Here is a 54676-nt window from a genome sequence, read left to right on the forward strand (position 1 = left end):
TAGTAACTTTTACCTACAAAATTTTATTCGAAACGCTAAAAGTACTTGAAAGAAAATTATAATAAATCGAATAAATTATATAATTAAGAATTTAATATAATTAAGAATTTAACACTCTGTAACTACGAAATAAAGTATAATCGGATCTATGTTGATATGAAAAATATCAACTTATTTTTACGTGAGAGTCCCCACGAGAGATGGCACCTGTTTTTTGGAAAATCCTGTATATTTTCAGGGGCGACTGATATTTTATTATCAAAATATAATATTTATTTCGGAGAAAACGTAAAACGAGTAGAGCATTTACAAAAGCCGTGAAAAAAATGCCCTCTTCGGCATACTCCCCTTATGACACGGTAAAAGGAACGGATATATCTTGTTTCAAAGTTGGGAAATATAATTGCCAAGATTTTTCTCTTTTAGATATCCCCTTTTATCCTTTCGCAGTTACTCTTTGATGTAGTTCGGGAGTGCTTGTAATGAAATTGGGGAAATAAAGTCATCAATTTGGCAAACGCCCTCGGTAGGCACTTCATTTTTGACAGTCGAGTCACTTCGTTTAGGCCGAGGTTTATCCGTTTAATTTCTATTCGGGGGATCAGATACTATTAAAAGAAATATTCTAAAATGTGGATGGGTCTTTTGCTACTAAAACAAAAATCGAAAGTTGTTTTTTTTGGAAAATGTTTTTTACTGCCCTACAATCCAAATCTAAATCAGCTTGTCAATGGCATTTTCTCGAAGAAGAGAAATTATCTAAGCAACAAAAAACAATGTTTATAGTTCATATCAAATAAACTTTTAGTCAATAGTCACGTGATTAAGCTTGACCGGCACAGCGTTGCCCGCTTTTACATTACATTTTCTTTTAATCAAAATATTTTAGAAAACAAAAATAAATTAATTATAAATATATAAACAGTTATTATTTATGCTTGCTTCATCCACGTTACCGTAGATGGAGCTAAGAAGGCTTAGGTAGGGTATATATAAATAAACAAAATACGAGTAGCGGAAAAAGGGTCCAAAAAACCCTACATATATGCTTCTTCTCTGCATTAAGTTCATCAGACGGAAGGGAACAGCCATTCGACGACCGGTTTCGGAGATTTTTCTCCATCGTCAGGCGAACCCTTGATCTGGCCAACGAAAAGCAGAGAATAGCATTTGAGTACAAAACGTGCTACTATGGCGAGAGTGCTAGACGCTCTACGCCAATTTTGTGACAATCACAGCGGCCAAATTAGCCACCAGCGGCCTACTGGACAGATAAAGAAGCCATCTGACGTTACCGTAGATATTAGAAGGCTTAGGTAGGGTATATAAATAAACAAAGTACGAGTAAAGGGAAAAAGATGGAGAAAAAAATCTCCAAAACCGGTCGTCGAATAGCTGTTCCCTTCGGTCTGAAGAACTTAATGGCAGAGAATAAGCATATATGTAGGCTTTTGGCCCCTTTTTCTGCTACTCGTATTTTGTTTATTTATATAAGGCCTCTACCTAAGTTTCTTAGCTCCATCTACGGTAACGTGGATGAAGCAAGCATATTTGTCCAGTAGGCCGCTGGTTTTAATTTTTGGCGGTAATGATCTTGTGATTGTCACAGCAAGCGCTAGATGGCGTAGAGCGTCTAGCACTCTCGCCATTGTAGTACGATTTGTACTAAAAGCACTTATGGGGCATAAAGCCATTACTACCGCTCAAAATATTCGAATAAAGTTGCGATTAGTTTTTCACGGTTATTAAGCTCATTATCTTGTACCAATACGCACTAAAAGAGGTTCTAAACAGAACAATGGTCGACTGCGCGGTCTATTAGTAAACATTTTTAAGCTGAGAGTTTCACAACAATATTTATTTAAACCAAAAATTCGTAATACAAAACTAAAGAGACGACAATGTCAAGAAATAAATAAATAAATGTGGCAACTTGATAATTTTTACAGCAGAGCTACCACCTGACTCCCTAGAGGGAAATTTAAATTCCAGTTAGTCAGCACGGCGCCGAATATGTCAATGGTTGGCAACAATGAATTTAAAAATCGCGCTCTCCATTACATAACTAAAATTTTAATTGATATATAAATATATGTACTGTTTACAGTGATGCCAATTCTCAGAAGCTGGGAGGCTGTAAAGAAATGTCGATTAAAAAAATATATAAAAGTGGGCAACGCTGTGCCGGTCAAGCTTAATCACGTGACTAAAAGTTTATAGGAAAAAGCGGCGGTTTTCATTTATAACGCCAAGAGCGGCCGCTTACTTTTATACCCTTATCAGGGCGGTTTGTTTATTTAGTAGGGTCTGAAGGTGCGCGGTTTTGGATTGCGGCGCGAAGATTGCGTCAATTATTGGTTTTGAATAATCGAGTGAAAGGGCACGGAGAGTGGTTTATTGATAAGCAAGAAAGTATCTGTCTAAATGTAAGAATCTAGAGAAATTTATTATGAATTTGAATTTGTTCTAAAGGTTGATCAATTATAAATTAGCTTGGATTTGTAATGTACACTGTGCTGTATTAATGGAATAAAACGAAAACATACAATATCAACTAGTGATGGGGTTATTCGAAAAAAAAACAAGCGTAACTCGGATTTCATTTGAACACTAGCTGGCCTAACTTCGTAACTGACTGAGGTGAAGTGAATGTAGAATGTACAATGTTTAGGAGGGGAGTTAATCACCACGACGTTACAGTCTATTGTGTTCCCCTTTCTTGAGTTGTAACAAGTTATAACTCATCATACAGTCTCAGGGCTTTAACAAAAGCCAAGGCGGCTTCATAGAGGCTTAGTATGAACTGTAATTTGATTGACTTTCACAAAATTTGTACAAATAACAATATTTTTGATAAACACGTGTACTGCTCATAAACACACGTCGCGTCATTACGTATTTCTAAGCCGTAGGCTGTCCTTACTACTTTTTGTCCCGCGCTTGTGTGTCACGGCCGTCTCGCTAGCTTTGAATACTTTGAACTTTTACTCCCAGTGTGCGTAAAGAAGTTTTACTTCAAAAAACTGTTACTTTGTTTCACCTCATCTCTCAACTCAGTAACCATCAATTCGAAGTCGGTCAAGAGTAGTAGAGAAGCTGAACAAATTAGGCAAAGAAAATAAAGTCCTCCTACTCTGGGTGCCCGCTCACCAAGGGATAGAAGGCAACGAAAAAGCAAATAATTTAGCTAGAAAAGGAGCGAATACTCTACTAACTGACCGGAACCGTTCTTCTTCCAAGCGGAAAAACAACTAAAGGCGGAACTGAGGAACCTACAAGACCATGTTGGAATAGGAGTGCTCCAACAATCTAACGAAAAAGCAAATAATTTAGCTAGAAAAGAAGCGAACACTCTACTAACTGGACCGGAACCTTCTTTTTCCAAGCGGAAACCAATTAAAGGCGGAACTGAGGAACCTGGAAGACCATGTTGGAATGGGGAGTGCTCCAACAATTTAAGAGACTCGAAAAAATTTCCTTAGAATTAACGACCGAGATTTTCTTCAAAGATTTTCTTTGACTTAAGTGAAAACAATCTTCGAATTGTCACGGGGTTTCTAACAGGACACTGTCTCCTCAACGAACACCTCAGTAGGCTGAAGCTGAGGAACAACGGCGAATACAGATTTTGTGGGGATTCTGGTAGGAATAGGATAAGGTATATTCTGGTAGGAAACACCAGAATACCTTATTAGTGAGTGCGCCAAAACGACGACCGTTCGTGCCAAGAACTTTGGTACGGCTGATGTCGAGGATGAAGGGCTGGCCTCTATGAAGCCGCCTTGGCTTTTGTTAAAGCCCTGAGACTGTATGATGAGTTATAACTTGTTACAACTCAAGAAAGGGGAACACAATAGACTGTAACGTCGTGGTGATTAACTCCCCTCCTAAACATTGTACATTCTACATTCACTTCACCTCAGTCAGTTACGAAGTTAGGCCAGCTAGTGTTCAAATGAAATCCGAGTTACGCTTGTTATTTTTTTTTCGAATAACCCCATCACTAGTTGATATTGTATGTTTTTCGTTTTATTCCATTAATACAGCACAGTGTACAGGGACATCATTTTAAGTGTCTCACTCGATTTATAATTTTCCTGTTTGGTATTTAAAGATAATAGAAAGATTTCCTAATGTAATTTTTCGCGAGGATACCGATTGTCTACACCAAATTTTTTTAAAACGTCAATTTTGACAGATACGACGCCATCTTGATTTTTTTAAATGAAAACCCCTACATATTTTAGCATGGTCCGGTAGACATATTTTAGCTAATTTCAAAAATATATATAGTTTAGTATACTTTGCAGTTTCGGTTTTCGATATACAGTGGATTTAAATATGAATTGTTCCACAATCATTTTAAGTGTCTCACCCAATTTAAAATTTTCCTCTTCTCTATTTTAAGATAGTAAAAGATATTTCAATGTTATTTTTCGCGAGGATGCCGATTTTCTACATAAAATTTTTTACAACGTCAATTTTGACAGATACGACGCCATTTGATTTTTTTTAAATGGAAACCCCATCATATTTTAGCATGGTCCGGTAGACATATTTTAGCTAATTTCAAAAATATATAGTTTAGTATACTTTGCACTTACCGTTTTCGATATACAGTGGATTTAAAAATGAATTGTTCCAGAAACATTTTAAGTGTCTCACCCAATTTAAAATTTTCCTTTTTTCTATTTTAAGATAGTAAAAAGATATTTCAATGTATTTTTTCGCGAGGATGCCGATTTTCTACATTAAAATTTTTTAAAACGTCAATTTTGACAGATACGACGCCATCTTGATTTTTTTTAAATGGAAACCCCATCAAATTTTAACTTGGTCCGGTAGACATATTTTAGCTAATTTCAAAATTTTAAATTGGGTGAGACACTTAAAATGATTCTGGAACAATTCATTTTTAAATCCACTGTATATCGAAAACGGTAAGTGCAAAGTATACTAAACTATATATTTTTGAAATTAGCTAAAATATGTCTACTGACCATGCTAAAATATGTGGGGGTTTCCATTTTAAAAAATCAAGATGGCGTCGTATCTGTCAAAATTGACGTTTAAAAAAATTTTGGTGTAGAGAATCGGCATCCTCGCGAAAAATTACTTTAGAAAATCTTTCTACTATCTTTAAATACCGAACAGGAAAATTATAAATCGAGTGAGACACTTAAAATGATGTCCCTGTACATTACAAATCCAAGCTAATTTATAATTGATCAACCTTTAGAACAAATTCAAATTCATAATAAATTTCTCTAGATTCTTACATTTAGACAGATACTTTCTTGCTTATCAATAAACCACTCACCGTGCCTTTTCACTCGATTATTCAAAACCAATAATTGACGCAATCTTCGCGCCGCAATCCAAAACCGCGCACCTTCAGACCCTACTAAATAAACAAACCGCCCTGATAAGGGTATAAAAGTAAGCGGCCGCTCTTGCCGTTATAAATGAAAACCGCCGCTTTTTCCTCTAGGAAACAATTTTTCACCTGGCCGGGAAAAATAATGGTCTACCTGCCGACCGGGATCAATCATTTTCGTTTGGCGAGTTTGCGAATGATATATTAATAGGGCGCGAGTTCGATTTGGGAGCGGTTTATTAATAGATGGCGGGGAAAGGTAGATATAGACATAAAAAAAGTTATTTAATAAAAATGAAGTATGTACGAAAAATTATGCCAGTTTCAAAAATATAATGTTTTATATTTAATCTTAAGAAAAAATCAAAATTGTAAAGAAGGGTATCAATTTTAAATTTAACTCCATTTACAATTATTACATTGTATTTTTTTATGTTCTAGTCAGTTCTCGGTCAGTAAAGACTTTAATCATCTGCCAAGAACCAAGTGTTCGATTGTTTCCAAAAAGGAAAATACAGCAGCATATGTAGCAGCAGTAAATGTAGCAAAACAGAATAGTTTTTTAAAATCTGTTTGATAATACAACTGGAGGTCAATTCTAGACTAGTGTGGGATTGTGTATGTACTCTAAATGCATTGGGTCACCATAGCAATGTTACGTTAGCATTGATATCAGGACACACGATGATGACAAAAGTAAAGAAAAAGCAAATAAGATGGCCAAAGAAAGCTCATCAATATCATTTATAGGCCCAGAACCCTTAGGCGGTATTACACAATCACTCACGAGAATGGCAACAAAACGGTGGGTGGCTAACAAATCTCTAGAATGGCGGAGAAATTCACCAGGACAGAGACAGGCGAAAAAGTTCATAGTAGAACGTTTGCCAAAATTCACGGCAGACCTGATAAGCAAAGACAGAAACAGGATCAAAGCTGTAGTCAAAGCTGTGTAGACTTTTTGAAAAGTATAGAAATGGTGAATGTAACCTAAGGATGATCAGAATAACACTAGATATGAAAAGGTCGCAGTGGATCAGATCGATAGCCACCTCGATAAATCTAATTTAATCTATAGTGTATTGATTTAAGTTATGTGCTACTTTGGTTTTTCCTTTTATAAATTACGAAATAATCTAAAAAAATCAGGCCAGAACTGTCTTGGAAATTAAGATTTTTATCCTTTAATACGTAAAATTATATGGTGAAATTATGTGCTGTCGATCGTAATTTTCTAATCGTTTTCCAAATCCAATCGTCTCCATTTTTTTAATCATACGTGATATATTCTTAATAATTCAATTTTAATATTAAAGAATATTCAAGCAGTTAAAAACAAGCGCATGATCAGCTGTCATTCATGAGAATTTTAGTAAAGCAGAAATTCAATTAACATTGTTGTGACATATTGTAATGTAATTTTCATTCGTTCATATAATATTATGATATTTTGGTAAATACTATTATTATCGCACAACGCTCAATGGAATGAAATATGCTGGGAATAACCAAAAAAAGACCGTAAAAGAATAGAGATTTAGATGCATATGGATATGACAAAAGACCCAGGAGACCCAATAGATGACATCCACAAAATCAAATTCCTCAAGTGGCAATGGGCACGATACCTGGCAAGAAGGACGGACAACAGATGGACCACAATATATATACCGGGTGCGTCTAAAAAATGGCTCACTCTTATAACTTTTATATTTTTTCAGATAAAAAATCGAGATTTTTGGTACATTAGTTGTCATAAACCAGGGATGGACGTATTCAATTGTTTTCGGTCATTTCCTGTTTTACCGGAAATGACTACAACTTTTGGTTTCTAAATGGCACCCTCGGTATTTTTTTACTTTATTCGATAAAAAAGGACACCCTAAATAGAATGACATATCATATGTCAACTTTTGACATTTTCGAATTTGGTTTATTTGAAATTGCAACATGCGATTCATAACGACAATTTGACTCGAAATACCAAGTGTGTATAATTGGTAATAATACCAAATTATTCGTAAAAAATGCTTTTTCCAAATATGCTAATGGGCCATCCTTATTTCATTTGAAAAAAATTGAGATATGATTAAAAATAAGATTTGGGCATCTTTTAACCGGCCCGGACAAGACACGAAAAACATTAGACTATCTATGTTCTAATCTATTTTTCCAAGGTTCCTTGATTAAAAATTAGTATTTTTAACACAGCTATGCCACTCTAGATTGAAATTTAAAATTCAATTTTGTTTTAAGTAAAAATGTCAAAAGTTGATATATTATATGTCATTTTATTCAGAGTGTCATTTTCTATCGAATAATGTAAAAAATACCGATAGTGCCGTTTAAAAAATCAAAAGTTGTAGTCTGGTTTCGGCCATTTCCAGTGGAACAGGAAGTGGTCGAAAAGAATTGAATATGTCAATCAATCCTAATTTATGTCATATACTAACATACCAAACCTCGTTTTTTTATCTGAAAAAATAAAGAAGTTATAGGGGGTGATGCTTTTGAGACGCATCCGGTATATAATAGCATGGTACTCACTAGGTCCCTCACAGGGACCTAGTGTGTCTAAATATGTAAATGAGGCTACACCATAATTGAAAATGGTTGAATAAGATGAGAATGCTGATGACGACTATTTTGATAAAATTAAAAAAAAATAATCACAACTGTAAAAATAACCTATTATAATTTTGATATACTCTCTGCTGAAAGATTAAATCTTTTTTCAATCATGCATAATTTGCACTTATATGATTGTAAGCTCTTTTGATATCTGTAATATATTAAAAGAAATGTACATTTTATAGGTAAATTGGGGGGGATCTAAGCTTAGCTTTGTAGATATATTTTTCGGTGAAATAAGATTTATTTTTTAATATCATATTTTGTGATAATATAGTGACAATAGGAAAATATTGTTAGGTTGCTGCAAAAGCTCAATAAACCATTATAAATACTTTTTAGTGCAATATTATTTTCTAAAATTTTCTAAAATTTATTAAAATATAGTAAAGAAAATACAGAAATTTTAATTACTAGGTACACTTTTAATATTCCTTTACGACTTATAACGAGTAAAAACATCAGTACTTGTGTGCCATAATAGAAAAAGATATAACCAATAAAACTCCCGGATTTATTTCACAGCACACACGAGACCAGATAAGTATCTTCTAAGGTAGCGGGCGACACACGATTTTTTACTGGATTCTCGGGATAATCCGCAACTGATTCGGTCACAAATCATACGGTAACGCCTCATATCGGCCTTCTGCTGGCGATACATTTGCATTTAAATTGCGCCTTTATGCGAGATTTATTACATAATTAAATAATTTATACGATCTGGGGCCGGGATCGCTTCCACGTTTTATGTTCTTGCCTGGCGGTGTAAATTTTTATCTGCCATCGTAAAAGGCAGCTAGCTCACTGCGCCGATTTTTGTTCGCAGCGCGGCAGCTAGGTTTTATTTTAACTGGCTCCTAATAATAGTTTTTATCGCTCTATTTTATTCATGCGGATCCGTTACTCGGCGCACGTTTACGGCAATGTAAATTTTTCGTTATGGCTCTTTCATTTTCAATTATTTTTTGTACGAGAAATATAATACGTCGTTTTTATTATGCAAACAACGTTTTTCGTTATAAAGCAAGCATCTTGATATTATGGAATTAATTAAGATTCTATTATTAATAACAATTTTATATCTATAAATTTGCTGGATGTATACCATGATAGTTAGACCCATGATTACTTAAGGAGCAGTTGCTTGGTACACAAAACTAGAACAACAGACGGCAAGGCTAAACCTGTGCAAAGTCCAGAGACTGGCATGCGTTTGCATCACAGGAGCCACGAGAACCTGTCCAACAGCAGCAATGGGGAAGTCATTCTAGATCTAACACCACTGTACATTGACATCGGTAGATATGCCAATTATTATGACTAGAATGATTAGACTAACGACAATGATTAGAATGGCCACTAACAGAATCAGTACTGGGAGAATTGTCAGATCAGGGACTTGAAACACCCCCTCAAAAAGTAAATGCCACTCCTGCAACTCCCAGTGGATGACATGCCAAGAATGTACAACTTTGAGAAACACCTCAATGTAGTATTGAGCAATAAAAATGATTGGAGGAGAGAAACGTTTGCTCAGCAGTTAATAGACCATACCACAACTGGTATAATGATGCTTCCAAAACCAATGTGGGAACAAGGATCGGAGTATTTGTGTAGAGAACTAGATACTCCGAACCAATGGGCACCTACTCTAGCATACTACAGGTAGAAATCTACGCTATCGAAAGATGCGTACAACTTATCTTAGACAGGAACTATCGGAAACAAGAAAGAGCCATCTTATCTGATAGTCAAGCAGCGCTAAAAGCGGGCAACTCAGTATCAATCAATTCAAACTTGGTCAAAGAATGCATAGAGAAGCTGAATAAATTAGTCAAAGAAAACAAAGTCCTTCTACAGTGGGTGCCTGCTCACCAAGAGATAGAAGGCAATGAAAAAGCAAATGATCTAGCTAGAAAAGGAGCGAACACTCCACTAACTGGACCAGAACCGTTCTGCTTCCCAAGTGGTAACCAACTAAAGCGGAACTCAAGAATTTGGAAGACTCCATCCGCAACCTGGAAAGGGAATCTTGCAGCGGTATAAGATACCCGATGAAGTTTCTGAGGGTTTACGACCAAGAAAAATCAAAGATATGGATTTAAGTAAGAACAATCTTCGGATTGTCACGCTAACAGGACACTGTCTCCTCAATCAACACCTCAGTAGATTGAAACTAAGAAGAACGGCGAATGCAGATTCTGCGGGGAAAATGGGGAAACATCTGAACACCTCATCACCGAATGCGTCGAGACGACAACCATTCGGGCCATGAACTTTGGTACGACTGATACTGGAGATGGAGAACTACCCTCTGTAAAACCGTCCCAGATACTGGGTTTTGTCAAAGTCCTGGGACTGTATGATGAGTTATAACTGAAGAAAGAGGGGGACACAATAGAATCTGTAAGTTTGCAATGATTAACCCCCTTCCAACTCATTCTAATTCTAAAATCTATAAATTTATGATCTAGCAAATTTTAATTGCAATTTTTGACATATAATTCTTCTTACATGATTACCTGATCAGAACGTTGGAACTCTCGCATGTGTCAATAGTACCTTTACAAATACACAGGTTCTACAGTTTATTCAAACATAACTCAGTATCATCTAAGAGGCTGTACTAGAACAGTACAGGCGGTTCAATTCCGTGTGTTTTATGGCGTTTCTTGTTTATGAGTAGAAATAGAAAAAGGCAGTTTTCACGTCACGATGCTACTTTTTTATGAAACCCATGGACAAATCTTTGTGTAGCATCTTAGTTTCAAAAAAAAGTAGTGCATAGAATGAGGCACCCTGTACACTTAAGGTCGTTTTAGTTAGCTAGGAGAGTATGCTAGTGTGATAGAGGATGGTCGTTTTATTTAGATAAAAATATACTTAAATAAATAATGCGACCATAATTGCTAAGATGCTTTCGGGTAAAACATACCGCTGACCTACGGCTACTAGAATTTTTAAGTTAAAGTTTAAAAATAAAAGTAACCAAGATTACTTCATTTTGAAATTCACCTATCTTATATTTTTTGAAACTAATCATAATATTTTTCCGAGATTCAAGTACATCATTCAAGTACAATATTTTAAACGGCGTTGGGAACATAGGAAATCCCATGTAAATTTTGAACTGTCCAAATATTAGCTCCCCTATTAATTTCACAGCAAAGTTGCAAATAGGTTTTTTAAAGATCTGCGTATGATGAATACACGTGTCAAATTTAAACAATTTTGGATAAGACGTTTTTAAGTAATTTTGGAAAAACTGCATCTATTTTTAAATTAAAACTGAACAGGTAACAATGCAAAATCAGGCAAATGTCAACCTACCTTCAGTCCTTAACCTATGATTTTGTCAATTCGCTGTGCCGTTTTACAATACTGATTACTGATTACAAGCAAACCACACCCCCTGCACACCGCCTGGGCCAAGATGCTATAAAAGGCGCGCAACCCCTCCCCTCCGTATCAGTCGTCGAGTCGTTCACTTCGCCCTCGACCTCTACGCCACTGATGAAGACTTACTTACTACTTACTGTCGAAAGCTATGGAGCCAACCACGGCCTAAAAGCCCGCAAATTTGATTACATACATAAACAAAGAAAATCACTTTTATTGAGAAAAGAGCTAAACCATAAAGAATGATCGAGATAAACATCTACAGTCTAATTAGAATTCTAACATATTTTTATATAATTTATTCAATTATTGTTACTGAAATATTATCAATCTAATTTTGAAGATTCATTTTGAGGTTTCGTTTTACTATTTTTTTAATAGTTTGAGAGAAATGACTACACCCATAGAATTAATAGAAAACATCAAACAACAAATTTTTAAATAAAAAAAACATCTTTAAATTTTATTCTCTATAAATAAAATCGTATTTTCAATCTGCGTAATCTGTATTTTTATGATTCCTATTTCTTATATTTTGGCAGTGTACGGCAAGGAAAGTACTTCAGAACTGCCAGTGGTTATAAGATAGTCCCAACAAATTTTTGTACGATTGTTATGATTTAGCCCACTTTTTGAGGTAACTTTTTAAAGATATTGTTTCCTATAAAAATTCACTAAATCATTTTTTTTTCATTTGACTGATTTATTAAAATATCTACAAAAATCACCATGAAAACACATTTATATTTAGAAATAGAAAAAATTAAGAAAGTTTTTTGCAAACGAAGCCAGAGTTGGGCCAAATTTGACACTTTAGCAAATATCTATCCACTGTAAAAATATGTGTATTTTTTCAACTTAATGACTTTTCCTTTAAGGAAAACAGACTGTTGCTATCTCGAAGCATCAGAATGGAACGGTTATCTGGATTTAATTACAAGATAGGTAATGGAAACTTTCAGTCCATAAGAGAGGAATTCTTGTTGTAAGGTTCATCCTACTGCCCCTAAGCATTCCATTTTTCTCCCTTTTCAAAGAAAAAGCTTTATTTTTTTAAGTGGCGGTATAAAACGGTCTCTTTTGAAAACTGTTTATTTTTTGTTAACAAACGGAAATATCTTTAGCAAATGTTTTTCCCGTTCTTTTGGTTTTCATTTTTCTTTTATAAATATTTTAATAATTGAGCGGGCATACATTTTCTGTTCGCAAATAAGATTCAGTTATAGGGTAATACTTATTTTCTTTGTCTTGAAATATAACTATCACTTTGAAAATAGATTTAAAAATAGTGCTAGAAAACCATTGCCCAATTTGCTACTTTTCAAATCTGAAATGTCAATATTCCATGGGTATAGTGATAAATGAGGTCTAAATTATAAGAAAATGTATTTTCTACGAAAACTTGAAGAGATAGGTAAAAATGGTATAATAGAATTTGATAGACAATTAAATTGTGCATATGACTCACGCAAAATATACAGGGTATTCCATTTAAATTAAACAAGTTATTGCCGTTTAAAACTAGTAATTATTTAATATAAATTTTTGGACACTCTGTATAAGGTAGTAAAATTTTTATTATTGCAACACAATATCTGATCAATAAATAATCTTCAGTAAGTATTTAGTATTATAAACTTTTATACCCTTGGAGAAATGAAGCTTTGCCCCCTAGCGTCCACATTCAAAAGCTTATTATTATTGTTTATACGGTATAATACAGACTAAAAAACGCTCTTTTAAACGAGTCCCCGTTTGTTGGATTCCGTTGACCCAATCCGGTGTTATTATTATTTAAACAAAAATAGATCTAACTTTCCCCCACCACTTTATTTTAGCAGATAGGCGGAAAATGGTTCTAACAAAAAAGATCCAACATTTACTGAAGATTGTGAAGCTATTATTTAGAGTACACCTTATTTAGACAAAACTTCGAAATAAATCCATGTTCTTATTTTCCATAGCAGTTGTGCCCTCTAGCGGCCGTTCTACAAACTTAAAAATAATTTCCATCAATTTGTCATGGTCTCTTTAGTTAAAAATATATTTTTTTTCGCAAGTCCTACGACTAATACAGCCCAGAGCTATTCTTAGTGGAACACCCTGTACTAGTAAATACTGTACTCGTAAGTAATATTTGTACTCGTATACTAAAAGTTAATTTACCTTCGTAAATTTAAACAGTTTTGTTCTGAACATTCACTGATATTGTAGTTCCTCAAGCTTTGGTATATCCTATAAACTAAAGCTAAATTTAAATATTTTACTGAAATGTGGGATACCTACGAAACCGTTTATAAATCCCATTGGACCAAATTGCGTTTTAATCTCCTTTGCGGATATAATAAACTTTATACTGCGGATTAAAATCTGCAATTTAACCCCTTGTTGTATGAGCTCGGTTAGTTTCATCTAAGCGAGTGACCAAATTACATACTAGGATAAAGAGAAGTGGAACAAAACAGAACCATAGTATGTACTGGTATATGATGGTCATACGAATATTTAATAATACGTCCTAATAATAATACATAAGTACAAGGTGAGTCAAATTAGACGCTTTTAAAGGGAAACACCCTTTTCTATAGGAGATACACGAAAACTAATATAGGTGTCAGGAGCTCAATTTTTATCAAAAACGTGATTGTAAAAACCGCACATCGATATCTCTTACCGTTTCGGAGTTACGGGATGTTTTTCCAAAATGTGCATTTTTAACAAATCGCTGTAACTTTTTGCTATGGGAAAATTTGTATTTTTGCGAAACCCTTTTAAGTAGAATTTAATGGTTTACATAATTTTTTAAATTAATAATTTAAGAGTTATCAACAGAAAAATTGATTTTTTATTAGGGACACCCTGTATATTTTTATTTAACTGAATGGAACTTAAAATAACATTTCCAAAAATATAGCACACTTATTATTTTGTTATAGCCCCCTTCGAAATGCAGAATTTTTAAAAATTAGCCACTTTTAACTAGTAGGCTTTGGACCCCCTAATGATGGTCTGTCCCTAATGGAACTCGAAAACATATTTTTCCAGCAAGACGGAGCACCGCTTCAGAACGCTGAAGTTATCAGCAAAATTTTTCAGCCAATTTGGAAAATAATTGAATAGCTAACCAAGATCCCAGCCGTTGCAAGGGTTGCAACGCGTTGGCCGTCGAGTCCGCCGGACTTAGCGCCGATGGGCTTACTCTCAAAATGTTCTCTGAACTTCCGGAATGCACATTAATCTATTTTACTACTTTAATTAATGAATCATTCCAAAAAGGAGTTTTTCCAAACTGCCTTAAGACAGCAATAATTATTCCTCTGCATAAAGGAGGAGATAAAGATCAAGCTTCGAACTATCGCCCAATTGCTCTCCTGCCCACATTATCTAAGATCATTGAAAGATTGGTTAAAAAAAACTTCTATCTTTTCTCTTTAAATATAAAGTACTTTCTACCCATCAATTTGAATTTCTAAGTAACAGTTGCACAAATGATGCTATGTTCGACCTTTTTAATAATGTATATTCTAGCCTGAATAACCATCACTCTACAGCTACAATTTTCTGTGATTTCTCTAAGGCTTTCGACTGTGTAAATCATAATATTTTAATTAACAAATTGCAATACTATGGATTCAGGGAGTGCCGCTCGAATGGCTTAAGTCGTATCTTGGCAACAGAAGGCAGCTTGTGAGGATTGATAGGTCTATGCCTTCTTGTAAGCCTATAGAATGTGGTGTGCCTCAGGGTTCAGTACTTGGCCCTTGGCTTCGGCGCTTCTGTGATTCCTGGGGTCATGCCATCAGTTGGCCGCAGGGATCACAGGAGATGCTAGACTAAGAGAGATACCAAGAAAAGTTGAGATGGAAGAACAAAACAAAAGGATCATTCCCCAGGTGGGTACCGACATGCTCGGAGAATCCCAACGCCCTGCGCGGAGGGCTGTCCCTCGGATTCTGGGGGGACACTCCATCCATTTATCATGAGAACCCTTAAAAGGAGAGACTCACTTTTAAGATCGCCACCAACATCTAGAGTAAGGACATGAAAAAGTAAGTCGAAGGTGGAAATAGAAGAAAGCCAGTTAAAGCATCTGGAAGAACTAGAAAGGTCAGAGGAGATTTTCCTGGCTAAAATTGGAGAAACATAATGTCTATGATTACCATAGTCAGTGTGCACGGAACATTCACAAAACCTTTAAGAGATTCTTTGAGACTGACGGTCTTCTACTATAAAAGAATGAAAACAACAGAGAGGAAATAAAAAGCTTAAAGGAGCTGAGAAAGACAAAAAAGAAAGGGAAGAGAATGAAGAATGAACACCAAACACAACCGGAATCGAAAAACGGGTTAAAATTGTGAACCACCGGAAGACATAAGAAAAAGTGCAAATAAAAGGCCCGGAGACTAAAATTAGTATAGATGGGTTAACACCACACAAGCAACGGGGACAGCAATCTCCATTCTCATTTCCGGGGACAATTCCAGGAGACTGAATGGAGAGTAGTAGGACAAGGGAAGAAACCAGAAAAAATCGGAAATTCAGGGTGGAAAAGCAGTGAGAAAAAAATATCTACCTGGAGGCCATAACAATTAAACAAACGAGGGAATAACGGCGCGCAGATACTTGCGTAAGTTGAAAGCAGACGTAGATCCAAAAAGTGCAGAAGCGGAAATTTCTGTTGTGCGGCGCACTAGGTCAGGCGATATAATATTAGTTGAATTCAAAAAGGGACTGACACTGAAAATTTTAAAAAAGCAGTGGAGACAGCAATGGAAGGCAAAGGATCAGTGAAATCTCTTCAGAAACTATATCCTCTTGAAATAAGAGACTTTAGATTTGTTCCATTACTAAGGATGATCTTATCGAGGCGGTGAAAAACACTACGGGTGATAGCTCTCTGAATGTTAGAATTTACAGTCTTAGAGAGGGAATAAGAGGGATGCAAATTGCTGTAATAGGTGTTCCAGCAAATGCTACGGATCAACTTTTGAAAAAGGGAAAAATAGAAGTAGGATGGGTTAAATGCCGTATTAGAGAGAAAACAATAGTACAACAATGCTATAAATGCCTCGGCTATGGTCATAAAGCCGTAAACTGTAAAGGTATCAGTAGAGAAGGACTATGCTGGAATTGTAGTAAAACGGGACACAAGAGCAGAAACTGTCAAAATGAATCTTTTTGCATAATCTGTCATGAAGCTAAGGAGAAGGACACCGGACATAAATTAGGAAGCTTAAAATGCCCTGCTTATATAGAGGAGCTGAAAAAAAGAAAGGAAGATGATAAAATTTTTGCAAATTAACTTGGGAAGGGGTAGAGAGGCGCAAGATCTTCTAATGCAAACTGCAGCAGAAAAAAGTGTAGATATTATTCTAATAAGCGAACCATACCGCAAACCTGAAACAGGAATGTGGTATCAAGACAGATCAAGTAAAGCTGCAATACTGGTCAGAAACAGAAATATCATCGTTAAAAAAGTATGCGAGAAAGAAAACGGATTTGTATGGCTTGAACTAGACAAAATGAAGGTGTATAGTTGCTATTTTTCTCCAAACGAGTCACTGGAGGAATTCGAAGAAAAAATGGAGAAACTTGAAGATAGTCTACGGCGCTCCAATAGGGTACTTATAACGGGAGATCTAAATTGTAAGTCTCCAGAATGGGGTTCAAACAAAATGGATTCTAGAGGAGAGATATTATCAGATATGATTGCTAGAAATAACCTGCTGATTTTTAATGAAGGAAATAAATATACCTTTCAAAATGGAAACGGGGTTCGGGTGATAGACGTAACTTAGGATCGGAAAAGCATCGCAACCGACAAATAGATTGAGAGCTGGATGAGGTTACCCTTAGCGACCATCGATATATCGAATTTCAGGTCAACGCTACGAATAATATCCAGAAGACAAAAGCACCGGGAAAAAGGCTGGGTTGTTAAAAAGTTGGACCAAGAGAAACTACGGTCCTATCTGGAAGAAGAACGGAATAAAGCAAGGTGCGGGTATCAATTTAGATTATACAGTGGTGTTGACAAAAGCATGCGACCACTCTATGCCTAGGGAGAAAGTCTTGGAAAAGGCAGTAAACCTCAGTATATTGGTGGACATCAAACATCGATAATTTACGAAAAGATTGTTTACGATCTAGAAGGAATTGGACAAGAAGCCAGGGAAACACCACATCAGCAGAGGAATACAAAAGTCGGAGAGCTTTTAAGAACAGCTATAAGATCGGAGTAAAAGCAGTTGGGAGAGATTTACAAGAGATTGAAAATGACCGTGGGGACTCCCTTACAAAATAGTGTTTGAAGATAGGACAGGTCACTCAGGACTGTTGACCCAGATTGTCAAATAGTAGAGACACCTTCCCAAAGTTGAGCAGCATAAAAACATAACGGAGGAAAGAAAAAGTGTGTGCAGGAACAACACAATGGAACTAAAATATTTTTAGTGTAGTCGAACTAGAACAAGCAAGTACAAAACTTTCGGCAAATAAATCACCGGGTCCTGACGGGCATACCAAACGAAGTTCTTAAAATAGCCATTGATGTATGGCCGGAGTTACTACCACACACAGTAAATGAATGTCTTCTTTCTGATGTTTCCCAAACAAATGGAAGCAGCAAAATTTGGTCCTTCTACACAAGCCCAACAAGCCAATAGAGAATACGTCATCTTATAGACCAATCTGCCTAATAGACACCAGTACAAACTCCTGGAAATTAATACTACAAAGAATGGAGGTCCATGTAGACAGCATATGACTATCACATCGGCAGTATGGATATCGTAAAGGCATATCGACCATCGACGCAAATCAATCGAGTAGTCACCATTGCAAGGAGTGTAAAGGAAGGGAATTGGAAAAATAAAGGATATTGTGCATTAGTAACTTTAGATGTCAAAAATGCTTTCAATACTGCAAGATGGGGAGAAATTATACAAGCCTTGAATAGAAAAGATTTCCCAGAATATTTGAAAAATATGGTGAATAGCTATCTTACAGAGAGAAAAATATTCTATCTAACGTCTGAAGGAACAAAAACGTATGACATGACAATGGGAGTTCCCCAAGGACATAAATTAGGAAGCTTAAAATGCCCTGCTTATATAGAGGAGCTGAAAAAGAAAGGAGATAAACAGTGGTAAATTAATCAGAAGGGGTAGAGGCAAGATCTTCTAATGCAAACTGCAGCAGAAAGTGTAGATATTATTCTAATAAGCGAACCATACCGCAAACCTGAAACAGAATGTGGTATCAAGACAGATCAAGTAAAGCTGCAATACTGGTCAGAAACAGAAATATCATCGTTAAAAAAAGTATGCGAGAAAGAAAAACGGATTTGTATGGCTTGAACTAGACAAAATGAAGGTGTATAGTTGCTATTTTTCTCCAAACGAGTCACTGGAGGAATTCGAAGAAAAATGGAGAAACTTGAAGATAGTCTACGGCGCTCCAATAGGGTACTTATAACGGAGATCTAAATTGTAAGTCTCCAGAATGGGGTTCAAACAAAATGGATTCTAGAGGAGAGATATTAATATTATGATTGCTAGAAATAACCTGCTGATTTTAAATGAAGGAAATAAATATACCCTTTCAAATGGAAACGGGGGGTTCGGTGATAGACGTAACTTAGATCGGAAAGTATCGCAACCGGACAAATAGATTGAGAGTATTGATGAGGTTACCTCTTAGCGACCATCGATATATCGAATTTCAGGTCACTACGAATAATATCCAGAAGACAAAAGCACTGGAAAAGGCTGGGTTGTTAAAAAGTTGGACCAAGAGACCACGGTCCTATCTGGAAGAAGAACGGAATAAAGCAGCGGGTATCAATTTAGATTATACAGTGGAAACGTTGACAAAAGCATGCGACCACTCTATGCCTAGGAGTCTTGGAAAGCAGTAAAAACCTCAGTATATTGGTGGACATCATCGATACTTACGAAAAGATTGTTTACGATCTAGAAGGAATTGGACAAGAAGCCAGAAACACCAGCTCAGCAGAGAGGAATACAAAGTCGGAGAAAGCTTTTAAGAACAGCTATAAGATCGAGTAAAAAAGCAGTTCTGGAGAGATTTATGCCAAGAGATTGAAATGACCCGTGGGGACCCCCTACAAAATAGTGTTTAAGAGGATAGACACGAAAAAATACCAGGACTGTTGGACCCAGATTGGGCTCTAAGCAAATAGTAGAGACACACTCTTCCCAAAGGAGCATAAAAACATAACGGAGGAAAGAAAAAAGTGCAGGAACAACAATGGAACTAAAATATTTTAGTGTAGCTCTGAACTCAGAAACGCTAAGCAAAACTTTCGGCAAATAAATCACCGGGTCCTGACGGCATACCAAACTGCTCTTAAATAGCCATTGATGTATGGCCGGAGTTACTACTACACACAGTAAATGAATGTCTTCTTTCTGATGTTTCCAAACAAATGGAAGCAGCAAAATTTGGTCCTTCTACACAAGCCCAACAAGCCAATAGAGTATCACGTCATCTTTATAGACCAATCTGCCTAATAGACACCACAGTGCCAAACTCCTGGAAAGATTAATACTACAAAGAATGGAGGTCCGCGTAGACAGCATAGGAGGATTATCACATCGGCAGTATGGATATCGTAAAGGCATATCGACCATCGACGCACCAATCGAGTAGTCACCATTGCAAGGAGTGCAAAGGAAGGGAATTGGAAAATAAAGGATATTGTGCAACTTTTAGATGTCAAAAGCCAATACTGCAAGATGGGGAGAAATTATAATAAGCCTTGAATAGAAAAGATTTCCCAGAATATTGAAAATATGGTGAATAGCTATCTTACAGAGAGAAAAAATATTCTATCTAACGTCTGAATAAAAACGTATGACATGACAATGGAGCTCCCAAGGATCGTGGTCCTTAGACCCCTCCTATGGAACATATTTTATGACGAGCTTATGGAACTGGAAATGGCTGAAAACACAGAGATATAGTGGGATTTGCAGATGATATTGCTGTTGTGGCAACGGCAAAACAGAACAACTGAGATTAAGCAACGATAGTTTAGATAGAATACACCGTTGGCTGAAGATGAAAAATTTGCAAATTGCCGTCCATAAAACAGAGGCTGATAACGGATAAGCGATCTTTACGTATCCAAAGATTGTGTTGATGGGACGGAAATCAAATGGTCCAAAAAGCCTCAGGTATCTGGGAGTGCAATTGATAAAAAGCTGAATTTCAAAGAACACATACATGCAGTAGTGGTAAAGGCTCAGACAACAGTGGCTAAATTAGCAAGAGTAATGCCAAACATCGGAGTCCAAGGCAGGAGAAAAGGATACTTTTAAATGAAGTGGTCCACGCCAGTATTTTGTAATGCCGCTCCAATATGGGCAAAGGCACTGAGGTTAAAAGAAAACAGAACTTATCAGTTCAGCGACGGAGCGCCTTGAGAGTTGTTTCTGCTTCATGAACTGTAGCGGAGCAAGCGGTATTCGTAAAATCGCAGGTATGCTCACCAATAGACCTCGTAGTATGAAAGGGTTTATATATATGATCAAAAACTACAGGAAGAACATCAGATAAGGCTGATATCAAAAAATGAAGCGAAGGAGATATTATATCAACTGTGGCAAAGAAGATGGGATGAGGCGTACGGTGGAAAATGACACATATGTTAATCCCGAATATAAGAAGTACATTTGGACTGAACGAAAAACACGATTGCAGGTAAACATTATCTTTCCCAGATACTCTAGCGGTCACGGAGCTGAACATTATTTATATCGTTTCAAGAAAGAGCTAGTGCGCCCATAAAATATTGCAGCAATGCCATCGACGATGTGAGTCACACCATTTTTGAATGCCTGGCCTGGGGAACCAGGTAGATTAAAGATCAAGGGATTTTAAGGTACCCTTAAAAGAAAACTTAGTACCATCTATTGTGTGGAGAGGACGAAGATATATGGGGAGGCTTTCGTATGCTTATATCAAAAATTCTACGACAGAAGGAGCTGATCAACGAGGTTGAATGACCAAAGTCTAACGTAGAGAGGCATCTGCGCCGAAGTAATGCGTGAGCAGTTCCAGCGCAGTTTGTCTAGGCGTCTAAGAAGATTTACTCATCCTCAGAAAAAAAAAAAAAAAAAGTACTTGGCCCTATATTTTATTTCTGGTGTTTATCAACGACATTGCAAGTCTAGACATTAGTGGTAAAATCTGCCTCTTTGCGGACGATAATAGTTTCACTTGAGCGGCCCAGATGCGTTACGGCACTATATAATACTATATTCAGTGACTTACGCACCATTAAATCTTGGTGCGATTCTAATCTCCTATGCCTCAACCTTCAAAACTGAAGTTTGTCATATAAAAGTACTATACAACCTTTTGTACTTAATAACACCACTATTGATGTCGCGGACTTGTGGATTCTTAGGACTTGGTTGTAGACAACTCGTTAAAATGGGACTTGCAATATCGAAGCCTTTATCAAAAGAAACTAAGCTCTTGCCTGGCTTTGCGCTAAGATCAGTTTCTAAGGAACTTAACTCATCAACCCTAGAATGGTCTATTATAAGCCCTTTTGAGTCGCATCTTCGTTATGCCCTTCCATTCTGGGGGTACTTTGCTGCGCGACAAAATTTAATCGTATTTTCAAACTAAAAAGAGAGCAGTTCGATACTTACTGGGACTAAACAGTAGAACTCACTGCCAGAATTTCTTTAAAAATTTCAAAATACTGACTCTTCCTTCCTTATTCATTTTTGAATCCGTTTGCTTAATCCGCAAGCACATATTCTCTATTCCGGAAAGACCTTCTCACAACTATCCACTTAGGAATGCGGAGCACGATATTTATCTGCCAACCCCAAGCTCAGAACTAGTTAAGGGCTCAATACTGTACAATGCCAAGAAAATGTACAATCATTTGCCTTCTAATATCAAGTCACTTTCATTCTTTCCCGCATTTCGCAAAGCTCTGAAATCATACTTACTGGAGAGAGCCCTATATGCGGTAAACGACTTTTTTGTTGATGTTTAATCATGAACAATTTTGAATTTTAACATTTTGATCATCTCACACACTGGTTAATGGTCTAGTATTTAATATTTAGAGTTTTTTTTTTATTTTATCATTATTTTTAATTATTTATCAAGAGTTACAACTCTTGATTTTATGATATATAACATGATTTTATCCATTTACAGTTTTCCTTATGTAAAATTTTCTAGATACGCCTGTGTTCTGCAATGTCCATATATGTTTTATTTGTAATTTTATGACGTAATTTTTTTTGAATTGATTTGTATTGTATGATTTTTTTTTTAATTTTTTTTATTATTTGTATATTTGTTTTTTGTGCTTTTTTGTTTTGTGAATGCTTTGTCGATGAAGCTGTTTTGGCTTTTTGTAGCGTGGTTTTTTTTATGGATTTTTATCTTTGCGGAAGAATAAAGTTTCTTATTTGTAAAAATTACCCGTATCTAGACAATAATTAGAACTACTTAGCGGTTATGCGAGGGTATCTTTCACCCCCACTGTATTAATGAATTCCGCGAGAAATGTTCAAAAACGGTTCCGTCTGTCCATAACAGAAGACGGTCGACATTTCCAACACGTAGCAAAATCTCATGTCTTGGTTTTCTATTTATTTTTATTGTTATTAAATATAGTTTAAATGTGTTAATGTTGTTTAATGCAGTTTACATTATTATGAAATTCTGCATCTCTCATTGCAAATATTATTTTCGTTGTAGTTGCTGTTCACAGGCTAGAATTTTTTTGCATTACATTCGGCGCCGTTCAAACCTTATATTTATTCAAAGTGGGCGAATCTTTAAAAACTCTATATCTCGAAGAGGAATCGAGCAAAATATCAAGTATTCTATATTTTTGGAAATGTAATTGTAAATTATTTTCAATGAATTAAACGTTGTCCCATTATTGTCCCATATAAAAAATAAAATTTTCTGATCATAATTCTTAAATTATTAATTAAAAAAATATACATAAACCATTAAATTCTACGTCAAAAGATCCTTTGAAAATGTTTTCATTAAAAATATACTCTTGAGTTTTTTTTCTCAGGTAAGATTTCGACAGACGATTACAGATATAACTTTTATAATTAACATTTTTTTGTAATCCTCGAAACAAATGAGGTAATGAACTTTACTCTATCGTTGACTCACCCTCTGTACAGGGATAAAATATTAATTAAGAACTAATTAAAAAAGAGTTCTAATAACTGGAGGAAAGTTTCCTAACTTTAATTATAATACCTCTATGACTCTAACTTTCTTATTAAAACCTAAAACCAATAGAATTTTAATCTTTCAATTTAAAAGATAAATTTACTACATCCAAATTACAACATGTTAAACTCAAGTCACTGGAACATTGGTGACCTAATACCCTCTTTAGTTCTTCGACAAAAAATAAAATATAATTTCCAAAATAACAGTTAATCCAGACTCTTGAGAGCCAAGTTGTTTGGCAATATTCCGAGTTTGAAGATAAATTTATTACAGACGAATTCAAAAGTGTTCTTAATTTTCTAATCCTGACAAATACTGCAGCGAAATATTTTCCAAAAAGTAGATTTTTACGTCATTCTTATTTATACTTACTGTTTACTGTTGCAGTAAATTTCATACTGATTACTTACTTACTATAGGTACATAATCGTAAAAAGAAAATTAAGATTGAGAAAAGATTCACGATAAGATTAACATTCGTCTAAATGATACTTAACTATTGATATACAGGGTTCGGCAATAGTGCATCGGGCATCTGTAGCTCCTAGAATAAGAAACTTGGGAATTTTGAATTTTTAAGTGCAAACCTAAAGTATGTATTGGGTTGCATTAGGCAAGATAATGACCGCTTTATCCATTAGGCAAGATAAACAGCTGCCTAGGGCAAAAATAAGATGGGGGGGACGGCAATTTTTTAAGCGAAAACAACTCGGAAAATAATATATTCGCAAATAAAACATACTGCCACAGCATTGTATTAATGTTGAAATATTAAAATCAAATATTACATATACAGGGTCCGGCAATAGTGCGTCGGGCATCTGTAGCTCCTAGAATAAAAAACTTGAGAATTTTGTTTCAGTGCAAACCTAAAGTATGTACTAGAAAGTATTTCAGGAAAATATTTTAACTTCTATAGGGTGGCTCAAAAAAGTCCCAAGTAGCATCTATCTGACTTCGAACTAAATCTGACCTGAAGCGACGTGAGACTTTGTGCAAATTTAGGTCGGGTGCTGGTGATACGACCGGTGACGTCGCTTTCCTATTAAAAGCGACGTCGTTGGATCCGAGTCGGTAAATCCAACGATCTGTCGACGTACAAAATAACAACGTACCATTTTTATTAATTTCCCAACGTCGTTCTCACGTTGGCTTGCACGACGTACATATACTTGAACTAGCCCGACGTCTACCCGTTCTCCGAATAGGATACGTCTCAACGATAATCTCTAAAGTAACGTCCAATTATATTTTGTTGTATTTTATGTTCATATTTATAACCTAATTTACGTATCTCTATTTACGACCGTAAATACAACCCATTAAGTAGCATTTGCGACCTAATGAACATCATGAATATAACCTAATAAAGAGTTTTTATAAACATACTTAATTTTTTTATTATGCCTAAAAAAAACACTAAAAAGGCATTTAGACATTCATCTTCATTTTACAGAAAGAGGTCGAGGCTTTTTCAAAATAATAATAGTAGTAGTGATGTCTTGCCTCCACCCATAAATGCTTTTTATCCGGAAGAGATGCTGCATTACACTGGTGAATCTTAATTTCATTTTTTAGCTTAGGAAACCAGTAGACCCCCCAAGTAGCATTTTCACGACTTGCGACCACATGTTTACTAAACACAACGTTGGATTAGTTACAAAAAATAGTTAGCTCACTACCTTGGGTATTAAAATAAATTTAAACGTTTTTATAACGTTGTGCCGACGTTGGACTAGTACTACAGCAAAGTAGAAGCTTCTGCGACGTCGAATAAACGTTGTCTTGTAACCTTTTTTGCTTAAGTGATCTTTAGGTGATTTGGACAACGTAGTTACAACGTTGGATAATATAGAGTTTTCCGACGTCAGTTTCAGGACCTATTCCAACGTTATGCAAACGTCGTCTGTTTTACTAATTCCAACGTTGTTTAGATTTCCTTATTCTTACGTTGGTAGGACGTAGAGTCACTACCTTTTTGCAACTGTATTGAACCATAACCTTAAATCTTAAATTTTCAATTCATTGTTCTGTTCAGTCAGACAGTTCAGTGCTGTTTTTGTTTTTATAAAAAAAAAACTTAATTAAAATGGGACATAAGAAAGGTACATATAAAACTAAATTTAAATATACATCGACATATATTACCGACACTTCCTCGTTTATTTAGATTATAGAGGGCGGCACAAGCTAGACTCTAGAATGACTAAATTAGGCAATCTTGCGACTAGTATACTACCTGTTAAGGCCGAACTGCGACTTTATTAGTCCAGTATGCGACTACTCGAACTACTCCATCTTAATCTCCAAAACAACAAAGTTAAAGCCGCCATGTTGTTAAATAAGAAAATGTTTCGTTCTTAAAATAGCAATTCCTGCTTTTTGAATACATTAACTTGAAATATTTGACCCTAAAAAATACGCGGAAACAATTTTTTCGAATGCGAATAAATTATTCTCATTTTACTAAAAAAAAAATTCAAGAAAATTTTTAAAACTTCTTTAATTTCAAGGCCCATTAGTATTTTTTAAAGTAGAAACAATACATTTATCAATAAAGTTGTTTGCGTTTAACTTTTTACCTTGGGTAACGAGTTACAGAGTCGGTTAAAGTGTTTCAATAATTATGATCTTCAAACATCCTCCACACTTAAATACTTTTGTTTTGTTTTCCTTCACTGCCATCTGACATATGTCTCTAACTAAATTATAAATATAATATTTTTACTATAATTATCCCAATTTAGGATAAAACGCGACTTAGACGCCATATTAGTTTTGTATTTCTGTGAATTAGTATTTTAAACAACGTTGCAGTTTGTACTAAATTAGGCTTCTAGCCAACGTCGGTATCCAACGTCGTTTCGACCCAAAAATTATTCTCCAAACTAGTGCAGACTAGGGTTGGCACGAGGTTGTGCCGACGTTGCGCCCCGACGTTTGGTCGCGTGACACAACGTTGTCCCGACGTCCAAATGCTGCTTGGGCCCATTCTCCTCCCAAATGTGAGGTTAAGCTTAAAAAGGTGGCTGCCCATTTTTTTTTAAGGAGAAAACAAAATCTAACTATAGTTGCACAAATCCATAAATCACTGATACGCAAAGTGAGGTTACGTGGCGTACGTTGGAATTATATACGTTATAATACGATTGCCGGTTGTCCGGTTTGATGACTTCGGTCGTGTGAGACGACTAACGTTGGAGACCCGGTTGGAATTGGTATATTGGTAGTTCAAGTTAAGTCGGACACAGAAATCCGCCATTCTTAACAAGTATCAGATTGTCAGCCAATTTAAAATCGTTTTTTGTTTTTAAAATTTATATTCACATTTCGATTTCTAGTAGAATAATATTGATAATGTTGAGTTTGGGGGGAACCACAGTACACTTTTATGATTAAACCAGCTAGAAAATTAAAAAAATATTTTGCGAGTTACTTTTTTATAGATATTTTTATTTCATAAATCTACCTAATTTTGAAGGCGCTCGTTGTTTTCCGGAGTATTTTAATCAGATATACCTATAAAAAAAGTGACTTCCGTTGACAAAACTGATGTCTGGAGTAATGATTCAGAATTATTATAACATGAAATTAAATAGGCACTTTTAGTTATATTCGAGGAGTGATTATGAATCCATTTGTAATTAGGTAGTTTGGTTAGGTTTTTATGTATTCTTGGTAGCGAATATGAAACCAAACGTAATGTAAGTGTTTAGCGACGAATTTTAAGTAACTAAAATCCAACGTAATATGACGTTGGTAATTGGTAGGATTACATTCCCTATTAGGTCAGATACCGACGTCGAGGCGACCCGAATCTGTATTCCCCATTTAGGTGTAAATAAGGGTAGTCAGGCGGTCGAACCGACGTTGGTACCCGACGTCGGGTTTATTGAACGCGACGTATACCCGACGTTAGATAACGTCCAAATGCTACTTGGGGTGTGAGTGGATCGGATTGATTTTTTTTTAAATGGGACACCCTGTATATTGTTGCATTTTTGGCTTCCTTTCAGATCAGTTTACATAAACCTAAGACATGAGTAAATATATTTCGATAATTCCAGAGATATTACTAAATAAATAAAAATTGTATATTTTTCAGCCTTTCTTAAAAAAATTATTAATAATACAAGAACTGTCCTGAAATCAAAACTGTATTAGATGTTTACTCTAGATGGTCTGTACTTACTTTGCTATAAATATGGAAATCGTAAATCATACAGGATCTCCAAAATTCTACGCCAAACTTTCCAAAATATACAATAATTTTTCTTTGTTTTTTTAAATGGGACACCCTGTATATTATTTTTTCAATAGATGGAGAATTAAAAAATGAAAATTTTTTGTATTTATAGTAGGTATTTCAAAATTTTTAACGGTTTCGCAGATATTCCCGGTTTTGTATTTCATATGGCATTTTCTACAGTATATTTTTTAGTAGTAGGAACTATCGAATGAATACTATCGAAACATTCGATAGTTGCAATTCATTCGAATAATTCGATAGCTAGTAAGAAAACATTCGTCGAAAACTATTCGAATAAAAATTATCGAATAGATGCGTCATCTGCATTGAAATATTGTATTCTAGTAATTCGGCAGCAAAAACCATTCATTTATAAAATTCATTCATTTATCAAATTCATTTATTCCTCAGGATCGATTTTGATAAAATATAAACTGGATTTTAGTTGTCGTCCGGCGACGTAGGTTTGCTATATACCATGCCGCTGTTGCCGTATATTCGTATTAGTTGGTATTAGCAAAGAATATTATTCTTAAGCATTAGTTAGTTAGGGATAGTATGTCTATATGTTTTGCATTTTTTTATTAATATTCTGTTGTTACACTGCAATAATACTTTTTATTTTGGATGTAGGAAAATGATTTTTAATGTTTTTAAGCAAAAATTGGTTTAATAAATAATAATAACAGTAATAATTTGTTATACCTATTAACAACAAAATTTAAAATCATTTAATAATATAAACATTTTTTTAAATAGTAGCAAAATATAAACAACAAATAGAAGTCAAAAGTATTTATATTAGATCCTATTTAAAAATAATATAGTCTCTAAATGGCAACGTTGGTTTATTAAATAATAATAATTACAGAACTAATTTGTTATATTAACAACAAATTTTAAAATCATGAAATATAAACATTTATTAATTTTCTAAGCATGCAGTGTAATGGAAGGAAAACATCAAAATTTATATTACTTTTTATTATTTTATATTTACTATTTAAAAATAATATTTACTTTTACTGGCATTTACTTTAAAAAATAAATGAAATATTTCTTCGCTAAAAACTACATGTAAGAGAATTAGCATCAACAAAATACAAACATTGTTAACTTTTTTTTTAAATTGGCACGTGTAAAACTTTCATTTTAATTTTCTCACCCCATAGTTTGAGTTCGATAACCCCATTTACTTAACCACATTACTTAAATATGATTATTAAGTTCAACTAATTCATATTATTAAAACATCTAAAATACAAATATGTATTTTTAAAATTAATTGTAAGTTCATCTCATCTCAATTAAAAATTGCTACTTCTCAAAATTTCCAATTAAAAAAATGCAGTCTAACCTATCCATAATATAACATATAAAATTAAATAATTGAAAGATCGGGCTACGGAAAATCACACAAATTTTCGGAAAAATTTTGACCACTTTGCACACAATCGTCAATTAAAAAAAACTACTATTTTAGTATTTTAAATATTTTAATAAACGCAAAAATAGTACAGTATTTACAAGGCGAAGTTATAAAAATTTGGAAGAACTAATAATGCACTGATACACACAAAAATCAAACGAATACTAAATTTCATTTATCAAAAGCATTCGATAGTTGTGGCGCAACGATAACCATTTAGTCGCACGGCGAGGTTGTCACATATGCTTTAGTATACAAATGAATGAATGATTTTATTCGAATAAAACTATTCGATAGTTGAAATCATTCATTCAGTAACCATTCGATAGTCTAATTCATTCGATAGTTCCCATCGCTAATATTTTTATCAAAGCCACACCCAATGATTTTTCTCTCGTATTTTACCATTGAAAGCGCCATATGTAATAATGCTGCGTGTATCCGGAAAACTATTAAAAATATTGAAATACTTTAAATACAAAAAATGTTCATTTTTCAATTCTTCATCAAATAAAAAAATAATATACAGGGTGTTCCATTTAAAAAACTTAGTACCGCAACTTCTGTAATTGCTAGGTTTACGATATAGAATTGCTACTGAACCAAAATCGCTGGATACGCAACTACTAAGACCCATTGCAGGCTGTCAAATATTCCTAAATATGCATATTTAATGGCACCACCGATCTACGTCCAATGGATATTTTGTTTTAACGAAATTAGTAAAATTGCGGTACAAAATCCCGGACGCGCCCGCTCGAGGGTTAATATTTTAAATTTTCGAAACTAAACTAAATGAAAAAAAACGGATTTTTAACAGTTATGTCTAATTATTCCAATTCAGGAAATTTACAAAATTTATTTTATACTATAATGATTTGTGAGCATAAAATAATCGTAAGGCATATTTAAAAAAATATCTAAATACCTAAGTCTACAATATACAGTATCTATACACTGTTATCCAGGAATAATTTTTAGAACCCAAGCTATTGGGTTCTGCACCGTCGCTTTACTAGGTAATCTGATTTCAACGTGATCTTTTGTCAAGGCCCATTTTAATTTTGTATCGCCATTTCCCAATAATTTCGCCACTGAATTGACAGACATCTCAAATATTTGTCTGGGCGATTGTAAAGTCAGAATATCATTTCTGGGCCATTCTAGAATAATAGCGTAGAGGTAGTTTCCTCCATAAGAAGGCGAGCTTGTGTACCTAAAACATTAAATATTATATTATCTGGCGGTATTTAAAAAATAGTTATGTGTTCAGACCATACGTTTCCATTGTAAGTATCATTTTGAACCAACCATGGAACGGTTTCATAGATAGCTTCTCCGTTTATAGATAACCAATCGCCCAGCTGTGTTAATCTTTCTTCAAATATTGGATTTATTATTCCTTCTTTTGTAGGTCCAACGTTAATCAATAAATTACCTAAATTGTAAATACGATTTTGTTGAAATATACTAATTAATCGCAAAACAATTTTCGATGCACGTGATCAACTTTGAGTGACAAGCGATGGCGATAGCGCTCCCAGATTGTGATGGATTTATGAAATGAATCTTAATGTAAAATTGGAAAACAATATATTTATTATATAATTTTTTAACGATTTGTACGTTTTATTTTTAATTTAATAAATAATATATTAATAATTAATTTATTTATTAACAGTAGTCACTAACACTGTGCTAACACTCACAGTAGAAATATTTAAGTTTAAGGCAGCATCTACTAGCTACATACCGAAATAAGTAGAAATAACTTAAGTGATACAATGTGCCTACCAATCAAACTTACTTCTCTGACTGTTCTCGTTCAAAATAGTTTATCGGGAAAGTTACAAGCTCTTTGCTTCGACTGTTTAAATGCTACGTCATATTTTCAACACATAATTTCAAGCAATGTAATACAAAAACTCGAAAATTTAGTTCTTAAAACAACTGTTTCTGTTTAAAAGTACCGGGTGTCCCACTAAGAATAGCCTCTCGGCTGTACTCTGTATTAGCCGTAGGGCCTACGGAAAAAAATATTTATAACTAAAGGGGCTATGAGAAATTGCTGGAAATTATTTTCAAGTTTGTAAAACGGCCGCTAGAGGGCGCAACTGCTATGGAAAATAAGAAAATAGAATTTTTACAGAATTTTGCCTAGATAATGGGTACTACAAATAATAGCTTCATAATCTTCAGTAAATTTTGGATTTTTATTGTTGGAACCATTTTCCCTTATCTGCTAAAATAAAGTGGTGGGGGAAGGTTAGATTTCTCTTTTTTAAATGTTAATAACTCCGGACTGGATGATCAGAATCCAACAAACGAGGTTTGGTTTCAAAGAGCGCTTCTTACTCTATATTATACCGTAATAATAATAATAACAAGGTTTTGAACGTAGACGCTAGGTGGCGCTTTCTTCCAATTTAACAAACATAGCTCGTTTTTTCAATAAAATTAAATACGATAGTATATGTAATTTTAGCTGATAGTAAAGAGTAGAAAAAGCTTAAAAAGTCAGCGAAAACCGCATCTTGATATCTTTTTTCAAACCGAAGATATTAGCAAAATTATAATAAATACCAAAAAATAAGCCCTTAATTACCTTATTTTTACAATACAGTATCAGTAGCCCTCTTGATTATGCCCATTCTAACAAAAAAATAAGATAGAAACAGTTAGTTTATTTTAAAATCGACAACATACCAGAATACCATAATACCAGATGTATTAAGATCTAATAATTAAGATATTAATAACAGTGAACAAGAAACGACGATTCAGTGAAGTCATAGTAGGTTTTGGAAAAAAGTTGGTTTTGACGTAATAGTATAAACGTCAAATTGATATTAGATCAACATTTTGATAGTCTTAGTAGCGTTTTTTATTTTTTGGTTGCTTTTTCAAAATGCCAACAACTTCAACTAATTCAAATAATAAAGGAATCTGAATCATCGTTTCTTGTTCACTGTTATTAATATCTTAATTATTAGATATTAATACATCTGGTATTATGGTATTCTGGTATTTCGTCGATTTTAAAATAAACTAACTGTTTCTATCTTATTTTTTTTGTTAGAATGGGCATAATCAAGAGGGCTACTGATACCGTGTTGTAAAAATAAGGTAATTTAGGGCTTAGTTTTAGGTATTTATTATAATTTTGCTAATATCTTCGGTTTGAAAAAAGATATCAAGATGCGGTTTTCGCTGACGTTTTAAGCTTTTTCTACTCTTTTTCTACTATCGTATTTAATTTTATTGAAAAAACGAGCTATGTTTGTTAAATTGTAAGAAAGCGCCCCCTAGCGTCTACGTTCAAAACCTTATTATTATTATTTTTATGGTGTAACATAGAGCAAGAAACGCTCTTTTAAACGAGCCCTCGCTTGTTGGATTCTGATCATCCAGTCCGGAGTTATTAACATTTAAATAAAGACAGATCTTACCTTCCCCCACCACTTTGTTTTAGCAGATAGGGGAAAATGTTTCCAACAAAAAAATTCCAAAATTTACTGAAGATTATGAAGCTATTATTTATAGTACCCATTATCTAGGCAAAATTCTGTAAAAATTCTATTTTCTTATTTTCCATAGCAGTTCCGCCCTCTAGCGGCCGTTTTACAAACTTGAAAATAATTTCCAGCAATTTCTCATAGCCCCTTTAGTTATATATATTTTTTTTCCGTAGGCTCTAAGGCTAATACTTTCCGAGATACAGCCGAGAGCTATTCTTAGTGGGACACCGTGTACAATTAAAAAAAAGATTATGCAAATCGACAAAAAAGGAGAATTACCCCAAAGATCCAACACCAAGATATACATAATAATGACTGACATTATGATAATTGTAAACTAATAATGTAATGTAAGTAATGTAACATGGCGATAATAAAAATCGCTTTAAAGTAAATTTTGCAGCTTTAATCTAAATAAAATATCTGTTACAATCATTCGCTCTCTAAAGTAAAATGAAAAGTTTCTCGGTATCTTAAATTATAGAACAAATTTAAACATTTTTGCCAACATTTCATTTAGCCAGGTTTATAGGCTTTAGTGTCCATTTCGATATGATTGATTACGTGCATTAGAAAATGATTTGCGATTACCGTATCTAGTTTTCGACTGATTTTTCTTACCTCCACAACTCACTGTTCGTGCCAAAGTTGTTATTAGTTCCGTGGGTGTTAAGTAATCATCCAACACTGCATTTCTTCTAAATCCCCATGATTTCTTATCGATTGTCATTGCATTTTCCCATTTATGATTTTGTAGTATACCTAAAAGTATAATATTTTTGTTGAATGTGGTAGAAAATGACTCAGTATTGATATTATTGGGCAGAAATTATATGAATTTAAGGTGTCCGGTCACGGAGAAAGTAAGTAAAAGAATTTCGGACTTTCATTATTTTATATTTTAACCTACGCAACGTTTCGGTCAGATGTATCATTGATCGTTATCAAGTCTAAACTGATTTAAATCCTAAAACCATTGAGCACTATTATAGTAAGGCATTCACCCGTAAAAAAAGTTGAGTGCAGTCAAGCGGGAGGTTCTCTGACTGAGAATGAACGCATTGCATTGGTGCGATTTATAATTTACTGCTATATCCTATTATATTTCGTATTCATTTCTATACTAGGATTACTAACATTATTATTTACTATAAAACACGTTTTTTCTAGTGAGGTTCCCTATAGACAACCCGGGTTTCAGACCATTTTAAGTTATGTTGTTTGACTTTTGATTGCATTGGTTTCCGGTGGTGGAATGTTTGGCCGTTGTCCAATTGGACAACGTTTCCAGGGAGCACCGACGTTTTGGTTTTCTTTGTTTAACATATGTGTAAAATACACGCGTGGAGGCACCTTCCATGCTCACCGGAGAATAAACACATCACAGGGCTGGTCTTAGTCGACCTAAGTTCCGCCTATGACACGGTAAACCACAAGATATTACTGCATAAAGCCAACGGGACCTTGAAAGATTACCACCTAGTGAAGATACTTGAATCCCTGCTCCAAAACAGATTGTTTTTCATTACGCTCGAGGGCAAAAAGAGTCGATGGCAAAACCACTAGAACTGGAGGTCAGAACATTAACTAGAGCATATGCAGATGACCTAGGAATAAGTGTTAAAGGCAAATGATTTGAAGATATCCAGGAGAAACTAGAAACCGCCCTAAAAACATTGTCAACTTATTACAAAAATAATTCTTTCAAACCCAACCCTACCAAGTGACTGTATTCCACCTGATTTCTAGACAAGCGAGCCGAAGACTTCATATGAGACTTAAGACCACTAGAACACACAGATATGTGTACCTATCTTGCCGTTGTGTTGGTCAGAACAATAACTTACTGCAAAAAACACGCAAAAAAGTAGAAGCACGAAATTCCCTAATAAGGAAGCTGACCAATAGCAAATGGGGAGTCAAACATATCGTGGTCAGAACTTCTGCTCAAGCTCTATGTTACTCAACTGTTGATATGCCTACCCAGTGTCGTGTAGATCTGCCCATGCAAAAAAGTGAACATTAGCTTGAATGAAATATTCAAAATAGTGACAGGTTCTATGAAACCCAGCCCCTACTACCCGGTTAGCTCCGGAAAAAATCAATCTAATTAAATGGGGTTTGCTGTACAGAAATGCCGACAAATGCGACTGCGGTGCCATTCAGGACATGGAATATCTCCTTTAATGTCCTGCCTGCCCCCACAGATGTACCCTCGATGACCTATGGCTGGCGAAACGGGAAGCATTGAATGTAGCCCATTACTGGGCTTCTTCTTCTTCTTTACGTGCCGTCTCTTTCGTGGAGGTTGGCGATCACATTGGCAAAATCTTCACGATTCTCGGCTTTCCTTATAAGTTCTTCAAAAGTTAGGTGAGTCCAGTTTCTGATGTTTCTCAACCAAGATAGTTTCTTCCTGCCGAGACCTCTCTTTCCTTCAATCTTACCCTTAACTATCAATGGTAAGACGTGGTATTTTTCATTTCTCAATATATGCCCTAAGTATGATGTTTTTCTTATTTTTATTATATTGAGCAATTCTCTCTCTCTGCCTATTCTGTTGTAGACTTCGGTATTTGTGATATGGGCATGGAATTTTAAGCATTCTTTGATATATCCATGTTTCGAACGATTCGAGGCGATTCATCTCTTGAACTTGAACAGGATTGACCAAACATAACACTTAACGAGCCTAGTTCTCAAATCTAGACCCAATCTGGGGTTCTGGAAGACGTTCTTCATTTTTAAAAATGTATTTCTCGCTTGTTCTATTCTGGTTTTTATTTCCACGTCGTTGTTCAAGGTGTTAACTATCCAGGACCCCAAATATTTGAACTTGTAGACCTGTTCTACAAGTTCAAATATTTGGGTATAAGGTATTGCCGGTCTAAGGTATTGCCCTCTATTTTAATAGGAATTGGTACATTTTGGTTCTTTCCAAATATCATGACTTTAGTTTTAAGATTGATTAATTGATCTTCATCCCGTATTTCTTACAGGAGCCTTCAAGTCGTTCCACTAAACTCTGGAGACCAGTATCAGAATCGGCAATAAGAACTGTGTCATCGGCAAATCTAATGTTGTTAATGATTTCGCCGTTGACTTTAATACCGCAATCTGTTGAAGAAAAAGCTTCCATTACTGGGCTAACCAATTATAATCCGGATACAAACAAAATTTTTGTTTTGGCCACACATGATTTACAATGCCAGACTTCATTGTTTCACATTTTTGCGTTTATTTTTATGATCGTTAAGTCTAACATCTACTAGACGTTTCCTCTCTTAAATATATGACTCACCCCATTTACAGGATACGTTCTTCTTGTTCCAATATTTTCGGTTTTGTTTGTGAGGGCTCACGAAGCGTTTTAACGCTTCGTAGGGTATTTCCAGTTTTAAAACCAATTTTTATGTGATAGTGCCATAATATAATGTTTTTTGCAATTAAAATATAAATTAATTGATCCTCACGCAACATCCCCGTCAATAGTTATTTAAATAATATCGTTTAGACTGAAGAGAGTGTATAATAAATTTAAATAATGTATCTCTTGGCATCCACGCCATAGGTACTGGTTTCGATATATTTCGGCGAATAACATGCCTTTTCGTTAGGTTTGTTTTGGTTTGGTGTTGTAGTAGATGATAAAAAGGTCAACAATTTGTAGTGACAAATTTAGATAAATCTACAATATATTATCATAAAACCAAAGGAGGAAATCTAAGATCAGTTGCAGCTAGTGTATAGGAGCTGCAAAGCTGCAGCACCTGTTGATAATACAAAACAATTAAAATATATTATGGTATAAATCAGTATTTGCAAAACAAAATAGTTTTATCTTTGATATATGTTAATTGGGTATAAATTATTATTTTTTCCGTATCCTTTTATACCAAACTTAGACATTTATTTTTTTCTAACTTTTACACATTTAGTAGTGGCGAATCTGGTGATAGTTTGCACGGTTTGTCTTTCCTTTCCACTTTCTTTTCTAAAGAGGGAAGTTTTGTGATATAATAACTGAATTACCTGGATCATATCTGTCAGAGCACGTGTAGAAATCTCCATGGTGACAAGGAATTGACGATCCCCATCTATCATTAACAACTATTTCTTCTTGTACTGGACTGTCGTTGTATAACCTATAAATTAGTTTATAACATTTACATTGGATCGTAACATTTTTTTTTGTACCGGGTGGCCAACTAAGAATGGACGCCGGCTGTATCTCAGAAACTACTTATCGTATAACTGGGAAAAAGAATATAATAAGTAAATCGGCCAAGAGAAATCGCTGGAAATTATTTTCAAGTTCGAAAAATGTCCGCTCGGGGATGCATCTGTTATTGCCAACCAGAAAACAGGATTTTTCTCAAAAATCTGCAGGTTCTAACATTTTAATTATTGCTATTGTAATCTATGCAAAATTTTTAATTTTTTTGATAAGCGTATTTTGTAAAATAAGGTGGTGGGGGAAGGTTGAATTGTTTTTTTTTCAAATAAGGATAACTCTGGTTTGGGTTAACCCATTTAAACAAACAAGGGCTCGTTTAAAACAGCTTTTTTTTCCTAATAATCTGCAGTAAAAATTTTGTTTCCATTTATTTGTTCAGGGTAGCTAGGGTGCGCTGTTTGACATCATAACAGATATTGCGCTTTTCCGCAATTAAATAGAGCAAACAACTTACAAAATATCAGCGCAAACCGCAAATTTCTTAACCCAAACTGCATCTTCTCTCTAACGGGAGATAATTAGTAAGTTTAGTTAATTAAATATTAAGAGAACAAATCATGTTAGGCTGGCGCTAGGATTATAAGGTCTGAAAATTATACCAGTAGGCTGGCAACCAAAAAGAGGTAAATTGGTTGCGTCAAAATATCAAAACGTTTAACTTTAGTTTTCATGCATTCGAATTTCGGACATTTTCTTATTATTGGATTAAGTTGTAATTCGCATTTTTCACTCTCCGACTTATTAGATCGTCATAGCGATTCACTAATAGACATACAGACAGGGAGCCAAGACTTCTCTTGCCGATATGGTATACACAAATTATACTCACCAAGCTATAAATTCTGTAGAATTCCAATATGTTTCGTTTGCTTCCCAATCTCCATCGGACCATAGAACTGACGGTTTGTAATTCTCTACTAATTCACGCATTTCAGGTAGGATCTTGTTCATTACAAAATCCTGAGTTGTATAATTATTCGCTTTATCCGCTAAATACAATGGATTAAACCACTCGTACAAAGAATGGTAAAGACCAAATGTCATATTGGCGTCTCTCACAGCAGTACCAAGCTCGTCTATTTAATCAATAATTAAAAAAAAATAGCTACTTAGTGTTTATATAAATGTTTAGTACTAACCAACAATATCTCTATGCGGTCCTATATCTTGAGCATTCCAACCGAATGAGTACTTGGATGGCCAAAGTGTAAAACCTTCATGGTGTTTACTTGTCAGCACTACATACCTAAGGAGGTCATGCACCAATAAGATAGAGAGAATACAAAAAGAGCTGATGTTACAAATAATTTGGAATAAGTTAAGTTAGTTAAAGTTCAATATACTAATATAGAAATTTATTCTTCACGAATAACCAATAAGATCTCTTAATTTAACTCAATCTAACGTTACATTCACACGGACCACTTTCCCACGATATTTGAACGAAAAAATATAGCTTTCTGAGGTAGTCGTTGTAAAGTAGTCCATAAGAGTGTAGCCTAATACTTGTAAACAGAGATGCACTTTGGGCAATTACGCAAAAGTTCGGAGCACCCAACAAATTTATTACAGTGTGCCTTCAAAACAACAATAAAATGACGAGTGTCACCATCATGATCCCTTCTTAACAAATACAGAAGTTAGAGAGGGATGTGTCTTAAATTAGCGCCTCTCCTATTCAACATATTCATGACAGCACTCTCTATTATAGTATAGTGGACAGCAAACTGCAGGAAAGAGTTTGAGCAATTTCCAGACTTGAGCATTTTAGCCCGAACGAGCAGAACGAACCGAGCGCGCACGAACAAGCAGAACAAAAATACCTTTGAGCAATTGCGATTTACTGGCACGCTGCGGAAAACGTTTGGCGCGTTCGGTTTGGCTCGGAGACAGATCCAGACTTAGCGTATTCTGCTCTGTGCGTTCGATGCGTTTTGTTCGTTCGGGCTAAAATGCTCAAGTCTGGACGCACCTTTAGATATAGACACGACGGCGGTTTGTTCAACATAAAAAGACTCAGGGCAAAAACAAGAAATGCTGAACACATATACCTGAGCATACGAGGCTGAACATCAATAAAACTAAAAGCATGTGCACTCCCCCGGAAAATCATAACAATGCTATAAAAATCGGAGAATTGTTGCAATATGCAGCGGAATTAAATTTTTTCGGCAGTATGATTTCGAAAAAGGCCAATATCGACTCTGAAATTCAGCACAGAATTAGCAGCGCCTCAAGAGCATCCTCAAATTAAAGGACAGGGTTTTCTACAATCATGACTTAAGCACAAAAACGAAACTTGAAATGTACCGAGCAATAATAATCCCCACCATGCTATATGGAACCGAGACCTGGGTGCCGTACCGCCGGCACATGAACGCATTAAGGATGATTCACGGTACACCGTGACGGGCCGGAGCCGTGCGACGGTGAAGGCACGGCCAAACATTGTCAAATGTTATTTATACTTATACATTCATGCTAAGCCGAGCACGGTCCGAGCTTCGCCGGAACGCGTCCGTGCCCCGTCTAAGAAATGTCGGTGTACATTTTTCCTCGGATCCGCTACGTTCCGGCCCCGTTGCGGCAAACATAAATGAGTCGCCGCAGCTAAATACTTCGTTCGTCTACGGGCCTATAGCGACTGTTTTCTAGCAGTGTTGCCGCACCCAACTTTTAGCGCGTACCACATTATAAACTAAAAATGTACCACTTTGGTACAATTTTTTAAAGCACAACAAAATACATCTGCAAATGACTTTAACCGGTTTGGTCGTTGTGAATTTCTTCATAAATTTCTACATAAAAAAACTTCCTGGAGAAAGACACAAATCGAGACGAAAAACATGAAATAGAAATTCAGAAAACCCAATTATAAGTATGTATAGGTTGAAGAAATGTAAGTAATTCTAATACTACACACGATACTTGGAAAACTTAAATTTTATTAAAAAAAACGCAAATATAGAAGCATGTTAGAAACAGCAAATTTTTAAGTTTTTTGTTCGGGTTATTTAATATAGACAACACTATAGACATTTCAACGTTTATAATACGTCGTTAATTAATGCGGATTGTCTCCGAATGGTATCGGTAAGCGCGTTTAATGCAATATCAACGACGATAATTATTAAATATCTATTTATTTTCGGTGCGCGTGGGAAATAATTATTGTACCGAATCATCCTGGATTTGAAAATGTAGTACCACTGTACCAAATAGAATTAAAATTATCAAATTTGGTACAAATGTACCACTGCGGCAACACTGTTTTCTAGAATATAATCGGCACGGACATGATCCCCGTTGTCCACTCGGTGTTGCATATATTGAAGGCCCGGAGGTGGCTCGGTGTCTACTTTACGGAACGTGCCCGGCTCGGGTACGGTCCAGTGTACCGTAAATCATCCTTTAAACAAGTTGCAACAGAGACACCTTAGTATCCGTCCCTGAAGAAGCTAGTTGCGAGAGCGCTGAAGTCATGATTACTAAATCCCGCTTAAGATCGGCTGGTCACGTATGCAGGATGCAAGAAAACCGCCTACCGAAATCTCTTCTTTACGGTGAGCTTGTAGACAGTAGGAAGAAATCGGGTGGACAACTCAAAAGAAACAAGGATATTTTCTATGAAAACTTAAAGGGGATGAGCATGAAGAATCAGTGGGGGGAAGCAGCGCACAATAGAACGCATGGAGAAGAATTGTAAACTCAGTTAACAAAGATAACCAAAAAGTAGAGGGGCAACAAAGTCATGAGACTATGAATGTCCGGAGTGCTGAAGAGAGATAATATCACGTATTGGGCTTTTCAGTCACAGAAAAGCATGAAAGAAAACGCCTTGCGTAACCATCTTCTAATGCGTGTCAAATACTCGTCAGCGAGTAATGCTAGTAGTAGTAGTAATAGCCTACTTCCATAGCAGACAACATTTTTATGGTTCAAAAGTCGTCGGAAATTGGCGAGTGTCTAACCTAATATGTACTTACTTAGCACCAGCTCTAGCAAAGAGATCCGCCCACTGGGTGGCATTGAAAAATTCTGCGGTAAAATCCTTTGCAAACTCTTGGTAAGTGAAGTTGGGTGGAAAATTTTTCTGCATGTATTCCTTGATGTCAACATCTTCTGCGAAAATAAATTGGTATGGCTCTAGTATATAAATTATATAATTTTTAATGTAACCTTTTGCACAGCTGCAAGGTCACAGAATACTTAGGTCTTTTATTTAAATCATTGTAAAGACTTAAGTCATTTGATTTTAAGTCATATTTCTAAAGCTGACTTAAGACTAAGTGCGTGGCCCCACATGAGGCGTACAACCTAAAGCCGCGTCCAAACTACTCGAACTAAACGTTCGCGAACATATATAATTCACACTATATACTCGTAGCAGCAGGTCGTAAACGACGGCAAGCCGATCGCATCGGTCCCGAGGACTGAGGTGCGGGGAAGAATGCGACAACCAGTTTGCTCTATAGATCTAGGATGCGTTTAGGTAGTCGCTGTTTTTTCGAGTGCCCGGATTTCGAATGCAAGCATTTTATTAAATAAATTAACCCGTAAACAGTTTAAGAACTTTTGTCGTTGAAGAATCAATATTTAGCAGGCGGAGGGTTACAGGGGTCTTTTGGTAGATTATTCGTTATAGTGTATTTTTAAGACCTGTATTCATTTTCTGTCGATGCTACCAGGTGTTTCTCAAAAGGGGCTCACTTTTTTACTTTTTATTTTTTCAGATAATACAACGAAATTTGATTTGTTAGAATATGACATAAATCGGGATTGATTGACGTATTCAATTACCTTCGGTCGCTTCCTGTTTCACCGGAAATGACTACAACTTTGTATTTTTAGATTGTATCCTATGTACTTTTTTACTTTATTTGTCTATTAAGTAGTAATTTTTAATATCAGAATCCCATAATAATTCCGGTTTTTAATAAAAATAATCATAAAGGTCTTTATTAACAAAAATGAAATGATATGGACGAAGTCTAGCTACATAGCTATTCACACTCAACCCACAATAAAATTAAAATTATAAAATCTTTTCTTTGTGTAAACAAATTAGTTGTAAATGTTTTTCACGATCCCAATCAGTAACTGCGTTTCCCATTGTCGAATATTAGGTAAAAAATAAAAATCACAGATGGACGCTCGAAATTAAATGAGACCCTTCCAAGTGTCCGGTACAATGTCCGCCGAAATGCACGCCGTTCACTCCTTTTCTCCAAGGACGCGCGCGCTCTAGCATAGGCAGAGGCACGCTCTGGCGTACAAGCCTTAGATTAAGAATAAAAAAGCTAGCCGTTTGGCGCTCCGCGCTCCGCGCGCCTTAATAGGCCAAGGCTAGCTGTACTTGTTGGCTTTATTATTTATAAATCTACCTATCTCACAATTTTCACTTAGTATCTGTTTAATTATATATGTTCGCGAACATTTTGTTCGAGTAGCTTGGACGCGACTTTAACATAGCGTAGAGCGGAGAAGATCGCGAACCGTTTAAACGCATCGAAGTAAATGGAAGTGGCCCCAGTGGCATTTTTTCTATTGTCCGCTCCGCTCTGCTCTACGCGTGCAGCTATGTTGGGCCACTGCTTTAAAGTTAAAGTCATTTTCACAAAATTACTTGTAATTTAAGTATTTATTCCAAAATTTAAAAAGACTGAAAGTTTTTAAAAAATTTAAGTCATTTTAGAAAATATTTAAGCAGATTTTTCATATATTTTTATGAAAATTTTTTAGCAACGGCATTTCCATAGATAGGCAACTTATAATACATTTCAATTTTATTATACAAGGGCGCCTCTGGTAGTCGGAGGAAGAAATACTAAGGAATGAGAAGGGGTGCGGGGAAGGGGGGTTGTTTTAGTTAATTTAAAATAAATGTAGACATACATGTAAGAACACCTTGTGTGCTTTTAATTAGGTCAAACATATTATAAACGATAAATCAACTTAATTAAAAGCATAGAAAGTGTTCTTATATGTCGGATATTAATTAAAAAAAATATTAAAAAGACTAGTAATAGTATATATTAAGTTGTTTCAGTTATAATTTAATCTTTGGCGGTTTTCAGCAAATAGCAGGCAGTTTTACATAATTTTCCTCCCTTTGAATTGAATTGGAAACTGCTATATAATTTTGGTGTAGGCAAAATTCCCAGTTTGTTTCCGTTTGAGACCTGAAATAATAAAAACAAATTAAATTAGATTTAACCATCTGCTGATCATGCTAATATAACGGAACGCGCCTCCTTAATGCCTTACCATGCACCGTAAAAAGATTAAATAACTGATCAGCAAGTAGCATTTATTAGCAGTACTAGTTTAAAAAATCTATAACTGTAAGTAGATATATTTAATTTACTTACCATTGTATCCTTCGGAAACCCGGTGTACAACAATTAAACTCCATGATAAAAAATAACTAGGAGTCTATACAAGACACAAATTGTCCCATCATTTTAAAAAAACATTGTCTAAAACAGAATACTGCCAAAAAATCTGAAGGAATTTAATTTTACAATATAGGTTTGTTCGTTTTCCTGTTATTATCGATAACTCTCCATCGCATGCGCAAATGAAATAATGTCTTCATATTTCTTTCTGCGCATACGCATCACAATTCTAGGACGGTTCAGAATCGATAATAACAGAAAAACGAAAAAAGCTAATAATTTGACAAATATAAACGAAATCAAACCGTAAAATCACAACAAAAGCGTCTCGTGTCAGTTAAAAATCAAATTTTATTATTGTCAGATTTTGACATTTGCATTGTTGATATTGACAGTTCTAATATTTTGCGCCTCTGCATCTTGGAGGAAAAACTATTTTTAATGAACTGTCATTCCCATTTAAGCTTCCCAGCCATGGGCATTTCCGTTTGATCTGTCAAGCGGTAACCGGGCAGCAGATTAAAATTTTATGAAAATAAGTATCGATAATGTTTAAAGAATGACAGCATCCTAGTTACGCCACTCAATTCTACGTGGAAAACTCTATGGAACTCGGTTTTCGTATCTTTTCGATAAGTTATAAGATATCCGAGATATGAGGGGAGTCAATAAATGCAACAATTTCAAATTCGCTCTGTATTTCAGGAATTAAGAGGGCTAGGATAAATCTGTGTGTACCATGACATTGTATATCTGCTCATAAACGAGAAACCTTGTAAAACACACAATATGGGACACCCTGTACAAAGTACCACAAAATTTACTTTTACATGACTTGTGTTTTTATGTTTTTGATACGTATATTTTTTATTGTTTATTGTTTGTAGTTATTCTGAAAATAAACTTATAATATAGTTAATAAGAAAATCGGTAATATAACAAAAAATTTAAAAATAGGTACTTAACTAATTGAATTTGAAATAATTGAATTTTGGTTGTCTTGACTTGGGGATAATTATATTGATTTGCAGATAATTATGATTTAAACGACTTAAATAACTTTATTTTGATTTAAGTCTTTACAAAAATGACTTGACTAAATAACCGTAAAAATACGGTATCCGACGGTAAGTTCAAACAAAAAATAATGATATTTAAGATAATTCCAAAAGACCTATTTTTTAAAGTTTTATACATCCTGTAACTTTAAAACTATGAATTTCCGCACCCATATTTATAGAAAGCTTTTTCCATATTTTTTTGATGGGAAAACGAGTACTTATTTAACACTTTGGCCCGTTATTGACATAAAAAACTTTTAAAGGCTGCTATTGGACTTGACTATTAGACAAATTAATAAAATTGCGTTTATCTTATCAAGGCGACCGCACTAGACAAAATATCAAGTTTTAATCGGCATTAAACGGTCTACACCATTTTGCTAATATGGGGAAAAAAATACAGTGGAGTCCATGTTTTTTTAGAAAAATATTCCCGTTATAACCCATATGCACGTCTTTGGTGAATGAATATATCGATAATTTTTTAGCATTAAAATATGTCGCACTTATAGCAAATTTTATCCTCAAAATTTCATTAGAATCGCTAAAAGCACTTGGAAAAAAATATAATAAGTCAAAAAAACGTAAAGAATTTAATCCCCGTAGCTACGAAACGAAGCAGAATCGGACCTATGTTGATATAAAAAGTAATCTTATTTTTACGTGGGGAATATCCCAATGAAAGATTAACAGATGTTACTTGAAACACCCTGTATAAATAAATTTCTTACCATCAGATTTCCAGTCGGCCCAAAACCATTCCGAATAAACACTAGGCACTGAGAACACGCCCCAGTGAACGAAAATACCTATTTTAGCCCTATCATACCAAATGGGTAAAGGGCGAGTGTCCAAACTCCACCAAGTTGGATCGTATCTTCCACAACTAACTTTAAATACACTGCAGATCGAGACTAATATTACGCACAACAACAACTTTAGGGTCATCATTCGAGCGTCACGATTCAGCGGCAATAATCAGAATAATAACGTCCGTTTATGATAATTGAAAATTATCTTTGCTGGTGTATTAGAGAGATGTTGTTTATTTAAATATTGACTGATTATCGTACGCAAACAATATTAGAGAGTTTTTAAGCCCTCTAAACCTATTGCGTTATACTTTATTCGTTATACAGAACATGCGCATTGTTACTTAAAAATCCAAAAACGTTAATACGCGTTAACGTATTATGAAAATTATAGACGACTATTTCCCTCATCGTGAAATGGACCAATCAGCTAATCTAATTCTTCGAATAAATTTTGTTTAGATAAGTGATTAAATCCCAAGACAAGTTTAACCGCGATTATTTTTTCGGCTTCCTTTTGGGTTTTCTTTTTGTCGTTTATCACTAATTCTGAGAGATTTTGGCACACAGTTCATTTAAAAACATTGATTTACAACTCATGTGTATGACTTAATAACGATTTTAACTGGTGAAAACCCCTTATTCGATATTATTTTGAACAAATAAGTGGTGAAAAATACGTCAGAACAGTGCCTTCTATTAAAAGATCAGCCTACGGGCGGACTTTTGTTTACTTCATCAGCTGTACATACTTAGATATTGGGTTAGATTCCGTTTCATATTTTGTCGGTTGATTTTTGGTTTTAACTCTTTGATTTTTGGTATTATTTATTATTGTAGTGCAAAAAACTAATTATTTTGGTGTTGAAGTGACATAAACAACTACTACCAGATATATGGTCACTCTCGGTTTCGCATAAAAAATAGAAATTTTAAAATTACACGTTGTGCAAGTGATTTAACCTAAAAGTGCCCATACATTTTTTACCTACTTATCGTGATTTTTGTGTGTGTTTTTTAAGACTCTAACAATTCATCAATAAAGCTTAAGTGGAGTGTGTTATTGGTGCTATGCCTCATCTTTGTTGTGTTCCTGGTGGAAAGGATAGTTACTAAGGATAGTTATTATACTAGGCAGCCTAAAGTGTCCGGAAGAGCAAGAAAAGTGGGTACGAGTTATAAATCAAGAGAATTTTATTGAAAATATCTTTAATAAATTTAAAAATAATATTCTCCCATGATGGTATTAATGAAAACTGGACAATTATGTTTATTTTATTCATATTGTGGAATCTCCACTCCAAGTGTTGCTGGTTCAGCTTCGATAGATTCAAACACGTAAGTAGGTATTATGATCTAGGGAAAAATAAAGAATATGTGTATTAGAGATCATGAAAAGATTATTATTTTGAGTTCAAATTTTAAAAAGATTTTTGTAAAGACAAGACTGATACAGTTTAAAAGAAGAATGTGTTTTTTGTTTGATAATATATAATGTATGTTAAGCATAACATATATTTGTTCAGTAATTTTTAATGAATAGTATTGATTATTTATAATACCAAATTAATATCAAATATTTAAGTGATGGCTGAATACAATATGAATAAAATAACAATAAAATTGGTATATTTGCATAATACAAAATTAAGTTTCAAGAATAAAGGTGTTACTAAAAATACTAAGAAATTCATATTTCTTTGCTGATGATGCTAACATGGTTAGCGAAACGCGCGTCCAGTGTAAAAGTAAAAGTGTTTTGGTGTATTGTGGTGATTTAGTGTTTTTATTTTTCATATTTCTTTGTTTTAATTGGTCTAATGTTATTTACATCTTACATAAGAATTATACCGTATCATCGAAAAAAATCGGCGTCTAGTTGGCTTGGAAATGAACATCGATGACATTCCCTAAATAACTGTACACATAAAATAATTAACTAGAATTTTACAATCTTGGAAAATTTGATATTCTTGAACCTTGATTATTAACTGTATATTATGTATATTTCATTTAAACTATATCATTTTTAAAATACAAACCAAAAATCTGAGGAATAATTATGTTTTCCATGTATTCTACAACATATTTATTAATCCGTTATATCTAACTAGCGTGACGTCATAAATCTCGCCCGCAGGCTGATCTTTTAATAGAAGGCACTGGTCAGAATTTGATATGTTGACATGCGAAACGGTCCTCGATGCATTGTTCGGATGCGTAACCAAGGTAGCAGAAGCACAAACATTACTTACTCTGATTATTTACGAGACGTCATTTTGAAACGTAATTAAAATATTGTCCGAAAATGTTACATTTTATAGTTAATAAAATTCTTATAGTTATTTGCTTCATCCTAAGTCATTCGCTTCATTCTAAGTCATTCAAGAAATAATCTAGCCGTATATCACTCAACCTATAAATTTAATTGATTAAACTACCCAAATAATTTTTTGCATGATTTTGCTTTTTAGACAATAGTTTCATGCACAATAATTTCAGAATAAAAACACTCGACCGTTTCGCGGTCTCCATTTTTTGTTAAATTATTGTGCCATTCAACTATTTTCCAAGCAACATCACGCGCAAAATATATTTGAATAGTTTAATCGATTAAATTTATAGGTCTCGTGATATAATATATGCATATCGATATCGGTAATAACAATAAAACCTGTGTGTACCTCTATTGTAGTTCTTTAAGATTTAATTAAAATAAATATAAGACAAGTTGGACTCTCTTATATTATTCAGGTAAGATTTCAACAGACAATGGCAGAAAAAAGCAGATAACGTCCATACTATTTATTTCATTAAGAAGTTTCTAATATTTTTGAAGTGATTTAGAATGTAGAATGAGTGGGAGGGGGGGGGGTAATCACTGTAACCTTAAAGATCTATTGTGTCCCCCTTCCTTTAGTTATAACTTATCGTACAGTCGATAATAACCCATCCATGTTGTAGGGGGACAGGATATTTCCTGTTCTCCTACAACATGTATGAGGTTGATGTGTTGATGAGTATGAGGTTTAAAAAAAAATAAGATTAAAGTTAATTAAGTAATCAACTTTAAATGTATAAAAAGTGTTATTATTAATAAAATATTTTGTTTTATTTATTACAGTACGTCTGTTCGTTCTGTAGCTACGCGGTATCCGTGAGAGGGGAAACGATATTCTCTCGATGTTTTTCGTAAAAAATTAGACGACGCGTCCCATCAATAAAAATTCGAAAAATTTGCAAGTGGCCAATAAAATGAGTGGGCGGAGCGATTTGTGTGACGTACTCGTCAAGTCGACGTATAAAATATATTGCTGTTTATTTAAATGTTTTTTGTCCGCATTCCTTTCATAGACACAGATCCAGCAGTTATTGAGATTAGAGGTGTGTAGTTCGTGAACGAACTAGTTCCAATGAACTATTCCGACCCCGGAATGAAAGGAACTAGTTCCTGGTTTCTCAAAGAACCAGTACCTCAGAACCTGTTCCGGGATCGAGACTGTGACCGATATAGAATAATATGCGATGGCGACAGATCGGATGGCGCGCGTAGCCCAATGGTAGGCAGGAGTGGGGAGAGCCAGTCGTACGTTATCGGATCCGGACCTAGAGGAACACTTGTGACTAACCCTAGCAGGCAACTATTAAGCCCGACCAATCACGTTAGAGTTTTTGACAAACACAAATGTATTAACACCCTTCAAATAACCACGCTAACCAATCTGATTCGTCAAGCTTAATAGTTGACTGCTAGGGCTAGACACTTCTTAGAGTAACTAAACTAAAAAAAGACTAGTTTACGTATGGATCAGCCAGCGTGATTGATGCTAGGCAGGCGTGGGGAGTGCCAGCCGTATGTTATCGGATCCGGACATAGAGGAACTATTAAAAGACTAGTTCACGGGAATCTATTCAGTCGGCAGATCCGCGATATAATAATATGCGACGGCGACGGATCGGCTAGCGCGCGTAGCCCGATGGTAGGCAGGAGTGGGGAGTGCCAGCCGTACGTTATCGAATCCGGACCTAGAGGAACTAAACTAAATAAAAGAGTAGTTTACGTACGCACGGATCGGGTCAGCGCGATCGATGCTAGGCAGGAGTGGGGAGTGCCAGCCGTATGCCGTATGTTATCGGATCCGGACCTAAAGGAACTAGAGGAACTAAATAAAAGACTAGTTTATGTATGGATCAGCCAGCGCGATTGATGCTAGGCAGGCGTGGGGAGCGCCAACCGTATGTTATCGGACCCGGACATAGAGGAACTATTAAAAGACTAGTTCACGGGAATCTATTCAGTCGGCAGATCCGCGATATAATACAAGGAGACGACGATGGATTCGGCCTTGTCTATTGCCACAGCCGGCGCGGCTTAATTACCACAGAAAATTGTCGTGGATACTGTTTTTGATTTTTACTTTGTTTTTTAAATATTTTATGGGAATGTTTCACTTTAGGTCCCTAAAATTAAGAAATATCTTATAAAACGAAGTAGATATTCTGAATTTTTAGAAAAAACAAAAAGCTTGAAGTGAGGAAAAATACATTTTTTCGTAAATTTTTCGTATTATTTCTTCCAATTGATTTGTGATATAGTTTTTAAACTCTGATTTGAGTTTCTTTAATTTTTTTATCTGCTATAAAACTTACCTATATGTTTTTAACATATGCAATTACACGTCTTCTTATATTTCGTACATTATAAAAATTATAATGATCTGTATAATAGTTGTATATCTGTTGAATAGTAAACTGGGGGGTGAATAGTTCTGACTGAAAACGAAATCCATTAGCAAGCAACGGGGATGTCAATGTTAGTCGGGAACTATTGTGAACTAAGAACCTAGTTCAAGGAACTATTCCTCTGGAGGAACTAGAACTAAGGAACTAGATTTCCCACCTCTAATCGAGATCTACCACCCCTTAAAATACTTGCACTTATTTCTGGGACACCCTGTATATAACAATACACGTGATGCGTATACGCAAAGTTGCGAACGATGTCAAGAATAGGTACCCAGATTGACGCCGACTACCGGTAAGCGGCAAACCTGCTTGCACTGTGCTCGCACACTAAGAAGAGACCAAGTTAAAGAGGTGGAGAAAATGGAGACAGATCCTCCAGCCTACACCTCACGGGTACCTCAGCCGGAGACAAGCTCTTCGACTGTGAAGGGCACGGAGGGCCAAACTCCAACCGTGGAAGGGTGTGTACCCTCGGAGGAAGATCATAATTAATGACATTCCACATACGGAAATCTCGACCCAAACCCAAACCTTGTAGACCCTAGCATAGTGAGTTTTAACTTTTATAGCATATTGAATAAGCAAAGAACAAAACTAAATAAAAAAATTGTATGGTAATGTTTTATAATCCGGCGTACATTAAACATATTTAGAATTTTGTTGTTTCAGAGACTTTTTATTATTCATACTAACCTGTTTAATGAAAAAGAGATTATTATTTTTTAATTTCCTCCCAAAAATTAAGAATTATAAAAAACATAATATAAATAGATTTTCCTCACAAATTAATATAATCATCTCCGAAGAAAAATTCCTCTCTGAGAAATAAAGCAAAATTTTTAAAAAAGAAGGTCCAATTAAAAATGTTATTAAGGGAGAATTAAAAACTTATTTTTAACTCTCGACTTCCACAATCTGTATTTTTAATTTTATTTTACTTGGATGAAATTCGAAATGAATAGAAAGAAATTTCTACTACGGTTTATCGCTGCGAATAATTATTGTAGTGTTATTTTGAAAAGAATTCTAAAAAGAAACGGTTGTTGACTTCGTGATTTCAGAACTTAGGAATCATAATTAATATTCCTTCTAATAAACAAAATATAAAGAAAAAACATCAAGTATAATAACAGCCTGTTCTATTTCTCACGGGTTCTTTAATAAAATGAAGGGTCCAGGAAAAAAACACGATAAGCGCCATTTTACTAATTTTACTGGAGAGCCAGAAAAAGCTTTAGAATGTAATTATGTGACAACTACTACACCTGTAATAATCTCAGAGGTAATAATTATATTTTGTTAATTTATTAATTTTTTAGAGCGGCCTCTCAAATAGATAAAAAAAAAGTTCGGATTCGGTGACTTATGGAGGCTAGAAGGAGGAGGCGAATCGACAATGGGCATATTTGAAATTTCTGTCCCTACTTTAAAGCAAGTTTCTCGGTTTGACACCAGAGGCACTGTAAGCGGGTTAGATTGATCATTTGCATTGTTAGAATACGATTTAACTGTGTTTTTACTAGTTTTTTTTTTAAATTTATAGTTATTTTATTGAACTATTAGCAATGTAACAATGAGTGTGATTAAAAAAACCCTATATAATAGATCTTGCTTCGTATCTGGCTGTATAAGTAGGACTTACAGTGGAAAAAAGGCAAATAAAGAACGGGGTGAAAGAAACCCAAGCCTTTTCAAAGGTCCTAATGTAAGTGGTATAACTATTTATTTTAAAAAATATGGATAGATGTTAAGAAAAACATTCAAATTATAAACTGTCAGTGTACAGATTAATTTTAAATTCAAATTAATAGAGAATATAGCCTAAAATCAACATCTGCGTAACATAACCTAGGAGGCCTTGTTATAAAATAAAAATAATTTACCTACTAGCTGGTGGCTAAAATTTCCTGTTGATCTGTATTAACCACCATTTGAACAGTGCTATTGAAAGTGAATTTACGCCAAAGCAACTAATATAAAAAGTATTCTAATATAAAATAATTTACTTACCCGAGATGCTTCATTTAAATTGAAAAATAATGTACAGTGGTTGAAGGACTTTTGATTGTGTATATAAACCATTTAGAATAGTTTTTATGAATAAGCTCTTTAAATTAATATGTAGGTATATTGTAGCCAGGTATTTATTTAGGATGCATTTTTTTAAATTATAATTCTTTGTGTTCTTGATATAACATGTTCCTGTTATATTTTTTTGGTATAGGTTCTAAATTGTATATTAAATTTATATACTGTATATTTTATTTATTAAATTTAGCGGAATTAGTCAGTTAATAAAAACAAAAGTTGTAATGTATTAATATTGCTAAATAAATAAATATATAATGAAATAAGTCAGTGTATATACATATTTACAACTCTTTTAAAATAAATTCAGTTCATTATTTATTCATTAATATTTTATTTACAAAAATTTACCTTCACAATTATTAGGTGACGTTGAATATAATACATCTTGAATTTAATTGTCTACGAAACAGTGACAATTTGCAAAACTTTGCTAATGACATTAAAACTCAAATTCAGAAAATCTAAAGAAAAAACACTATTGGACACAGGAAACATTTCAGCTTAATGTACCTACCTATTCTCTGGTTTCAGCTATAAAAAGTTATAGGATAGATAACACTGATCAAAGGTTGCAACAGTAGTGTTCATCTTCACGTTCCATTGAAGTTATTCCTGATAAAATACTTTTAATTTTCGTGATTCAGTTCCTGTCAATTGCGGTAAAACTACTACTAGTTTGTTACGAAAGTTTTTAATGTTTATTAAAATGATATCACACTGAACTGCTGGTAAACATATCAATTTCAAATGTTTTTATGAAAAACTATTAATAAATCAGTAACAAAATCACACCATAAACTATTTAATTCGCATTTGTCATCAAGAAACAATTACTGTTTAGATCAAATCAAAGGTTGAACTGGTGATATTTGTTGCTGGAAATCTTTTTTGTACAACAGTTATAGGGAAGATTTATTTTAGCAGCTTATATTTTTCTTCGGTGCGTGTATGCACTAAAAATAACCATATAATGAAACAATTTTATAATAACAACTTAGAAAAAGAATATCTAAAACCGGCATCTGATATAACCTAACTTCTAACTTACTTTTCAAACTCAAATTTAAGGTTTTGTATTCACAATTTTAGCCACGCACATTGTTCAATTAGAAAAAAACACGTTTCTAAAAGCTAAATCTGGTAAAAATATGCCCAAATATTAACTGAACTCTATAATTTGTAACAAAATAGTAATTCTTGCCATAAGAAGCTATGTATTTCTCAATCTGTCGGATTACATGCGCCCCTAACGGCGATTTTCGAACTTCATTTAGATCTCAAAAACTGGGCCCATAATTTTTGCGTTCGATTCGCCTCCTCCTTCTAGCCTCCATAGATAAACTGTAGGTCCCGTGCAAGAACGGTAAACTGATAGGATTGGTCATTATGATAAGACGTACGTTCGCCTCTTCCCGCGCTTCAGCTGACAGTTGTGACGTCACTGTAGTCCTTGTCAAAGCCTTCGTGGCCTTGTCATGATAGTGTGTATTATTAGTTGCCTATGGTAAACTTATAAAAATAACAGCTGATAAATTTTGAGTTAATTATTTTTTGTCTTTAAAGTTTTTAGTGCTATAGAGTGTATAAATACGTTCATTTTGTGTTATGGATTGTGACAAAGTGCATACTAAGTGCCCACGATTTTGTTTATTAATTATTTTAAGGCAAAATATGGAAGTATTCTAAAAAGAATGCTTGCGAAAGGTGATGCTGGGAACTGCTGTTCTTGAAAATGCATTATCCGAGTGTTTATTACGATTTATACAGTTAATTTTCTATACTACATACATATAAGGTGTTTAAATAAATAAACTAAATAATGAACGTTTTGCATTCGGCAAACAATAATGTACCTGTGTGTATTATTGGATAAGGACTAATAACCATGACAAGGACTACAATGACGTCACAAAGCGAGTAGTTTTCGCATGCACCTGGCGGACACTTTTGGCTGAATGAGCAGTCCTATTAGGTTAACTGTTCTTGGGTCCCGTGTATTTGTGAAACACTGATTACACACATCACAAGTACATGCGAAAGCGTACTAGCCGACGCTCTGTATAGAGTATGGTACTGTAAGAAGAAGAATTTATTAGATACACTAACAGGAAGTAAAATATACACTAACCTTTAAAAATCAGGAAAAAATTAATGAAAATGTAAACGCCTAACAAACTAAAAAAATGTTTTCAAAAAAATTTTTTTCTTCGAAAGTACTTTCGGGAACTTATTCTCTCTCTCCTTTTTCAGTCCTTCACTCTACGTGAGAGTATGGCGACATCATGTGTTGATTCCCCTCATTTTCTCGGACCAAGTTGTACAACACGCGCCATATGTGAAGCTTCGGGGAGGTTGTGGCCCACTAGGGTTTTGACTTGGTCTACTCACCTTTTTGGTAACCTTCCACGTGATCGTCTTTACTCTACCTTCCCCTCCACCATCAGTCTCTCAATTGAGGTGCCACTCC

General features: G+C 34.7%; 1 protein-coding gene across 1 annotated transcript; it reads right to left on the reverse strand.

The window, feature by feature from the left end:
- Positions 1-30154: 30154 nt before the first annotated feature.
- LOC115880917 (alpha-L-fucosidase-like) lies at positions 30155-45562 on the reverse strand. Its single transcript, XM_030898242.1, has 8 exons — positions 45292-45562; positions 41088-41223; positions 38241-38347; positions 37931-38177; positions 36897-37009; positions 33486-33626; positions 30622-30784; positions 30155-30562 (listed from the first exon to the last, which is right to left on the reverse strand). The coding sequence occupies exons 1-8, from the start codon at positions 45509-45511 to the stop codon at positions 30307-30309; spliced, it is 1383 nt and encodes a 460-aa protein (XP_030754102.1). The 5' UTR covers positions 45512-45562; the 3' UTR covers positions 30155-30306.
- Between the last annotated feature and the right edge of the window lie 9114 nt (positions 45563-54676).

The sequence above is a fragment of the Sitophilus oryzae genome, unplaced genomic scaffold (assembly GCF_002938485.1).
Source record: "Sitophilus oryzae breed Bouriz unplaced genomic scaffold, Soryzae_2.0 scaffold_1660_pilon_pilon, whole genome shotgun sequence".
Classification (NCBI taxonomy): domain Eukaryota; kingdom Metazoa; phylum Arthropoda; class Insecta; order Coleoptera; family Curculionidae; genus Sitophilus; species Sitophilus oryzae.

Coding starts and splice junctions, on each gene's coding strand:
- LOC115880917 (XM_030898242.1), bottom strand. CDS start 45,511: ATGATGACCCTAAAGTTGTTGTTGTGCGTAATATTAGTCTCGATCTGC. Junction 38,178..38,240: donor ACCGCATAGAGATATTGTTG/GTTAGTACTAAA, acceptor TTGATTAAATAG/ACGAGCTTGGTACTGCTGTG. Junction 33,627..36,896: donor CTCTGACAGATATGATCCAG/GTAATTCAGTTA, acceptor TTATACTTTTAG/GTATACTACAAAATCATAAA.